Source organism: Copadichromis virginalis, linkage group LG15 (genome assembly GCF_057382275.1).
Source record: "Copadichromis virginalis isolate Kocher_CV1m ecotype Utaka linkage group LG15, C_Virginalis_male_GT1.1, whole genome shotgun sequence".
In the NCBI taxonomy this organism is placed as follows: domain Eukaryota; kingdom Metazoa; phylum Chordata; class Actinopteri; order Cichliformes; family Cichlidae; genus Copadichromis; species Copadichromis virginalis.
Window position 1 is genome coordinate 41,949,725 of NC_140632.1, and position 58,202 is coordinate 42,007,926.

Consider the following 58,202-nt stretch of genomic DNA (forward strand, 5'->3'; position numbering starts at 1 on the left):
AAGTCCAGAACCGTTGGTGCTATCGACATGGGGTCTTCACCAGGGTGTCCGGAGGACCCCAAAAAACCCCGTAGACACCACTTTCATCCCTCTACGACACTTACTTTTCAAGTTATTCCATTTTATTTGGTCGACTACTGGCTATTACCCCCTAACCCCCTAACCCTAACCCTGGCCAATTGGGAGAAAGAAGTATTAGCCAAATGTGGGACGAAACCAAAATGTTATCTCAGATACTTAGATGACATTTGGGGTATCTGGACGGAATCACGTGAGGAATTTGATAATTTTGTGGAAATTCTCAACACACACGATCCATCAATTACTTTGAAGAAGGAATTTGAGGAAAACTAGATTGATTTCCTAGATACCACGGTGTTTAAAGGACCGGATTTCTTAAAGACACTTAAGTTAGATATTAAAGTGCATTTTAAAACAACTGATACGCACGCACTACTCCACAAGAAAAGTTTCCATCCGACACACTGTTTTAGAGGAATTGTGAAAGCACAGCTTTTACAGTTCGATCGGATTTGCACGAGACGAGTGGAGTTTTTTGAAGCAGTAAGGGCTCTTTTTAGGGCCTTGAGGAACAGAGGTTACCCTAGGTCCTTTCTTAGGGAATGCAAGACCTTTAAGGAATCTAAAACATTGGATGATCGGAATTTGATTCCACTGATTACAACCTATTCGAGTATTTCCAAGGTTTTAAATGGGAAGTTTAAAACGAATTTTGACACGGTTCCAGATATACAGCAATTTGTTCCTTCGTCTAAGGTTATCACAGCCTATAGACGGAATAAAAACTTGCGGGATTTTTTGGTTAAAGCTAGATTACCATCTTTAACTTTGCGGAAACCACAGGTGTTGGAATCCCAATTTGTTAGACTTAAGTTCATCAAGAGTGTTGAGAAAAAAGTGTTTCGAGTTGAGCAAGGTTTCAGCACCAACTCGAAGAATTGTGTATATGTCATTTTTTGTTCAAAATGTGGTGTTCAATATGTTGGAGAAACCAAGAATACATTGTCCACACGTATGATGCAACATCGATACAATGTGAAGAACAAGAAGGCAACAGAAACTCCTTTGGTTAAACATTTTTCAATTCATGGTGAAGAAGCGATGAGAATGGCTGGCTTGCAAAGAAATGTGAAGTGGACAGATTGGGAACGTAAAAAGAAGGAAAAGTATTGGATTTTTTTTGTTAGGTACCAAAGAACCATCTGGCTTAAATATGCAAAATTGATTCAGTTTCTATTTTGACCCAACTCCGGATCCCAAATTGTTTGTCCAACCCTATTTGGAATTTACCCTAGTCTGGTCCAATTTTGTATCATCCTAACCCTTTATCCCCAACCCGGGTCCTTTTCCTAACCCTAACCCCTCCCCCTTTTCACCTTTACCTCCTATCTCCTCCCACTACCTTTCCCTAACCCCAACCCTTTCCCTTACCCTAACCCCACCCATGATCCTTTTCCCTAACCCTAACCTTTCCCCTAATAACCCAAATTGGCTTGATGTCTAACTCTAATTCTAAGTTTGACTTCTTTAAAAAGGTATATTTTTTCCTTAATTAATTTTATAAAGTACAAATGTTAAAATATATTAATCTCATGTAAAAGGGTTACACTAATAACAGTAAATTCATTATGATAACGTCAAGGAATAAATATTAATTTATATACTCAAATATTAAATAAGCATTAACACTAATAAATAAATAAATGTAAATAATATAATGAAATAATTTTTTTTCAATTCATATAATTCATCATAGTACAAATAGATGAACACATACAGAGTCAAACCCTAATTTTATAAGAAGACAGGGACACTGAAACAACATTAATAAAAAAAAAGAACTGTATAAAACGCATTACAGACCGGAGAATATAAAAGGAGCGCAGGTAGGAGAGAGAGCTCATTCTGCTTTCGATGACCGAACAGTGCACATCTCCAGCAGCCAGCCATTGTTTTGAGCGCTTGGATTTTTGTTGATTTTGTTTTCTTTCGTGCCTCACAGGCCTGAGGGAGACCTCTTAAGGTCGAAACGTTGCCTGAGGCACGTTTTAATTTTTTTGAACCGGAAAACACGTTTTTTTTTTGTATTTAGGGATTTATTTAAGCCTTTGTGTTCTCTTTTAGTTGTTTGAGCCCCTTTTGGATGTTTTCTTTTTTGGTTAAAAACAAACCTTGTTTAGTTATTTTTTTTTTTTAATTTTTAGTAGAAATGTAAAAGAAACAGCCGAACAGACAGTTTTTATTTTAAGGGATTTTTAAGCCTTTTGGGCTCTCTTTTAGTTGTTTTGAGCCCCTTTTGGGTTTCACTTTTAGTTGAAAAAACAATTCATTTTTTTACATTTCATCTACATTAAAAGACATTTACAAATTAAAAAATAATTAAAAACCACCCGTCATGGCTGACGACTGGCAAGAAGTCCGCTACGGAAGGCAGCACCAGCGAAGGACCGTGCACTTGTGGCTTTCCAGCATTGCTGGGGCCCCAGTCCTTTCTCAAATTCTAACCCTAACCAGGGGGGTCCCTAGGAAAAACAATGAAAAACAGAAAAGACAAGAAAGTCAACAAACAGAAAGAAAGATAAGAAACATAAACAACAAAGGACGGGATGTCAAACCAAGCAGGGGGTGCCATGAAAACAAAGAGAAATATAAAGAAAGAAAAACAAATAAGACAAAGAGACAAACAAGAGAAACAGAGAAAGCAACGAAGTAAAACAAGTAAGAAACGAAGAAAAAATAAGAGAAACAGAGAAAGCAATGAAGACAAACAAGTATTTGAAAAACACAAATAGAAAACCTAAAAGAAGGAGGAGTCAACTAAAAGTATAAAAGCCAAGAGAGGCAGAACAGAACACAAACAGACAGAAACACACTGGGCCAACCTGAAGAACGCGAAACTACGCCGAAACGTCGCGAAGGCCTAATGAAGTGCACTAGACCCTAGAAATGGGTAATTTTTTGAACCAGAGCAGGGACACCACCACCCGGCCCCATCGATGGCCCGTGCACGCCAGGCTACCAGCTTGCTGGTGGCCTGTTTCTTACTCACACCTAACCCTCAATTTCGGCTCTAAACCTAACCACTCTAATACCTAATTGGACTGAGTACTCCCCTATCTCTGGAATGGGCCCTAAACCTAACCTCAGTAGACCCTGTGCAGGGTGGGATTTGGACCCTAAACCTAACCTTTCCCTGCTCCTCTTTACCTCTCCTCACCCCCATCTTATTAACCCCATCCACGGGATCCCACTTTAAATGAAAGCATATGTGTACTGTTTGTGTATTTATACACAACCATTCATGTATAGTCAAATAATAAAAAATAAAAAAAATGTTCATTTACCTCTTACTACCACACACCAAATCCGGTTGTTGGTACTTGCTGGCTTGTGTAGCCACTAGGTAACAAAAGTTCAACACTGCCCCTAGCATCCTGGAGCACTTCTGTTGTCTTTTGTACGTGTTTTGAGTTTTTATGTGCTTCTGAGTTTTCACGTGTTTTGGAGTTTGTACGTAATTTTACGTGTTTTGGAGTTTTTACGTGTTTTGGAGTTTGTACATGCTTCAGGGTTCGTACGTGTTTTGACGTTTGTATGTGCTTTGTCTGTAGGGGCCACCGTAAATATACTTTTATTTATTCACTCCACATAAAATGTAATAAATAAATCATATAATACAAAAATCAACTATTCAGATTTCAACTTTTAAATTTTCAGCTTTTTTCTTTTACAAATTTAAAGTGAAACAACACAAAACACTGCAAACCACAACACAATTAAATATAAATTACTTATTAATTATTATTTATATAAAAGAACATGCATATTCTCTGTCATATGGACCTGCATGAATAAACTTTCTGAATCCTTTATCATCTGCAACCGAAAATAGTTGTGGATGATTACTATACCTTTCTAATGTGACTTTGTTGTCCCTGGCTCTCTTTCTCTCCCTCTGGCTCTGTTCCTGTGCTACTGAGTGTAACTACCGTCCCTCCCCCCTCTTCCCAGCGCAAAGCACAAGGCTGGTGTGCTGAGTGAAGCGGGGAAAAAAGTGCGAGAGAGAGGGTGAGAGAAAGGAAAAAAAAAACCCACGGCTCGCGATAAGGAGCCGGCTCGCGTCGTTCACGTCAAAGAGCCGGCTCTAAGAGCCACTATTCAGCAGGCCTTGGTACGTATTCGTGACTAAATGTCCGAAGAATTCCCCATCATGACCGGGGTCCGGCAGGGTGATGTGGTGTCACCTCTGTTGTTCAACATCGTTATCGATGTGATGCGCAAGGCATTTGAGGGCCGCCGCGGAGTCCAAGCCTCGACCGATCAATTTATCACCGATCTAATGTGCAGCAAAATGCACCAAAGAAGACATGGATGAAACAAATCGAGGATGATTTGAGGACCCGTCGACTTGACCTCGAGAAGGCAAGAACCATCGCCTTAGATCAAAAAGCGTTGGTCAAGCAAGAGAACCTGCAGCACCTATAGCAGCGTAATGGTTGTGCGGCAACCACCGCCGCCGGGCGCCCGCTAAGGACAAAGAAGAAAAAGAATTCAGGAGACTAATTTCTTGCATTGTTTGGGCAATTTCTGGTTCAGGGTGTTCAAATAATTCTGGCTGAAAAGATTATTTTAACACATGTTGAGCTGCAATTACTGCTTCTGTTCATTGTCCCCTCCAAATTAACTTTGGAAGTAGAGTTATTATATCCATCAAAAGGAGTGACAGGACCGTGTTCTTTGCTGCTACACATTTAGCTATACAAAGGTGTCACATTATCGGTATTAGCTGTAATTAGATGTTGATCTTGACGCTAAGTCATCAGTTTTGCTATTTTCAGGTGTAGCGAAATGTTAGGCTGTGGCTCAAGTGGTGGAGCTGTCCTGTAATCTGTGGCCTTTGCACATGCCAGAGACTGCTTGGCTTACACACTGAGTTCCTAATAGCAGACAAATATCTTGGATAGCAGCTCTCCTCACATCACTGGTGAGGGTGTGACTGTGTGAATAAGAGACACTGCGAGGTGTTTTATAGAACCTTTGAGGTTAAAATGGGATATGAAAGTGCAGACCATTTATTATGATCTTTTCCTGCTCCTTTCCATCTATCTTTTTACAGATTCTTCTTTATCTCCAGAGAGGTTTTGCGGGGTTTTTGTGTTTGTTTTGTTTTTTTGTGAAAGAAATTGGGGCTGGACAATATCCAGATTTTCCCAAAATTTCCCCATAAACAGGAAACTTAAAGCTTACATGTAATGGCCTCATTTTTTAAAATCAAATATTGGATTTATATATGATAGGAACCTAAGGGGATTTTTTTTCATATTGTGAAATGTCCTGCAAAACAAAGTGAGGTCTAATAATTTTATGTTTTTTTTAAATACAGGCAGGCTAGTACAGGTGGTTGCCTTGCTGTACTTCCCTATGCTGAGTCATTAAAAATGATTTTGTTGTTCGTCCCGTTCCCATATGCTGTAATTTTAGTATTGAGTTAATATAGCAGTAGATTCAGTTAGCTTTGCATAAAAATAGTTGGTAGAAATGTCTTCCAAACAGCTACTTTTGACTTTCTTAGTTTAAGTACATTTCAAAGTCTGTACTTCATTTACTTTAGTAAACATGCCACAAGCAAGCTTAAACTATTTGCATTATTTCTAAACTACAGTAAATCAAGGAACAGTTACAGTTTGACATTCAATTTAAAAAATAATATAATATGTGCAAAGAGATTTAATCTGTTTTGATTTTTTCTTTGTTAACATAGATGAACAGAAATTTTAAGAAGCACAAAAAGGTAAAAACTGAGACTTTTGGACTTCAGCCAGGTTTGCATGCTTTTTCATAAATGGTTAATACATAGCATTATTGAACCTGTAATTCAGTTATTTGTTGATTTGTTTTAATTTGCAAATATGTGTATGTAACCATTTTTAGTCATAGTTTCTTGATGTATTTTCAGTTTCAAAAAATATTTAAGCGTACAATGAAGCAATTTTAAGTTTGAATAATGAAAACTTTTAATTAACAGATTTTTCAAATTATCAATTCAATTAAAATGAACACGATATAGATAATAACAATTTTCCTCTCTGTGTTTAATAATATGTGATTCAGATTGTGGAACATTTAAGTTACATTTGCTAGACTTCAGTTTTTAATGTGAATGCAAAGTATGAAGAACAACTTAAGGGTGGCGAATTGGCACATGATCACATGACCACAAACCATTCCTTGCTTTAATTGGTGATCAGCTAGCATGTATGGGCTAACAGAAGAAAACCACCAACGAAACAATACACACAAAACTGATGTAGCCCAGGGTGATAACTACACTTTAATTAATAGTTAAATCACTTTTGTAGTTTGCACATACACACAAAATGGGCAGAGCAGAACCACGATGTAGAAACCATAAATATGGGGAAACTAAAACTGAAAAATAGTCATCAACAATGCAGCCATAGCTCGCCCAGGGAACATAACCAGCAGATTCCTAGCTTCGACTTTAGCATAATGCATTCAAAGTTTTTAGGCCATTTAGTGGATGCATGGAAACAATAAGTACTTAAATCTCTCTAAAATGCATCTGAGAAATAGCTGTGCAACTGAATGAGCTATAAGGAGCAATTTTATAAATAATAAATAATCAAAACAGCATCACACCATATACAGTTTATCAATATTGAACAAACCTCTTTTCCTTTTTCTCTCTAGAGGCACAGATCAGTAGTAGGAGGCATGGATGCTGGACTTTCTGCTTCAGGTGAAACATATCAGCTTGGCTGCTGTTAAAGAGGCCAGCAGGAGGTGAGCTCATAATAAGGTTTTGGTGTAGGTGTAGCCAAATCCTCATTGGGTAAAAATCATTTAGCCTCATTAAAGAGGGCCATTGTTATTTTTTAATATATTTAGAGAGTCAGATATTTTATATTTAGCTGAGATGTATTGCATCTGACCATGAATGTCAAAATAAATGTTGCATATATAAAAAAGAAATGACTGCAGCAGTAGGGTGTTTACAACGTCTCACTCCTCTCTGTGACACAGTCCTCAGGGAGCGATGAGGAAAGTGATGAGGCAGAGACATTAAACACATTAAACCACTTTCATCTGACAGTAATCGAAATCCTGATTTTCACTGAATTATGCATGCTCTTCCAGTTATTACCTTAGAGGAGGGAGGAGATAAATAAAACTCAGGAAGTAAGCCATCTGTTTGCAACCGGAATCATCACACACTGTGTTGGATGCTGCTGTTCTTACTATTATATCCCAGAGCAGACACTGGAAAACAGGGAGGGAAGAGAGATCTGTACTCTGTACCTGGAAAAAACAAAACAAAAACTATTTTATGGTTTTGGAAGATCAACACTCGAGAATCTGTGTAATGAACTGAACACATGATTGCATTAGACTAAACCAAGCACACTTGTTTGCAGTCAATTGGTCTTATGGTAAATGGACTAGTTCTTATATAGCGCTTTTCCACTCTTCTGAGCACTCAAAGCGCTTTACACAACTTGTGCATTCACCCATTCACACCCATTCGCACAAGCACAACTGACATTCACACACATTCATACTCCGATGAATGCATCGGAGAGCAATTTCGGGTTAGTATCTTGCCCAAGGATATTTGGCATGCAGACTAGGGGAAGCCAGGAATCGAACCACCAACCTTCCGATCAGTAGATGACCTGCTCTACCACCTGAGCTACAGCCACCCTATGTATGTCAATACGATGCATTTCTTCTATATGTAAAGTTCACAGAAGGATAAGAAACATCTATGTGTGGAAGCAGCAGGCACTGTTCACTATATATATGCGTCACGGTTCAGCTGTGTGGCAAGCAGATTGTGGGCCCAAATTCAGGACTCAGGACAAAGGAATTAAATGCTAATGCAGCTTTAATGGTGATGAGTAAATAAGGTAACTAAACAAAGAGTCACAAACATGGATGAAGACCTGGAGATGCAGAGAAGCATCGATTAAGCAAGATATCAGAATTTAATTCAGTTCAATTCAATTTTATTTATACAGCGCCAAATCACAACACCAGTCGCCTCAAGGCGCTTTATATTGTACAGTAGATCGTACAATAATAGATACAGAGAAAAACCCAACAATCATATGACCCCCTATGAGCAAGCACTTTGGCGACAGCGGGAAGGAAAAACATCCTTTTAACAGGAAGAAACCTCTGGCAGAACCAGGCTCAGGGAGGGGCGGGGCCATCTGCTGTGATTGGTTGGGGTGAGAGAACGAAGACAGGATAAAAGACATGCTGTGGAAGAGAGACAGAGGTTAATAACAGATATGATTCAATGCAGAGAGGTCTGTTAACACATAGTGAGTGAGAAAGGTGACTGGAAAGGAAAAACTCAATGCATCATAGGAATCCCCCGGCAGCCTACGATTATTGCAGCATAACTAAGGGAGGATTCAGGGTCACCTGGTCCAGCCCTAACTATATGCTTTAGCAAAAAGGAAAGTTTGAAGCCTAATCTTGAAAGTAGAGATAGTGTCTGTCTCCTGAATCCAAACTGGAAGCTGGTTCCACAGAAGAGGGGCCTGAAAACTGAAGGCTCTGCCTCCCATTCTACTTTTAAATACTCTAGGAACAACAAGTAGGCCTGCAGAGCGAGAGCGAAGTGCTCTAATAGGGTGATATGGTACTACAAGGTCATTAAGATAAGATGGGGCCTGATTATTTAAGACCTTGTATGTGAGGAGCAGGATTTTGAATTCTGGATTTAACAGGAAGCCAAAACAGGAGAAATCTGCTCTTTCTTTCTAGTCCCTGTCAGGACTCTTGCTGCAGCATTTTGGATTTTAACTGAAGGCTTTTCAGGGAGTTTTAGGACATCCTGATAATAATGAATTACAGTCGTCCAGCCTGGAAGTAATAAATGCATGAAGTAGTTTTTCAGCATCACTCTAAAATCAGAAATATCCTGTCTCAGAGATGTTGCAAAAATGGAAGAACGCAGTCTTACATATTTGTTTAATATGTGCGTTGAAGGACATGTCCTGGTCAAATATGACTCCAAGGTTCCTCACAGCGTTACTGGAGGCCAAGGTAATGCCATCCAGAGTAAGAATCTGGTTAGATACCATATTTCTAAGATTTTCAGGGCCGAGTACAATAACCTCAGTTTGATCTGAATTAAGAAGCAGAAAGTTAGCGGCCATCCAGGTCTTTATGTCTGACAGGGGATTTCTAAGAATATCCCCCCAGGGCTCTTCAGCTGAGACACCTGAGTTAGAAAACACAAACACTGCAGTCGTCTTTACTCGCGAGGGCAGTCACAGAGTGCTCGTCCTCGCAGGAAGCACTCACGGACTCGCGCTCTGTCACTGTCTGCGTTCTTTATTTATACAAGCTGGTCACATGTGTGTACAAAGATAACAAAGTTATTCCAAGAACTTAGAGCTGAGGTTGCCCTTTTCTAAGTCTGTATGTTCTTAGAAAAGAGGAAGCTGTTAGATGCTAAATAAGTTTATCACACAAGAGTTCATGTAAAAAGTCACGTAGACATGTGGATTGCTTAGTGATCAATGAAAACACATTTCATGTAGCTGATCACACTATGTACAATTTTCTTCTGGCAATGTCTTTAAGACATTCCTGCAGTTTAACTCATTGGTGAGTGTTATCTGGCTTCATGGACAGATAGAGCTGGGTGTCATCTGCATAGCAGTGTAAATGTATGCTATGTCTTCTAATGATACTGCCTAAGGGAAGCATGTATAATGTAAATAGAATTGGTCCTAGCACTGAACCCTGTGGAACTCCATAATTAACCTCAGTGTGTGAAGAGGACTCTCCATTTACATGCACAAACTGGAGTCTATTAGATAGATATGATACAAACCACTGCAGTGCAGTACCTGTAATACCTACAGCATGTTCTAATCGCTCTAATAGGATATTATGGTCGACAGCATCGAACGCTGCACTGAGGTCTAGCAGGACAAGCACAGAGATGAGTCCACTGTCAGAGGCCATAAGAAGATCATTTGTAACCTTCACTAAAGCTGTTTCTGTGCTGTGATGAGCTCTGAAACCTGACTGAAACTCTTCAAATAAACCTCTGCAGATGATCTGTTAGCTGTTTGACAACTACTCTTTCAAGGATGTTTGATATGAAAGGAAGGTTGGAGATTGGCCTATAATTAGCTAAGACTGCTGGGTCTAGAGATGCTTTTTGAGTAAAGGTTTAACTACAGCCAGCTGTGGTACATAGCTGATTATTAGAGATAGGTTGATCATATTTAAGATCGAAGCATTAATTAATGGCAGGACTTCTTTGAGCAGTTTTGTGGGAATGGGGTCTAAAAAGTGATTACTTTTCCACCATGTAGAATTGGATTTTATTTCCCCTAACCTAGGCCTCCCATGCTGCTCAAGGTCCATTCCCCAGGAGTTGAGGAACCAGGACACACTTATTTGGAGTGGGCTGCTGGAACAAGAAGGCACAAGTGGACAAGGGATGAGAACAGGGTGCGGTTTTAATGCTACTACACAAATTACATGAAGCATGAAGAGGAAGTTGGACCTATGGAATCTTTGACACCCAACATCTAGACTGATGACAAAACAACTAGTAGCTCAGTGTTCCAACATCCAGAAGAAGCAACTCTTTTCACAACTAGATATTGACGAGGTATAACTCAAATGTTATGGCACGGGGGAGCAGGAAATCAGGTCAGGGGGAAGATATCATCATCCCATCCCAGGTACCAAGCCACATTGAAGGCATTAAGTGCAAGAGCAGGATTGTGGATAAGCTAGAAACCTGGACCCTCTGTGGCTGATAACCAAGAATATGTGAAGTACCCTGTCGCGGTTCGAATTTTTGAGGAAGAGACATACGACTGAAAGTCCATAGTGGGTCAACACAAATTATTTTATTAAAACACATATATGTGGTGAAGATAGGCTCTGCAAAACATCAGGCTCCATCTCCCGCCTGACAATAGGTGGTTGTAATATTTATACTTATGATGACCAGTAACTCGCGTCACTAAAACAGAACAGTTCCTCTTTCAGTTCCTCCACCGCCTCCCAGATGCATCCTGTTATTACACTTTTCTAGACTTAGACAACACTTGCAATCAGTTTACCCAGACAGGCTATGTGTCTGTGTCGTTAATCTAAGTGCATGACCTCCCTCTACGTCATCTGTTACCAGGCAAACTCCAGTGCAGCCTGCTGAATGCACACAGGCAACATGTAGTAAATTATACTGTAAACATGTAGGCAACCTTTCAATAGCTGAACTTTGCTCCATTGATCGGCCAGACATCGTGCTGCCCGTAGCTTCAAACCATTAATTAACTTAACCGAGCTTCAACCCTTTAATTATGCAATATGTGTATAACATGATTACAGTTGCACCTGCAATGAAAGATTATTATGTGCTTAGGCTAACACCTGAAATACAGACTTTAATATAACCTCACCAGTTTCAATAAATGTGTCAATGAAATGACAACAACAATAAATCATAAATGATGCAACAGTAATAATAAGGATTATGGATGTAAAATAATATTTCATCTCGACACTCCTCCTCTTTGGCCTCGAAGAGGCCAACACTCCTCTTAATGTCTCACTCGTCGAGCCACTCAGCCACCTCCTCTTTGAGTGAAATGATGCTCTACGATCCTTCTCTTCTTTCTTCAACTTCCCAGGTAGACTACTGGTTAGTCGTTGCACGGGTCAGAGGGTTATTCTGCCTCTGTTTTGCCACCCGTGTTATTTGGAGATGAGCTTGTCTCCACCAAGCTCTCATCTGCTACTGCACATTGAGACCAATGGAACTAGGTCCTGCCTGTCCCCTTCAACTGGACCGCTGTTGTGGTACGAGCCGTCACTTCTGGAGCTTGGCACGCTCCCTTCATCCCTCAGGTTCTCATGTTCCAACGCTGCTGAAGATTTAAGGCAGAGCACGTCGTACACCTTAGTTGTCTTCCTCAATGTCAACGATGAATCTCTCATTTTATTTAAAACGTTGCTGTAGGAAGACTCCTCTCAGTCTCCTGGAAGCTCAGTAGCACAGCTGCCTGTACTATTCCGCTGAAGATTTAAGATGATAACTGATCCTCCTCAAGCCTCTATCCTGGCCTCCACTTCCATCCTGTAGGCGCCCTTCCTCACTCACTTCTCGTCATGGCACGTCACGACACCTACGAATTAAGATGACCCTCCTCTTGCACCTGGCTTCCGCCATGTGTCAACTCCCTACTGAGACCTGTACAAGAACGTTACACATTCTCTCTAAAACAATCTCCCGCCAACCTGTAAGCTTGTGTAAAAACATTAGTCAGCAGTTACATGTTACGCTCATTTAACTCCCAGCTCCACCTGGAACCTGTATCCTGGAAAACAAATCTGTTAAATCAAACATCTTATTTACAACCAACTATAGATCATGAGAGTGATAAAGTATTCAGCACAACAGACAAGTATCATGTTCAGGATTTCCCAAATCATTAAATCACTATTATTGCCGCAATTTATTTTATCCCCAATTTAATCAGTGACTTCCTTAAGCAATGTCACTCCACTTGTTTTATCACTATGAGCCCTCTATTAAACTGTTCCATACAAACTGCATCTCTTATTTGTTATCTCATGTCACTTGTCTGTTTTCTACTGAATCCTCCACATGCACTCTTAACAAAAGCAAAACAAACATTAGCAACACATTTGACCATCTCGGGTTAGGCGTTAGCCCTCCACATCCCAGAGGTGCTGTAAAAAGATTTCCTGTAAAAAGAATCACACTGTTTTCAAGACAGGATGTGTCTCCCACAGTTTAATAGCATCACCAACTCATAACCTATAAACCCCGTTTCTTCACACATAAGCCCAGAAATCCTGTAGTAGGAAAACATTATTAGAAAACATTAACTACTTGTCCAGTTATAAATCACATATTCAAAGCACATTAAGAACTGTAATGCTGTAGAGAAGAAAATGCAAATGTTTAATGCTGCGCAGGTGTGTACACCCTTTCTCACAGTTATAAGATAAGATAAGATAAGATAAGATAAGACAAGATAAGATAACCTTTATTAGTCCCACACGTGGGAAATTTGTTTTGTCACAGCAGGAAGTGGACAGTGCAAAAGTTATGAGGCAAAAATTAGAATACAATAAGAATAAATACAGTACACAACTGTACAGAATAGAATAAAATAAAATACTATATACAGTAGAATAAAATAAAATAAATATACAATAAGATAAAAATAGAATACAAATACTATATACAACTGAGTAAAAATACAACGATGACAGAAAGGATTATTGCACTTAGTATTATTGCATATGTGTGGATGTGTGTGCTTGATCAGTTAAAGTCTTTATTATGGAGTCTGACAGCAGTGGGGAGGAAAGACCTGCGAAATCTCTCCGTCCCACACCGTGGGTGCCGCAGTCTCCCACTGAAGGAGCTGCTCAGTGCTGTCACAGTCTGCTGCATGGGGTGGGAGATGTTGTCCAACAGGGATGACAGCTTAGCCGCCGTTCTCCTGTCACTCACCACCTCCACTGGGTCCAGAGGGCATCCTAGAACAGAGCTGGCCCTTCGGATCACCCTGTTCAGTCTCTTCCTGTCCCCAGCAGAGATGCTGCCGCCCCAGCAGACCACACCATAAAAGATAGCAGAAGCCACAACAGAGTCATAGAAGGTCTTCAGGAGTGGGCCCTCCACTCCAAACGACCTGAGTCTCCGCAGCAGGTACAGCCTGCTCTGCCCTTTCCTGTAGAGGGCGTCTGAGTTATGAGTCCAGTCCAGTCTATTGTTCAGATGAACACCAAGGTACCTGTAGCTGTCCACAGCCTCAATGTCCATACCTTGGATGTTCAGTGGTTGCAGTGGAGAATGCTTGTGCCTGCGGAAGTATACCACCAGTTCCTTGGTTTTACTGGCGTTGATCTGGAGGTAGTTCAGCTGGCACCAGTCCACAAAGTCTTGGGTCAGACCTCTGTACTCCTTGTCGTCCCCATCAGTGATGAGGCCGACTATTGCAGAGTCATCAGAGAACTTCTGCAGGAAGCACTGGGTGGAATTGTGGGAGAAGTCTGCAGTGTAGATGGTGAAGAGGAACGGAGCCAGAACCGTTCCCTGTGGGGCCCCCGTACTGCAGACGACCCTGTCCGACACACAGCCCTGAGTCCTCACATACTGTGGTCGGTCGGTGAGGTAGTCCAGGATCCAGGTAGTGAGGTGATGGTCCACTCCAGAGTTCACCAGCTTGTCCTTTAGAACCGAGGGAAGAATGGTGTTGAAGGCACTGGAGAAATCAAAGAACATGATTCTCACAGTGCTTCCAGCGGTCTCCAGGTGAGCGAGGGAACGATGTAGGAGGTGAATGACGGCATCATCCGCTCCAATGCCAGGCTGGTAGGCAAACTGAAGTGGGTCCAGTGATGAGCTTATTAGGCGCCGAAGCTGAGCCAGGACCAACCGCTCCAGGGTCTTCATCAGGTGGGATGTCAGAGCCACCAGCCTGTAGCTGTTGAGGTCCTTGGGTCGTGAAGTCTTTGGCACTGGTACAACACAGGAGGTTTTCCAGAGCTGTGGGACTCTTCCCAACCTCAGGCTCAGGTTGAAGAGGTGCTCCATCACCCCACACAGTTGGTCCGCGCAGGACCTGACGACCCTCGAGCTGATGCCATCTGGACCCGCTGCCTTCTTGCCATTAATCCTCCTCAGTTCCCTCCTAACCTGGGTGGTTGAGAGAGACAGGCTGGAGCCTTGTGTTGAGTGTGTATTGGATGCTGCAGTTGGGGGTGGGGGGGAGTGAGCAGGGTGAATAGAGGAGGTGTGAAGTGTCTGAGGTGGAACAGCAGCAGTGGGGGTAGGTGAGTCTGCAGCCGATGTTGCAGACTGCCTCATGGCTGAATCAAATCTGTTGAAGAAATGATTCAGTTCATTTGCCCATCTCACATCCCTCCCAGGCAGAGAGTTCTGCTGTTTGTGGCCCTGTGAGCAACACAAACCCATGAATAACACACCCCTGGTAGATTCACAAACACAGAACGTGGCATTTAAAAGTTAAATCGTCACGCAACCTCAGATGTCGCTGTCATCTTTCTGCTCCTGTAAAAAGAAACACACATAAATTCATCCACCCTTTAGTCCTGTCTAGGTGGAGGTTAACCTTGAGTCGTGGTCAAGTCTTGTCAGCTTTTACCAGCTTTTACCAGTCAGTCAGTTTGTTTCTATTTCCAGTCTTTCATTCATTCATTCATTCATTCTTTCTTTGCTGATAGTGGAAACCATCGCCGCATTTAGATTTCCGCCCTCAGCAAAATGACGTCATTTCAAAAAGAAAAACAAGAACTTTAGATCGGATTACCTCGCTGAATCCTTTTTAGGCAGGAACTCTCATTTTCTAATTGTCCCCATAAGTGGCTTTCCCCAGAGCCCATTTTAATGTGGAGAAACTCACTTGCAACAATTTTCTCGCGGACGTGTAATGCTTGTAATTTCCGATGTGCAGATCTGCTTAAAGAAAAGAAATTCACAAACAAAAATCAGTGCACTGTTCAAAAAATAAAATCAAAAATAAAGCTTTAAAACAAAATTAAATTTAAAAAAAAACAGAAGCCGGGTCTTAGGACTTGTCACCGAATATTATTTCTCTTATAAGTGAAAAAATACCAACTCTAAAACTTGGTGGCATGGTAAAACTTTCCCCATACTTCAGAAACACAAAACAAAACAAAGCAATAATCTGGTAGTTTCACTCATTTAAACTCTGGCTGCAGGATTCTGTTCACCCCGGCTATCATGTTCCCCAAAATAATACTAATTCAGTCGTCTATGTATCAGTTCTCAACCCACTGAATAAACCAGACAGGATGATGGTAACAGTATTACCTACTTAAAATTGTGTTTGATCCTAATGAATTTCATTACTTCATTACATGTGTGTATGTGTATGTGTGTGTGTGTGTTTGTGTGTTAGTAAGTGTCACGGCTGCACAGCAGTCGTGTGGTGAATTGAGAAAAGGATCCAAGATGCAGGCACTGACTGGGATGCGAGTGAATGTTTATTTGCAGCGGTGATAAGGTGACAAAAACAGGAGGAGCAGAGCGGGGAGTAAACAAACCTAAACTGGGGAAAACTAAAGAACTCAACTTAAACCAAACACGCACGGGAGGAGGAACAAAATACACAATGAAAGATGGCGGAGAGACGCCAACTGAACACCGGGTTACACAGAATGATGCAGACGGACATGGAGTTAAACAGACGACGCGACAGAGAGCACAGGAAAACACAGGGCTTAAATACACGGGGAGTAATCAGGGAATGGGCCACAGGAGGGAGACACAGCTGGGAGCAATTAGGCTAACGAGACAGGGGAGAGGTAAAACTGAACACACTGATGTGACATGAACTTTCAGACTAAAACAGGAAACTAACAGACAGAGAACCAGACAGGACACTGAACTTGACAGGCAGACTCATGAGCAGACACAATAACACCATGGACAGACAGAGGGAACACAGAGAAGTGGGAGCAGGCAGGCAAGGAACAGAAACCTAACAAATGGCAAAATCACAACAGAATACACACTCGAAATGAACAAAAGCATAAGGAAACACAAAACACTGAGTCCTCAGACTCAGGACCATGACAGTAACGTTAATACATTTCCTATTTCTATGTATCCTTTTATGTCCTTGTCTTGTCTTGTGTGCATTTACTTTCCCTGGAACAGTCTCTCACTGTCGTTCTCTAAAACCTAAAAGAGAATTATGGATTTGATCAACTGGTCTCTGAGTGCTATTGACACCCTTTTCTCAACGAGAAGTCGGGGCTCGGGAGAGCCTGAGTGCCCTGGAGGGACTTTCCCTGCCGGTTACACGATGGACGGGTGGCAGAACTGGAGGACCGTGTGCCTGGCGGGACTGTCGATCGAGGACGCTGAAGATATCTACCTATTCGGAACCATGATAACAGGGTTCATGCTGATTGGCGTTGGCTTAGCCCTGGTTTATCAGAGAAATAAGAGAGCGGAACCGGCTGTTCAAACCCCCACAAGGCTGCCCGCTGGATTCGAAGCGACGGGACGAGGCGCGACCTCTCACAACGAACGTAATATGGTCAACACCTTGGAGACGCTTACAGCTGCTGTGAAGGCTCAAAACAACACCATTGAGCGTATGAGGGGAAACATCAGAGAGAGGCTTGCTCAAAATGACACCCTTGAGCGACAGTTGGAAAACATCGCGGAACGGATCACTGCAGTTGTGAGGTCTCAGAATCAAAAGACTGACAACACCATGGAACAGAAGTTTGATACCATCATGGGGAGGCTCGCGGCTCTCCAACGGGAGATCGAGGGACCAGTGTCAGAGGGCTAAATTCGAGCTGCTCACAAAGGAGAAATCAACAATATTCAACATTTGGACACCACGGCGCCAGCTGCTAGGCCCAAGGCTGGAGCCCACCAAAACAACTCCCTGATAACGACTGTGTGATGACTATTCTTCCCGTCCCATGAAGGCCACCTGGGTTGGCTGGCAGACTGTTTACTTAGCCTGATAGAGCGAAGGACACTGTCTCTGCTGAACTATGGACACGCACACACATACACTTACACTGATAGGCACTCACTCATCCCCCCTCCCTTTCCAACGCCTTCGATGCTTGTTTCCGGCGAGGGAACACGGCGGGTCTGTGTGCCGCGCTGGAATGATAGCGCTGTGCAGGGTGGCTGCTGTGTTTCTTCGGATTACTCCTCACCCCCCACCCACCCCTGTGGCTTGTCATGTCTTCACAATGTTGTGCTGTGGACATTTATGTGCTTTTTTGTGCAAAGGAGTTTTTTTGTTTCCTGTTCTCATGCTGTCCTACCATGGAAGCACAGCATGAGTAGGGGTCTCTTTTTTCCTCTTGTACTTTCCCCACTGTAGTGTACATTTCAATGTTTTTTCCTGATTCTACCAATCTCCGACCTGTATCCCCATGTAATGTTTGTGCTATATGTGTAAGGTCGGGGGGGGGGTCCCATTTCACTGCAGGGCAACCTGCATGTGACGAATAAAGCTTTGATTGAGTGATGTACCTCCCCCCTTTTTCCTGAAACAAAACCCCAAATTTTTGTTCCAGAAACATCTAAATGAAAAACTCTGTCATAGTCAGGCACAGCTAAACCCCAAATGCTTGCAGGTTACCATAGGCAACCACGCTGAGTATTGTTAACCCCATCTACAAATGCCCTCTTTTAATGTGTTACACTTTATTTATAATTTTATGTTATCTCTGGTCCATATTATTTTCATGTGTCGTGTTGTTAAAGTCAAATCAAATCAAATCACTTTTATTGTCACATCACATGTGCAGGTACATTGGTACAGTACATGTGAGTGAAATTCTTGTGTGCGAGCTTCACAAGCAACAGAGTTGTGCAAAATACAAGAATGTAAACAAGCAAAATACAAGAATGGCTACATCTGAAACTAATAAATATATGTACAATATATAATAGTATATGCATTTCTGGATGTGTATACTAAATATTTTTCTGTGTGTGTACACATATTTTACAAGTTAAATAGAGTAAACAATAAATAAAATATATAAAAATATACAGAGTTGAGACATGTGCAAAACAGTGGCGTTACTGTACAGTATGGAGTGCATAATGTTAAAGTTCCAGTAGTGAAGCTGAGGTGTCTATGACGTGTTCAGCAGTCTGATGGCCTGATGGAAAAAGCTGTCTCTCAGTCTGCTGGTACGGGACCGGATGCTGCAGAACCTCCTTCCTGATGGAAGCAGTCTGAACAGTTTATGGCTGGGGTGACTGGAGTCCTTGATGATCCTCCCCGCTTTCCTCAGGCAGCGCTTCCTGTAGATGTCTTGGAGGGAGGGAAGCTCACCTCCAATTATCCGTTCAGAGCACCGCACTACTCACTGGAGAGCTTTGCAGTTGTAGGCGGTGCTGTTGCCATACCAGGTGGTGATGCATCCAGTGAGGATGCTCTCAATGACACAGTGATAGAAGGTCCTGAGGATGCGGGGGCTCATGCCGAATCTTTTCAGTCTCCAGAGAAAGAAGAGGCGCTGCTGCGCCTTCTTCACTGTTTTGTTTGTGTGTACTGACCACGTAAGATCCTCAGCCAGATGTACACCAAGGAACCGGAAGCTGCTCACTCTCTCCACAGCAGCGCCGTTGATGGTGATGGGGGGTGTGTGCTTCTCTGCACCTCCGGAAGTCCACTATCAACTCCTTTGTCTTTGCGACGTTGAGGGTGAGATGGTTGTCTTGACACCAGTGGGTCAGGGCGCTGACCTCCTCCCTGTAAGCCGTCTCATCACCATTGGTGATAAGACCCACCACTGTAGTGTCGTCCGCAAACAGTGGTGGGTCTTATCACCAATGGTGATGTCTACTAGAAAGTGGTGAAAATGGTGAAAGTCTACTAGAAGATATGAGTGCAGCATTATGGACAATCACCATCATCAACTAGTCAGCTGATCGACACCACAGCATCAGTGATCACTAAGATGCTTGGCTACAAGATGAACAGCCAAAAGGAGCAGTACCCTCCATGACATTAGGCCAACATCAAGGCAGCACAGAGGGATGTTAGCCAACTATTGGAGCTGCAGAAAGGTGTGAAGAAGGGATGCAAGCTGTCCATCCCAAACCTCCACTGGAGATGGAGGAATACTGGAAGAGCATACAGGAGAAGGACACAACATCAATACTTAGTGGCTAGTGGATCTAATAGCAACCTCCCTCAACAGGATCTAGTAACTATCACCTTTGCAGACATCCAAGAAACAGCTAACGAAGGTAAGATAGCAAAGGACCCTCAAGCTCCCAGTCCTCTGGTAGAGAACCCAAACCTTATCCAAATGATGAAGACTGCTTCCAGTGTGAGTGGGAAAATAAATATATAATAAATATGCACACACAATGCTTTCTAGTGTAGTGGTTGGATACTAATGTGCAATGATACATGCTGCTATTGATATGTACATACCCCATACGATGCTAAATACTAAAAGTGAAAGGAGAAATGTTGGCAACTGCTAATCTTCTAATTCATTGGGTGTACCTCCATCATCCTTCTAGCCTACTTTGCTAATGTATGACAGACAACTTTTTCACACGCCACCTTCCCTACTTTAAAAATGTTGATTGAGAAGGTTAGCAAGAGGAAACATCTGTTATGATGATAATAACAGAAGGTCATTTGCTTGCTAATGCTAGCTGTGTTTCCATACAAAGTGCGCATTCTAACTGATCAGAGCAGTGAAAGAAGAGCCAGTGGTAACTTGCCTTGCATGCTGTTCTCCCATGAGTTTTTGATGAAACACCAGAGGTTTATTTACAATGTGCATATGCAGACCACATGAAAAAAGCTTCTGGCTTCTGAGCTGGCCCAGCTCAAGTCAGTGTCAATGGGAGACAGTCCCCCCCGCAAGACAGAGACAGCTACAGTGTGAGTATGAAATAAACACAGCTTTTAGCCACAGCAGGTAACTGCGGTGACAAAATAGTAATAATGTAAAGGATGAATGCAAACAGGCGAGGAACTTTTATCATAGCGTTGTCTGAGATGAAAGGAGAGAGATCACTTTATTTTGGCAAATTTTCATTTATGTCCGTTTTTAGATTGGACAAGTCATACACCGTTGGCCATACTTTTCCTGATGGAGTGCCACTGCTACCAAGTAGTACACGTTTAAGGAGAAAAGAATACAGCAATGATGTCATTAATAGCACCAAAAAAAGCGGTCTGAGTAGGTTTTTTATTACTATCTAGTGTTAATTACAACTCTGTTTATAGAGTGGAAGGAGCAGTGAATGAATGACAACAACATTTTGTGTCGACTCAGTTTGCTCTGCTCGTGTCTCGTCTGCCATTCCACCTGACAGTTTGGGCTTGACTTCATTGTTCTGCCTCATGCATGGGGAGCCTGTTTTGTAACAATGGCAGGCTGCATTTCTCTTCATGCTGAATAACAGCAGTGCCACTGATGGAATGTGTTGTAAACAACTGAATTTAATGAAATATCTTATCAGTGGAGCTCACTTGCCACTGGGGACACCCAGTGTCTAATGCAGCAATTAATTCTGCAAATGAGTTATGAGTGAGTTATGCAAGGCAATATTGCTCATTACAGCTGGGCTGATTGCATTATAGCTGGGATCTAATTGAGATGCCAGAGCCACAGAGGAGAAGCTGTTGAGGCTTTATAGAAGACCAACACCAAGAGGCACAGTGAATCATTCAGGCACAAGTTTCAGCAATGATATTGCAGATACACAAAAAGTCAGAACAGATGACAAAGCTGAAAACCTACAATAAGCAAAGAATATCAGTTTTTTACAGTATAATCCTTAAAGGCTTGTATCATCCATTTGTGTCATCCAACAATAAGATGTGTTTGTCGTCACGTTTCATTGTTGTCCAAGTCAAAGCTGGCTGAGCTGTGCAGTCATTGTGACACTTATCTCAGGTGAGTGACATATGAGTTATTGCTGTAGAAAAGCTGCTTATACCAGTCCAAACACAGAAACAGTTGCACACATGTGTCACATTTTACATCATTTGTCTCGGTGAACAAAATTGTTATTTTGACATCATGTGAGTTTCTTGGTTTAACTAATGATTCTGCAAGATTAAAAATTATCTTCGCTTACACTTGAAAGACGTTTAGTTATTTTGGACCTCACTCTGTCTGCTATCCCAAAAAGAATAGAGAAAGATATTTAGAGGGAATTTGGGAACTTTACTGACTTGACTGGAAAACTGAGGATGTCAGTAGATGTTGTTAGCCTGGTTTAGACTTTGTAGCATCATAACAAGCACTCACAACACGATTCTCTGTATTGAGCCAATTATTATTATTCTGTCACCGATAAATACAAAACAGCAGAGAAAAACTAGACAAACATGTATAGCTGAATTCGACAGTACTGAGCAAGCCAATAACAACTGGTGTGGGCTGAGTTGATGTAACCAGTAGTTGCATTTCTAGGGAGGTCAGGTTACACCATGGGGTTTGCGGTTGTGATGTAGCTATGGCTTAGATTTCCCACTGACGCACAAAAGGTCAGTTTTTAGCGTTTTCCTTTACAGATGATGCTTGTTCAATAAAGGACAAAAAATAACCTTCCAGTTGCTTCTGACACTACTTTATAAGTAACTGTTGCACCTCACCTAATGTAATGCATCATATTTGCACAAATTAACATCCTAATTGGAACATCTCAGTCAGGACATCCTTCTAAAATTCATCTATTTGTTGAACTCAGGGGGCACATTATGAGATCTTAAATGGTGTTTTATTTCCACGATGAGTTTTATTGTTTTTTTTTCTTTTCTCTTGTTTTCTGTTTATAGATGCATTAAACTGCAGTTTCCAATTTAGATTTAAAGTATCCCTTGTGACTGGATGAAAACGTTCCCACCTTGTGATGAGTTTCTCTTTTTTTATTCACATGTAATAAGAGAACATTTTCTTAAACTATAGCTCTGAGTTTTAAAGCAGCCTTTAAAATGTTAAATCCAGAACAATACTTCCACACAGGCGTTTCACCATGAAACACATTGCTTTGGTAAGCTGGCATTGATGATATTAGATACTGTGAGTAAAAGAAAACATAATTAAAATATAATGTGTTAAATTTGCTTGGATGAGAGGGTCCAGCTGTAGATCAGAGGAATCCGGTTGTTCAGTCTGACGTCACGGATGACGTTACTGGTATTTCCGGGCCTAAGTGCTCCTCAAGAAACAACGATGGCAGAGCCAGTGACTTTGTTCACGATTACCTCCTTCTTTAGCGAAGTACCAATTAGGGTTAAAAAGGGTCTTAATTCCTTCAACTCTAGTAAAGTGGTCAGTGTAACCATTTTTCCAGGCGGAATTATAAAAGGAAGTGTCCAGGCATCCATGAAAAAGAAGATTTACAACGTTGAGGTGAGCTAGGAGTAAGCTAGCTAGCCGACGATTAAACATGAGATATTCTGTATTCTGATGTATTTCATAAAGCACACACACGTACAGCAATGCTATAACAGTGGACATAAAATCTGGAGATCAAAACTCCAGACATCCAGAGGCCCCCAGAACACAAGAGACCAAGGAAGACCAACAGAGGGGCAGCATCGCCACTGTCCCAGAAAGAGCTGAGGAGAGTCCCAGATGAGGGCTCACTCAGCAGCCGCGGAGCAGAAGCCAGGGGGAGTTGCAGTGATGCGCCCGTGAGCTCCGCCGGCAGCCAGCCGTGCCTGAGTGACCGAGCCCCAGGCCGAGAGGCCGAGGGCACCTGTCAATGGAAAATTGTACTTAGTAGTCAGTATAATCTTTCAGTGATATAAGTTTGCATATGGTAGAATACTGCATGTAATCACTTGTGTGTAGAAGTATATAGTTGGTGGCATATTGAAAGAATGTCTCATAGGAGGTCTGTAACATTCTAGGGTGTTCACCCCCACATCCTACACTGAAAAAAATAATCAGTGGGATAAACATAAAAAAATCATTGTAATCGGTTGCACGCAATTAAGTTATGTTTTGTCAACCTTATTTTTTCATGTTATAACTGCACACAAATTTTTTGTAACATGAACATGATTTTTTCATGTTGTTTGTATCCTTTTCATTCATGTCAAATATTTATAGAAACTACTTGTTTATCAGACATTAACTGGTTATGTAAAATGTAAAGAGTTCCTTTATGTTAATTGTATTTGACTACCATGTGTTAGATTGACAAGATAATTTTATGCTATATACACATATATGTATACACACACACACACACACACACACACACACACACACTGTATGTACTGTATATTTTGCTTTCAATCAAACCAACAAGCAAAACATTTTTTAACAATGACCTGTATTTTTCAAAACAGTATACAATTGGAAGTCGTAACAGCAGTTCAAGATTATACTTGAGTCATCTGAATGCATCTCTTCCAAAATGTACCAAACACAAACAACTTCTGGATCTTAATTCAACATTCTAGGGCCTATGAAAATGTTAACGCTGAATTTTCTAGGAATACTGGCCCAAAGGTAAAAGGTGAGAATTCCTCGGGTAATTTTTTTAATTTTTTTTTTAAATGTAAGAGCCGTAAGGCACTATGGCAACAGGAATGCAAATATTAAAATATGACGAAGAAAAGCTTGAAAATAACATTTTCACCCACAAACACAAAATCAAGAGCCCTAAAATGTGATTCGTTTTGGCTTCCTTCTATAAGTGAAACATCACAATAACTTATACTAACAAACAAAACAAAACAGTGGTTGGACATCACAACATAACCAAAATTACTGTAACCATGTCCAATGAACTTAAAAATTGTATGCCTTCTAAACAGCTGCTTCAATTACTTCAGGCTTTTTACCTGAGAGCAGTTACCAGCTTCAAAATGACTTTGGTGACGGCAATGATGCAACGATCATTTTACAATTGAATGGGACTGAGTTATGTCAGTGGCAATACACCTTGATTGAAAATTTGTGCAGAAGCAGAAAGTGTGGCACACTCAGCCTCAATGTGATGAGAAATACAAACAAACCAAGAAAACAAGAAAAAAAACACTAGAGTACAAACTATTCCTCAAAAGAGTATGGCTTGAAAAATGAACATTGAATGCTATAGTAATGATGGCCCCAAAGTTAAAAGTGAAAGTTGCTCCTACCAGTAAAAACCTATAAAATTGTGAGAAAAATCAGTTTCGCTATATACTGTAATTTTACCAGTGTTGGCAAAAAAGAATCAATGGAACATATTCAGAGAGGTAGACATATTGTTTCCATGTCATAACTGTTCACTCGTACAGTCTGTTCTTGAGAACCTGTACCTTCTTTGAAAGGCTGTTCCCTTCGAGCTCCATAAGCAGTTTCTGGAATACCTCGAAGGTATACTTCAGTTCTGGTGGGTAGGTCAGGTTCAAAGTGTACATTAATCCAAATAGCATAGCAGCTGCTAGGGCACAGTTGTCCAAATCCTGCAAGACTCTCTGGCCTTCCAGGACTATCCCAATGTCCTCAGGGCTGTCACTGGCATCTCTTGACTTGATGATATAGATTCCCATTGTTGTTTCCTCAATAGATTGTTGGATAACTCCTTCATCTGTGGCCTGGAAAATACACATTCCCAAAATTAAATTCAACAGAACACTGGTCATTGCAAAGAAGCAGAATACTGTCAGAGAATGAAGAAGTGTTCAACTATGAACACCTCTTCATTCTCTGAAGAGGTGTTCAGAGAACACGTGGTCCTAATGCATGTAGAAGAAAAAAAAAGGTAAAACACCTAAACATAATATCTTCTCTAACCCATATAGACAATTCTCTGTATCTCTTTCTTGGTTAAGGTGACATTCAACCCATTTATTAGTAGATAACTACATTTTGCCATGGTTTAAAAAGGACGCTGAATAAAGCAGTATTTTTTACAAAGTGAATGACACAAAACAAGCTTGTTGATTTAGTTTGGTTTTTGCAATAACCGTGAGATACTAACATCTGAACTGTGCTAAACTATGATCCAAAACAAAGACGTTAGCTGGATCCAAGTATTTCATAAATATTTTTTTTATAAACACTTCCAGGCCATACAGTATTTTGTCTAATAAATAAGGTGGCCCCAATATTTATTAGATATGTCCATTAAAAAGTGAAATTGTGGCATGTCAGCATGTATATAAAACAAGGTTTCATAGCTAAATATAGTCTAATCCTTTTCAGATATGTCTATTCATTTTAGAATAAAAAAAAGACATACAAACTGGGGGCCGCCAGTGGTATCCCCCAGTCACCAGCAGATACACCTGTGGCACAATTTTGAAAATCTTAGATCATTTTCAAAATCCGAGAGGTCAATGTCACTGAGATTCAAAATCTTTTTAGTAGCTGCACCAATGGGATGAATTTGACAATCCGACATGACTTTGTTGTTCAGTTGTCCACGCGTCATTGTGGCAATAAAAGCCTTTTTCAGCCAAGGGGTAAGAGATTTTAGATTTTTAAGTTTTGGGAGGGGGGGTTTAGTTCATGAAGCAACCACATTTATTTTCAATAAAAATGACCTTCTATAATAACACTTACCACATGTTCTGTCATTAAATTGCTGGGGTCTTCGTTGAGGTACACGCAGAGCCCCTTGATAATACATTCACGCACAAGATCAACATCATCCTGGCAAAGGGTGACAAGCAGCGTTTTGTTAAAATTATTATTTTCTCTAAACTGTAGACACAAATTAAAATTCTTTCTTACCTGGGCCATGGGTTCCAGAATATTCTGCAGTCTTCTTCCTATGTGTCCTCCTCGCTTTTTAAACACCTTTATAAATTTGTCCGATAGCACATCAATTTGCGAGAGAAATCGGGACTGCAGTGGCATGGTGGTAATCCGCCTAAACTCTGCATTTATCTAAAAAGAGAAGTTGACACATAAAAATACAGTCACGAACTCAAATGTAACAAGGTCACATTTACAAAAACTTATATCTTTTCTCATATTACTAATTTTTAGCTATGCATCCCACTCACTTTTGTGGTGAAATGGACTGATTTTTATATAGTGCTTTTCTACTCTCCCGGAGTACTCAAAGCGCTGTATACAACATGCCGCATTCATCCAATCACATCAATTCACACAAACACTGTTTTCTAAGTTTTTTAGTGCTTCCTAACTACCATTCATACTCCGATGAACGCATCAGAGAGCAATTGGGGTTAGTATCTCTTGTAGCCGAAGGATACTTGGCATGCAGACTTGAGGAGCCAGGGATCAAACCACTAAGCTTCTGATCAGTAGATGGCCTGCTCTACCTCCTGAGCTAAAGCCTACAACAAGAACAATGTCACAGGCCACACAGATTGACAACCCTCCATCAGTAGAGCTTAATTTCGATAGGCTTCCAGAGGAAAAAAGTTACACAACTGCTCGCGTTAGAAGTGGCTTATAACAACTGATTGTATATAAAAAGAGAATGATGTCACCACTTGTTAATTTCTAATTTGAAGTCTTAAGCTGTGCGTTTCCACAGTTGCCCTTCCAGCTTTCTTTTAAATAGCACGTCATTAGCACAGTGTAGATCTGCCTATGGAATCAAGAGACACTGTACCCTCATTAGTTAATCAAAAATCGTTAGCCAATGAGCATACACTAGTCCACTGTCCTTTTCCATATTAATGGGTACAATGAACACCATGTCATAATGGTAAATGGCCTGTATTTATATAGCGCTTTACTAGTCCCTAAGGACCCCAAAGCGCTTTACATATCCAGTCATCCATCCATTCACACACACACACACACACACACACACACACACACACTGGTGATGGCAAGCTACATTGTAGCCACAGCCACCCTGGGGCGCACTGACAGAGGCGAGGCTGCCGGACACTGGCGCCACCGGGCCCTCTGACCACCACCAGTACACTGCAAATTATCTGGTGCTTGCCATGATTTAAAATCCTATTTTTAGACAGGCCAGATTATTTGCCTTGTTTTAAAAAAAGATTTACTTGTTTCTAAGTCTAGATTTTAGATAATAAACTTAAATTGAGAATAACCATATAATTGTGTCTATATTAGTACAGAAATCCAGAAATGGGAAGAATAGCTCTTAAAATAGCCTACATTAGGTCTCTCACCAGATGTCTCTCAAAATATCACTTGTTTCAAGATAGAGTGACAAACTCAATTTGCTTGATTTAGGAAATTCACAAAAGGCACCTGTTGAAAATATGATTTATTCAAAATCATGTCTGACTTCAAAGTTGTACATATAAGGGAAAAAAATTAACCACAATTTATGATACAAATCACATTTCAAAGACAGCTGTTTGTCCCAGCATGCCAGCATTATGTGGTACAACATTGACATTGGTTTAGCGAACATTTAATGACTGTCAACTGATATCATCACAAACTACACTAAGCCAATACTTGGTGCAACCCTAATCTTAAGGGTGATTTCTATGGGAAATAATATCAGAAAGACTGTATTTGATTGGCACAAACAGACTGTCCCTAAAACTAATAGAAAAGTATGAAGTATAATCAATGAGCTCATGGGCTAATTCTGTAGCTTGAGCAACAATGGGCACAGTTACTTCATATGCCAATAAGTCTTCATTTAAATTCAAAGTTTCATAGCGTTGGTACTCAAAAGCAATAAAAGATGAGTCAATCAAAAAGATATCCTTTAGCAGTCCAAACACAGGGAAAGTGCCATCCACATCTGCAATAATCATGGACTTCCCAGCAATGTATTTATTGCCATTTAGAACATACCATTTCACTGAGACAACAGACTGCATGACATCTATTCCAAAAAATTCTTAAATTTTTTTCCTAACATATTCATTATTTTTAACAGCTGATACTGGCCCGAATTCCTTTTCTTTTGCAAAAATAGGATGTTCAGTTCCTATTTCATTTTGACAACACTCAAGAAATTGATTGTGGTTTGCTAGGGATTTACAAACATTTTTAAAATTTAACTTAGAAGCCCACTGTTTAAAATAGGAGTGCTTTGCCTCAAAGCGCATGCACATACTCCTTATTAAAGGTCCAAGGGATAAGATTTGACTGGGAAGATGCAACATATAATGTTGCTTAGGTATTATATTGGCTTCGGGAAAAAGTTGCTTGAACTGATACAGGTGTTCTTCAATCATACTTCTCAGTTGCAATACAGTTTGTAAAGAAATAATGGGAGCAAGAACTATTTGAACTATCATAATTAACTTTCTAATAAATACAACATACTCACTCTCCACACCATACAAAAGAAAAAGTAATATTTTTAAAAGAATTAGCATCTGTCCACAAGACTGTTTCAATTTGTTGTCGTTAGCCACTAAAGTGCCAAAGCTAATAGGACATGGTTTATCCCGTATTTCAAGAGGTGAGTAAGGAAAATTTTGAATGTCTGAATTAAACTTGTCTAATTCTAATTGTCCTGAGAGCATTAGGTGTTTTAATACAAATTTAACTTCCATTGATGCAACACCTTCAAAAATAACATGCATTATATCCTGTGGAGTTTGTTTGATCAGGTCAAATGCAGGAACATCAACTAGTCTGCTTCTTCTATTAATTCCATAAGTAGTTTTGAGGGATGCTTTCAATAAATCTGTGCTTGCTTTATCTATTTCAAAACACTGCCTCATGTGTTTCTCCAGAGTTCTTTGAACAAACTTCTTCTCAAAAACACTTTGCATATCATCAAAGTTGCATTCACAGTGTCTACATTTACTATAAGCAAAACCAATCCCTTCTTTAAAGCCAGCAATCTCATGCTGGGCTAGCGTGTCTCCGCAAATGGCTATAACAGCACCAAACAATTCAATTTCACCATTTGACATTTCAATCCTTACACCATTGTAAAGCAGTGATAGATCTTGAAGTATTCTTTTCAGTACAACATCAATACCCCACTGAGAAATGTCATTTGCTTTAGCAATAGCAAGAAGTCGTATTGCAGCTAACTTTGACCTAAATTTTGGATCAATATTTCCTAAAGTATAATAAAACATGACCAATTTGTTTGCAGAAGCATGGGACCCTAAGGGGTTACATATTTCAATTTCATCTGTGTACAGTATTAATTGCAATGCATTTGGCCTCTGAGAAAACAAGGGGTGAGATGTAAAGAGGGACCCATCTCTAAAATCACAGAAGAATCCCTCTCTGCTTCTTTGTGGTGCAGTGTTCAACATGGTAAAGATTCTCTCATTAGTCATTAACTGCTTTAGACTTTCAATTAATGGTACATAGTAAAAACTTTTGTTCCTTATGGACATGACCCTTGAAAGACCTTGCTTTACCCAACATATCTTCTGGGATACTACTACTTCCTCTGCGTTGACTTGACAGAACATTTCCCCTATGGCTCTACTCTGTCCATATGCAATGGTGGAGAAAGGATCCATGAATTTATCAAATGTAGCCAAAGCCTCATCTTGAAGCTGAGTGGTTCCCTCGGCATTATCTTCAAACACTGTCTTCATTCTTTCCTTGAGCGTATCCAAAAGAACAGCCTGATACTGTTGCACTCCTGAGATGATATGTTTGACCGTTCTCTGTGAAAACATTTGAAATAAAAGTAACTTATTCTGCATTTATATAAAAAAATAATAATTCTGAATTCCATTATGAACAAGTAAGACATTGATTGCCTTATGTAATGTATTGATCCATTAAGACTATAACATACCTGTGATAAGTGGCACTGTTCTTGAACACAGATAGCAAAAGCTGCAGCAGATCTGGTAATATCATGTCTGGTAAAGGATGTTGTAGCAACAGCTTCTTCCTTTAGAGCAGAAAAACAAAGTTACTCCAAACTCCTGGCCAATTATAGAAATTCTTACATAACAGGTATAATCAGTTACACCTAATGATTGGTCCACTAAAAAACAAAGTGCATGACAGTGACTAGTGTTACAGTTGTGAATATTCAATATAATATAAGATAATATAATATTCATTCTTTGGAATAAAGAAAAAAGAAATGGAAAAGAAATCAAAGACAAAGAAACAAAAAAAGGGGTTGTCCATTGTTTTGATGAGGCTAGGGATTGGATTCATGAGAATAAGATTTTATTTTTTTAAATAATGAATTTTTGTTCGCACTTAGATTTTAGTTTCTTTACATGTTTGTTGTATTTATTAAATTATTTATGTATTTTTAAATCACGTAATTTAGATTTGCACTTAGAATTTATGTTAGTATTAGTATATGGATATATTTTATTGTATGCATTTATTAATTTATTTAATTTTCAAGAAAATCATTCTTAGCCATGTTTTGACAGTATTTCTGGCCAACAGATTTTTTTACAGTGCTTCGAAATACTCTGTGTCTTACCTGAAACCGTATTCACCACTTATAATTCCTACGAGATACCCAAATTGCTGCCACATTGAACGATTTAAGCGCGCTGAGAGTGTCTTTGATGCAAACTTCACCAGGAGACATGCCAGCCGCAGAGTGTGTGCCTTCTCCGGCTGCAGCATAGCCTGTACTATCTACACTGAACTGCTATTCTGTTTATTTATTTTTTATTTCATCCTGCAGGATGAAATTGTGATTTAAAATCCAACCATAGTGGAAATCGCTTGTAACAGATTGAAGAACAATATCTAGCGGTATAATATCGCGAGATCTCGTTAAATTTCTCTTGATTAAAAATGGAGAAAAGGATTAAAAGTAATATAGGACCACATACGAGGAGTTAGACATAGCTAAATTTGTCATCAGAAGCCACACTACATTTTATTTAGTTTAACACTTACCGTGATCGGGCTGTCAACAACCTGAGGCTCCTGCACTTCAGGCAAAGATCCACCAGTTGATATTTCCACGGTGCTGGTTGTTGTTGCAGTACTACAGTTGGCAAAGACTGAAACACCAAAATTTTCCGATCCTAAAGAGTGGGATGTTGGGGGGATCCTCCATCCTCTTGGTGGGCTTCCATTCGTCAAATACAGAGGGTGCGTCCGTTTAATGTGGCGAAAGAATGAGTTAAAAACTCTGAAATCTTGTTCACAGCCATCTATTCCACAGTAAACCCAAAAATCCTGCCTTCGACCATGAGCTGCATTTATGTGGCTAAGGAGCACCTTCAGAGTTAAAGAAACAAAGATAAAACAGATCATACATCTCCAGAGCGCCATGGTGAACTGTTTTCGCGCTGTAGCAATGCAGCTTTACTTTACCGCTCTCCACTGAAGGCCACAGATGAGAGTGTGGGACCATGGGAAAGGTAGGCGATTTTAAAAATATATGTATCCTTAATTATCCAATTTTTCAGGTTTAAATTACATCAGTTATATTTATTTTTAGGCAATAAGTGTTTAAGACTGAATTTATATTTTTATTTTCTTTTTTTTTTACTTAAAAAATTTTAAATATAAATAATTTTCTGCATGCGCATTCTCAGTTCCGGTCGTGACGTTACTTTCACGCGGGACAAACTCTTTTCCCCTGCTTTGTTAACCATCAGGACCGTTACGAAGATCAAAATTATTTATCTAAACAAAGCGAACAGTAATTTAAGGTTGGTAACATTAAGTTGATTTGAAAAATACTATGGTACAACGGTGTTATTAAGATAAAGTCGTGTTTTGTGAGGGCTGCTAGTTAGCAATCTAGCTAATGTGTTAACTTTAGCTAAATGATCTTATTTAAGCTGTAGGATATTTCCAGGTACTGTGAGTGGAGGCTTTGGAACGAACTAGAGAACTGCTGTCACGGCATGGACAAGTTTGATGATGCCATACTGTCTGTGTTGCAGGGTAAGTCTTATTTTTCAGTTATTTTGGTACGTTAGCTAAGCAGCCTCAGCATCTGTTAGCATCATTTCTGAAACTTGGAGCTAGGATTGTACTCTACTCTGAACTTTATCCACATTATAGCCTTGAGCTGTCTTTGCCTAAATAGACTTGGAACATCATTCTTGAAGACACCCAAAAATAGTTTTATTGCATTCCCAAATATTTGATAAACTGTTTTAAGTTTGACATTTTATCCTGTTAATATTACTTATTGCTAAAATACATTTACTGACAAAAAATGACCTCAATATGTAGTAAGCCACGCCCAGGAAAAGAGAAATAAATATCACTTTTGAAGTTGTTTTTCTCTTTTACAGCTGCGAATATTGATGAGGAAACTTTGAGAAGCTTTACCCGGGATGACCTAAAGGATCTTTTTCCGGGCCATGAAAATTTCTTCCATAGAAAGAAGATTTGGGATTTTATCAGCCAAAAGGTAAACACATTATACCACTAAGAAGATGATTACTGTCCATATTGTCTAGCATTAACTTGCCTAATTGTGTATTTTTGTTTATATTGAAGAAAATATAATCTGATCAAACATTATTCAGCTTTAAATATTGTTCAGCTTTAAAGTTACTGTGCAACTGTGTGCTCACGACTTTGGCCTTGAGAGCGATAAGAAGCGATCGCCTCATCCTGCAGGTGGAAGATATCTGCAAGCGAAGAGGCTAGAACACCCAAGGCCGCTTTCCTTTTATGGAGTTGTTTTTCTGCTAATGCAGCACTTTCCTCACAACCCCCTCCTGTAAGTTTTAGAGAATATATACCCATCCTTACAGCAAATATTAGGAATCTTCTGATGTGAGCTGTGTTGAGAGGTTGTCTCTGTCTCAAAAAAAGTTCACTGATTCCCCATCTGCTGCAGGTGTCCGGTTGTCTTCATTCTCCGCCAGCCTGGTTAAGTCAATTCCTCCTTAACATCTAAAAGAACCTATTTAATGAAGGATGACGGGTTCACTTTGTGTTTAATATTATTCTATTGCTGTTGTTGTTTTTTTATATCCTTCAATTGGCGTCACGGAACAGGATCCGCTCCAGGCCAAACTGGAACGGGTGGGAGGACATCGGCAGTGGTCTGAGTGAACGGAGTTTGGACAAAAGCTGTGTGCACACAAAAACAAGGTAAGCAGACCTTTTATTTCTGCTATATTGAACATTATAAAAATACTTAGTGTCCAAACTCCTAGTAATTCATAACCAAAATTGTCTGGCTTACTTAAGGCTTGTTGAGAATCAGACAAGTGAATAAGAGATAAGTGAATAAGAAATAAGTGAATAAGTGAATAAAGATAAGAGTGAACTGAGGTCTGACCACGGTTGCAGCCGACGGGTTGCTCTCCGGTGTCGGATAAATACCTCAGTGCAGGTCTGGGACCTTGAAAGGGTTTATTAGTAACGCCTTTCTAAACAAATTAAAAGGTTAAAGGCCTTGAGAATATTTTTTAGTAATATTCTCTAAACTACAGAAGGGTTAGGAAGGCCCAGAGGACTTTATTAGAAAAGATCCTCTAAAACTTAAAAAGGAGAAGTACTGGTTGGAGTCCAAAGGAGGGGTCCCTTTGATCAATAGGAGAAAACGGATCTCTTCTTAAAACCCCGATGATTTTAGTGTTTTAAATGTTTTGATGTTCTGTTTGATATTGGACACACATAAATACACGCTGAATGCTTGCTGTGGAACACTGGGCAGGACAGTTTGTTCTCCGTTGTTCACAGATTACACAATTAAAGGAACTAGGTTCCTCTTTTGGTTAAAATAATACACCACACATAGAATTTTTTTTACACATTTATTACATACATAAGGAGGGTAATGAGTGACTGCAGGTAATGTATGAAGTGTGAATGAGACGTGTGAACAAGGTGACAACCAACTAGCACCCCTATCAGGAAGCTCTAGGCAAGGTTACCCGCCAGACTCCGGTTTGGTAGAAGCTTGGTAACACCTGAAGGGATATTTCAGTGCTGACTCACCTTTAAAGCAGCGCCCCAGCTGTTAGTGCCTAACAGAGGCAGAAACCCAGCTGGCCCAAATTCTCCTTTAAAATCAATAAATAGAACATAAATTACCGGTGTGTGTAAATAAGTTGTATAAATCTGTTAGATCTGAAACTCCTGCTAAAAAACTTCCTCTCTACAACTCTTTTCTCTTCTCTCCCTCTTTCTCTCAGTTGGGATTCTGTGTGTGTATGTGTGCTGGAGAAATAAAAAAAAAAAGGAAAAGGGTCTCTCTCTCTGTCTCTGTGAGAGGAAAAAGGTGGGGGCCGAGTGAGCCCGCGGGGCCGAGCGGGTCCGCGGGAGCGAGCGTGTATGCTGTATGAGGAAGAAGGGAGTGAGAGGGAGCGAGTGAAAAGAGTAATCGAGTATTTGGTGATTTTTTTATTATTTCAGAGGCACTGGGTAAGAGTTTTGACTTTAGCTGTGAGAGTTGTGAAAAGAGCAGGTTTTTCTTTTGTTGTAGACTGTGAGTAATCGGTGTTTTTCTGCCTATTGTGCTGCGTGGAAGACACAGAAGTGTAGAAATGTTTGTGGTTTATCTTTGTTTGACGTTTTATATAGAGTTGGTTGATTCAGGGTGATTTCTCCCGTTTAAGGGAGGAGTTGCATTGTGGTTATGTTAAAGCTTTGCTGTAGGGGTATGTGTGTGATTTTGTGCTGGCTTCGCATGTTTAAATGGATGCATAGAAGTTTGTCAGTGAGAAATTGTTATGGTGGGGTTTTAAAGTTAGTAAAGAGTCAAACAACGCCCACTGTTTTAAAAAGGCCCAAAACATCATAAAAGACACCTCACATCCTGGCCACTCCCTGTTCGAACTGTTGCCCTAAGGCAGACGGTACAGGGCAATCAGAGCAAGGACTAATAGACTCAAACACAGCTGTTATCCAACTGCAATAACACATCTGAATACTACAAAAATGTCCACCATGCCACTCTTGTGTTAATCTATGCACGGTCTGAAGCATGACGGTGGGAATACTTAGTATTTTAAGTATTCTATCTATTTTATTGATTGAATTTTATTGTTTTTTATATTTGATATTACTAGGGATGATGCAATGATCGGGGACCATTCTTAATGTCGTCGGTCTCATGACAATGACAATAAAGTTTTTGATTTTGATTCTGATTCTGAAATACACCCTCCTCAAGAGTTCAATGATTTAGGCAGTTATGTTTATACAAATACTAAATGTATGTTTAGTGTCTTCATACAGGTGTTTTTTCTTAACCTGGAAGCCTGAGTACGGCAGCAGGAGACAGGCCAAGCTTTGGCTAAAATTCACGGCTGGACACCAGAGTTGTCCTCACCCCTCCCGGTAAAACAAAAAAGAGAGAATGTAGTTTGAGGCGGGTTTTTCTCGCTGAACTGCTCTGGGTGCTGTGTCCCTGAATCTCACCAGTGTTAACCTCTGGCGGAAGACATGGAGAAAAGGAAAAGATGTTCCTGGTAAATCACTGAAACAAATAAAACCACACACAACCAGAGAAAGATATGAGAAGGGTGAGGAACAGACACATGTGCGTGTTAGAGAAATGCCTCGTTTGAGAAAAAAGTTAAAGTAACCCATATACAGACGCACCCATACATGCAATGAAGAAACAGCTTACATACATGTGCACGTACATGCAAGGTTAAAGTAGCGACACTTAACATACACCTGTTTTTAAATGATATAGTTTATACATTACTGACAATTAAACGCTTTGGGTTGCAGGACAACAACGTAACGTCAAAAGACAAAGACACTGGTCTGAGGATTAAGTGAGGACACGACAAATTTAGTGGTTAAAAGGGTCGACTTGGGACATGTTTTTGTTGATTGTTTAAGACAAATGACTACTGAATGATAGGAAATTCCTTTTTAGGTTTCTAAACAGGATCTTAAGAATTTTAACACGTACCTGTGTTGTCCTGTCAACTTGAGGGGTTATGAGTTGATTATATGGTGAAAAAAAAAAAAAAAACAAAAACAAAAAAGGGGGGAGACGAGATCTCGTTGTTTCTCCCCTCTCGGGATAACACAGCCAACACAGCACAGCCAACACAACATCATTTTCCTGTCCGCCTGTTTTGTTTTGTTTTTGTTTTTTCTGAGAGCCGAAGCTGACCTGGACTCCTACCCTCCCCTCTACCATCGTTGCCCTCTCCGCGACCATCTTTGACCCTTTGACCCCTGAAGGCCACAGCAGCTGGACTCACAACAACAACTTGAGGATGTCAACAGTGCTGCAAAAGAGTGATCTCATGCAGCAGAGACGGAGAGCACTAAACCTAAAGCCCGTTTCACTACACGGGGGAAATTCCCAGGCTGCGTCAGCTGACAGAGCTGTGACGAGACGCGCATTAAGCCCGGAGGAAAAGGGACGGTGAGCAGAAGGATGCTGACCTCTGAGAAGAGCCGAACAGCAGAGCTGCAGAAGGCAGAAGCAAAAGGGTCAAGGTACAAGGAGAAGATGCAGGCAGCTGCAACAACGGATGAAAACAGACCCAAAGAGGAGGGGAGGACCCTAGGCCATGCGTCAGGCCGCTGGTTTACCTAAACTACAGAACAGGAAGGTGATGAACACAAACATATACCAACACACGAACACACACTTCTGCATGCGCCTACTTAGAATGAAGGGAAACACACACATGAACACTTATGCACTTGTTGAGGGAGTAAAAACTGATACATACCCATGCACTAAAATCAAAATGTTGATTTAATTTACTAAGAAGTGACACACAATGCTCCAGCTGCTGCAATGAAGAATGCTTTACTGACAAAGGCTCAATGCTGCACACAACAAAGTCAAATACAGAATTTGCTATAATAATAAGCCCAGAGGGCATTTGTGTGGTCTGGGGAGCAGAGTCCGGAGCGGTTTGGTTATGAAAATGATGCCCGTGCGAGATATCTGGGGCTTAAGGCCTCGACTTAATTGTTTACTCTACACTAAAAAGAAAAGAAAACACTCTGAGCAGTGGTGCAGAGTGAAAACGAGGAATTAACAGTGTGAGTTTTATTTCAGAGCGCCACGTCATTGTGATGGAGATTTAATAAAGGAGGAACACACGGACAAAGAAGAAGAGAAGGGGGGGCAGCCCTTGAACGCGATTCCCTGAGGCATTAAAGTTCTGTACTAAATTCTGGTTTCCAGTGTGAGAAAAGTCACGCAGTGCCAGTAGTAGAGCTAGGTTGAGTGATGATTCTAAATTACTGTAAGTAAATCATCGTACACCGTTCAAGTTTCATGATAACGGGGATCTAGACTTTGTTGAACCCTAGGCAATTTGAACAGGTAAAAGTCGAGTGACCAAGTAGCAGTTGAATAAAAGTCATTGAATAAGTGTTGAAATAAACTGGCAGAATTAAGAGAATTAAAACATTTCAAGAGCTCAACTTACTTAATGGTTCAATTTGGTTTCACGAACGCAAAACATATAGGTTTATGAATATGAAAAGGTTGAGGTGGTGTTGATTTGACTCTGTGTAGGTTTAGGTTGGTATTTTTATTGATGGGAAGAATATTCAGTGACAAGTCCTAAGACCCGGGCGTCTGCATTTTGTTTTTGTTATTTTTCATTTTATTTTGTTTTATATTTACTGATTTTTGTTTGTGAATCTTTTCTTTAAGCAGATCTGCACATCGGAAATTACAAGCATTACACGTCGGCGAGAAAATTGTTGTAAGTGAGTTTCTCCGCATTGAAATGGGTTCTGGAGGAAACACTTGTGGGGACAATTAGAAACGAGAGTCCCTGTTTAAAAAAGGATTCAGCGAGGTAATCCAAACTCAAGTTCTTGTTTCTTTTTGAGATGACGTCATTTTGCTGAGTGTGGAAACTAGATGCGACGACAGGTTTCACTATCAGCAAAGAACGGATGAATGGATGAAAGACTGGGAATAAAAACAAACGGACTGACTGGTAAAAGATGACAAGACTTGACCATGACTCAAGGTTAACCACCTCCACCTAGATAGGATAAAAGGGTGGATGAATTTATGTGGGTTTCTTTTACAGGAGTAGAAGGATGACAAAATATTCGAGGATGAGTGAACCTGTAAATGCCATTTTTGTGTCTTGTGTTGCTTACAGAGGTAACTGCGCAGCGTTACCATTTACATTTTCTTCCCTACAGGGTTACAGTTTTAATGTTTTTCTATTACAGGATTTCTGGGCGGATGTGTGAAGAAACGGTGTTTATGGGTTAGGAGTTGGGGATGCTATTACACTGTATTCTGGTGAGAGTGTTGGGGGAGACACACCCTGTCTTGAAAACTGTGATTCTTTTACAGGAAATGTTTTATAGCACCTATGGAATGAGGATGCCTGACTACGGTCAATGTGCTGCTAATGTTTGCTTTGCTTTGGTGAGAGGGGTGCAGTAGAAAACAGACAAGTGACATGAAAACAAGTAATAATAACAAATAACAGATTTGGGGACAGTTTGACCTAGAGCCCACTAACTGGCCATTAGGGGCTCTCGCTCTCTCTCTCTCTCTCTCTCTCTCTCTCTCTCTCTCTCTCTCTCTCTCTCTCTCTCTCTCTCTCTCTCTCTCTCTCTCTCTCTCTTGGAATAACATTGCCCAAAGGGTGAATAAAGCAAATTGTGGCAATAATAGTGATTTAATGATTGGAGAAACCTGAACATGATACTTGTCTGTTGAGCTGAATCGTTTATTACTCTTATGATTTTCCGGTGGGACTATGAAGATTTTTTGGTACAGATTGCAGGTTGTTGCTCTTTAACTCCTAGAACACGCCCTTGGCGAGGTGGGGGGAACTGGACCACCTTTCTCTGCCCCATCATCCTCTATTAGAAGACATCCAAGCTAAGTAAACATGTCTTGGCCCTTTCCCCCTGTAATGACAGGCAGGCAAAGATGTTGCGTCTTTGTTTGCTTCCTGGCCCTGGGTCTCATTCCCATTGGCATAATCCTGATCGTGAGGGTGACGAACATTATCGTCTTTCTCTTGTTTAAATGCTTCTAGAATGGTTGTTTCTCTGTGGTGTTTTGTATTAGACTTGTTATTAATTGTTTCCCTCACCCACTTCCTCTTGAAGGATATATCTGGTTGAACTGTGTCTGGTCGGGTTGTGTGGGTTAAGCGATGTTCTCAGGGTCTCCGGACTTAAGCCTGAGCGAATGTGTACTCCCACCACTGGATATAAATTGTTTTTTTTCCACACCCCTTCCTCACGTTTTACCATATTCACTTTTGAATGTCCTTAGCAGTTACCGTTCTGGGTTTATTTTACGGTTGATTTATTTTTTCACATTTTCACGTTTATATCTCTCATTATTATAGTATACTCTGTACTCTCCACATTTTTATCATTACTTATGCTTTTTGGTTGCTGAGTTACAGGAACTGTTAATTTTGTGTCACTACCCTGGTTGCACTGACTCGTGTATCCTTCTGTGCAGGACAGCTGTTACTGCTTTCATCGGGAACCGAGACTGCTTGCAGCCGACCCCTGGGCAGGGTGGTGCCTGGACTCTTTTCTCCTCATCTGCAATGACAGATAAAGACAAATGATAAGACCCGAGGAGTTTTTCGAGCCAGGCTTCGACACGTCTCTGTGTTCCTTTGAATGTTACTTATTTTTGTGTGTTGACCCATTTAAGATGGGTCAAAAGGGGGATTTGAAGAAAATATAATCTGATCAAACATTATTCAGCTTTAAATATTGTTCAGCTTTAAAGTTACTGTGCAACTGTGTAATAAAAATGTGCTCACAGCTTTAAAGTTACTGTGCAACTGTGTGCTCACGACTTTGGCCTTGAGAGCGATAAGAAGCGATCGCCTCATCCTGCAGGTGGAAGATATCTGCAAGCGAAGAGGCTAGAACACCCAAGGCCGCTTTCCTTTTATGGAGTTGTTTTTCTGCTAATGCAGCACTTTCCTCACAACCCCCTCCTGTAAGTTTTAGAGAATATATACCCATCCTTACAGCAAATATTAGGAATCTTCTGATGTGAGCTGTGTTGAGAGGTTGTCTCTGTCTCAAAAAAAGTTCACTGATTCCCCATTTGCTGCAGGTGTCCGGTTGTCTTCATTCTCCGCCAGCCTGGTTAAGTCAATTCCTCCTTAACATCTAAAAGAACCTATTTAATGAAGGATGACGGGTTCACTTTGTGTTTAATATTATTCTATTGCTGTTGTTGTTTTTTTATATCCTTCAATATCCCACAACTGTTATAGTTTAAGAGTACTGACCAAGATGCCAACACTTTCCATCGAAGCGAGAGTAACCCCTTAGGCTTTGATGTGTCACAATGTCAGCCTCAAACTTCCACTCCCATTTCCTACACTGCGGACAAAAAAATGAAAATGCCAGACCCACCAGAGTATGTGGTGTATACAGATTCAGAGTTGGACATGGTGCGCAGTCAGTACTTTGCATTGCTCCACAGTGGAAAGGAAAAGGACTGTAGGATGTCGAAGGAGCTCTGTTGCAGACTTGTAAGGAACACAGTCACCAGCATGGTTGCAATCCTCCGAGCTAGTCCCATGGGGAAAGAAGTAACATACCCCTCCAAACTCGAAATGAGAGCAATGTCACAGAAGATTGTCGACTATTACCCCATGTTACGTGATGCTGACACACACATGCCATACGTAAGTCATTCTTTACCCACTACAATATCTAAAATTGAGTGAGATAATAAAAGGATGTACAAAAATATATTATTTTACCACAGCTGACCATCTACACCAAACTGTACAAACGACTCCAAAATATGAAGTCTCCAAGGAAGAGGCAGGGCTCCATGCCACAACGAGGCAGGCCCAGGAAGACTCTTTTCAGCTCAGATGACACAGACAATGGGACTGAAGGTGACCTAAGTGGTGAAGCAAGTGGTTCAAGTGACTGTACCATACTTCTTGAGAGCAATGATGACCTCAGCGAGGATAACTCAAATGCAGGTGTGTACTTTGGTCTGCTGTACTAATGACTTTTGGACATCTAAAACTTCAAAGAGACCACCCATTCTGTTCATCTTCTGTTTTTTCCTCAGAGAAAGAATCCCAATTGCCGCTACCCTCCACTGTACCAACTACGTCAAACAATACTACGCTGGCTTTACCACTATTATTCAAGTCAGCCTCATGCTCTGCACCCAGGTCTGATATAGGTCCTTCAACTGCACCTCCAGATGATGTTGTTGGTAAGTCCACCATCACCCTTATCTACCTCTCAGTCTGACTGTTCCTCTTACAGCTCTTTCCAAAATATGGTTGAAGCAATGAACCCCGTTCTAAGTGTTTATTCCATAAATCATAGTGGTTTGTCATTAACTCGAGTTGGTGTGTAAAATCAACATATGATAGATCCGTCATTCCAGTTTGCCAGTTAGCCATAGTAAGTATTTTACCACTTTGTGTTGTAATGGGTGTTACTCAGTGCTAATTATTTACACATGTAAATCCTCATGCTGGTCACATCTATCATGCCTTATCACAGTGTTTCTGTCATAGATCAAATTACCTAAAATATTTTTATCCATCAGCTCATAATCACTGTTCACACTGATGTGAACGATATACACAGTAAACAACCTTTACCTTATTTTCACCACAGTTTTATTCACGGGCATCTTAAACTTTCGTTTTAATATTTGATTCTGTTCAAACTAACAATTAACATAAATCCATGATCATTATAAGAAAAGGACACAAAGGGAAATGATCAGGACATATAGGGTCAGTTCATTACTCAAACATATTTAACCTAAACATTAATTCTCATAAATATTATACTTAAAAACAACCATGCAACCTTACTAGAAATGACTGATTAGAAAAATCTGAATTTTGTGAAGTCTAGTTACACCATGTCTTACAATTGCTCTTTGCTTTCCCTAGCAGACCATGACAGCCTGAAGATGCAGGCAAGACATTACAAAACCTTGAGCAACATGTACAGGAAACCCAATGCAAAACCCAACCAAAGTGACGTTGCTCAAATTTTGGACCTGGAGTTTGAGGCCAGACGAGCTTTTATTGACGCAGATGTTACAAGGGAAGAAGACAGGCCTAGAAAAATACTTGAAGCATACCCGTGCTTCAAAGACATACGAAATGTAAGTTCAACTACCTTCAGTTAAATTCCTTGCTTTCTCTGGATAGGTTTAGTTAGTTCTTGACTAACTGAGCACAACTTTGTCATAGGCGATGGATGAACTGCGTCGCATCATTGGTGGCTCCAACTGCAAATACATAGATCAAATGAAGGGTCGATGGGCAGAGTTTTGTTCGAAGGTGCAGTTCTATGGCATTTGGAAGAAGGTCCTGAAACCTCCTCTCCCCTTGGATGTACGTGGAGGTAAGTGGCCTTTGCATACATTAAAATCATACATCAGATATGTTCGGATTGCTTTGTTGTAGGGCTGAACGATATATCGCATTTGCGAAAATATCGCGACATGATCAAGTGCAATTTTCTAACCGCAAAGGCTGCGATTATACTCTGGACATGTCCAAATTCATGGGCTGCATCCTCCTGAGGCCGCATTTGTAGACCGATTACGTCACAGCGACGCGCCGAAGGCTGTCCAAATTACTACCATATCCAAGAATTCATAGCGCGGCCCAGCCAAACTCCAGTTTCCAACAATGGCGGCCGCTACTAAGTTTTAAAATTACTCATACTAATCTTTCTGGGTCACAAAATAAACTTTTAAAATATTTTCAGGCGAGAAAGTAGTTGTGTAAACATCGAATATCTGCTCGGTTTATCAAGATATCCCATATTTGCAAAAGTGCTTCGACGTTTTCAGAGGCGTCTGCTACCCACCAGCTCGACAGCTAGCCGGGAGCTCGAGGGTTACTGATGCGGCCAAGAACGGCACAACTCCCGGCACATCATTTTCAGATCACTGCGGAGTTTCGCTGCTCGGGTTAAACGTGATATATAAGTCACTTAGACAACCTAAAAATGTTATTGTTGGGCTTTTTTTCAGTGATTTGTTTGTTCGTGAGTAAATCGGTTTGGCTGAGATTAAAGTTATTAGATTAGATAAAATAAAACTTTATTAATCCCCCGGGTGGGTTCCTCCTTGGTTTTCACACAGCTGACTAAACGTTAAACAGAAAACTTATTAAACAGAAGTATGAGACAGTCGAGAATTTACACCAGTGTCTGGTTATATTTTAGATAGCAAGAAGCAGACGGCCGAGTTTATTAAACTCCACCGAGACAGCGGTGACGCTAATCAGAACTAGACCGTCCAATTTCACGCCTTTAAATTTTAAAGGCGTGTTTGTGTGTGTGTTTATACAATTGCTATTATGTTTGCACTTTATGTGTAATGTTACTGACTGCAGAGATCAGTAAGATGTGTGTATTTTTTATTTATTAGTTTTATTTATTTTATATTATTTTTTAATTGAATGACTGTCTAGTAGTTCACAGATGTCGAAAAACTGAGTGTGGTAAAGCCACTGATTTTTTTTATGTATATTTCTGCAATCTGCACATTGTACTGACTTTCATTTTAATGTTTACACCAGGGTTCCTTGTCAGCACTTTATGCTCAGATGTTTGTAAGCTAAAAATAAACTATTGTGTATGTTCAAATATACTGTTGTGATTGAAGAAGTTAAATAAAAATGTCAGTCATCAATTCATGCATCACCTCATGTCATCATAACAGAGGTCTGTCTTCCAGGAAAGAACAGTTTAAAATTAATGTAATATAGTATTGGCCATACTATATGATGTATTGCTTGTCTTTGTTTAATAATACAGAAGACAAAGACCTTAAAAAATAATCGCATATCGCATCGCAATCGCAATATTGGGGCAAAAAATCGCAATTAGATTATTTTCCATAATCGTTCAGCCCTACTTTGTTGAGATACTTTTCTCCGTTCACAGTGGATTTTACTGTCACTCTCTTCATGCACTTCCATCTCTTTTTCCTTCAAAAACTACACCACCAAAGCGGCTGGGAAGTGCCAGTGAGGCTCTCCTTCATATCCTCAAGGTGCGAACAGCTGCAATACCAGCCACTGTAACTTGTACTCCATTTACTTGTATTGTTATTATTAATATTATTATTTTGCTTTTCCTGCTTAATAAGAGTGGGTTGAAGTTCAATTCAGCAGGGATTAAATTACTCCTTAGTCAGGATTTCTTAATTGTTATTCAAAACCTACTCCAGAGAGGCAGCACAGAGCAAAAGCACATTGCAGTTAGGATACAAGTAGAAGCAGTAAAATGATATATTTAAAAAGGCCTTCAAAAACTAGAATATGTAAAACAGTTAAAAGAAATAGTTTTAAAAAACAAATGAGGGAAAAAAGCACAAATAGACATGATAAAAATGCTGCAAACTAGAGAAAATTCATGCTCAGAATTAATACACAGCAAAATCTCCAGTGTTAAATTAACACTTTTGACAGTGTTATATGTTTAAAAGTAACCTAGTCAGTTTTGAAGATTAACAATGACTAACACTGAGCAGTGCTGATTTTCTAACACAGGAAAATAAATCAAAATGTTAGAAATATTCCAGTGTTAGAAAATCAGCACTGCTCAGTGTTAGCCATTGTTAATCTTCAAAACTGACTAGGTTACTTTTAAACATATAACACTGTCAAAGTGTTAATTTAACACTCAACAGTGTTGTATTTAACACTCAGAGGTGTGGACCCATATAGACACTCTGTAGTGTTAATTTAACACTGGAGATTTTGCTGTGTACATTTCCAAAATTTCATATTCATGTAAGTCAGATATTTTATATTTATTTCTTCTATTCCAACAGTAAATCAGTTGGAGCATTCTAAACTGTTGATATTGCTTTTTGTGTCTTAAGCTGTTTGGATGCACAGCAACCCTTTCATTTAAAATCTTGAAGAATTTGTCCTTTTTTTGTGCTTTTCTAGCCAGGTGAAGATGCAATGCTATACCTGGAGAAGTGGCCTCTCTCCTCCCCAGTGCTGCTTTTTGATGGAACAACCAGCATTGTTGCTGTAGGAAACATACCAGTGACCACTCTCCCCTTGGAGGATTTCTGGGAAGGAATGTTGGTGTTGATGGCATATTACTACACCTTGCACTTAACATACCCAAAATGTGTTGCAACGGTCCTCTCTGTCATACAAACTGAGGTAATCACTGATGCCATCCATGATGAAGATGCCACTAGTGCATATAAGAAAGCAATAGCTGAGTGGAAGTCGTTCTTTGAGAAATAGGTGAATACCAAGCAGGATTTTATCAGGTCATTTGCAGTTTGTTTAGTTTTGTAGTACGTTTGTACAACTTTGTTCCTAATTTGCCTAGCAATGTCCTGAGAAACGGCTTTACTTATAATGCTTTACAAATGAAAGTTGTTGTTGTTTTTTCTTAGTGATACTTTACCTGAGGCATGTAAAGTTTTAAGTCAGTAATGCCATTATTTACAACATTGTGAGACTATGTGACTGTCACAAAAGTTTAAGGCCAAAAATGTAACTTCTTTTCTCTGTTTAGGCCTTTTAAAGGGTTGATTTAGACTTTTAGGGATTGTGCAGCAGCCCTATATTGTTTAAATAAAGGATTTTGTTCTCATGAGAGAAATAAATGTTGACATATATCACTCTTGCCCTGGTTGTGATTTCAGTAGAAGCCAAGGAGTATTCTAGGAAAAAGGTCTGTTTTAAGGTTTTTTTGCCTGGATTTAATATCGATTCGGCTCTATTTTAAGATAAGCCAACCTGAATCAAGAAACAAATTAATCATACTTCACTAATATTGAGTAGTTTTTCATAGTATTAGAACTATTTTTCTCGTTGCAGTGCATTCATTTGCTGCAAGTAAGAATTCAAAACATAAAAAAAGACTGTAATTTAGCATATTTAACTTACTTTTGGGACTTGATATCAAGTAATTTTATCTTAAATTGAGCTTTTTAAAGCTTATTTTAACCCTCTTCAATTCTCAAATGTGTTCTTTTATTTCTGGATTAAAAAATCTTATTTCAAGATTTCTTATTAAGTAAAATAAACTTGCTGCATGGACAGATAATTTCACTTGTTTTCAGTGCTTTTTGTATCAAATGTAGTATTTCTTTCCTAAATATAGACTAGCCATTTTTGCAGTGTAGGCAACGGGTGAAGTGTCTTGCCCAAGGACACAACGACCGAGACTGTCCAAGCCGGGCAGTGAAACTAGCAACTTAGACCACAAACACTCAGGAACCATAAACCATGTTTACTGAGGTCAAAGATAAAGTCAGCAGACCTAGAAACCATTTCTATCTTTTATATACAGTGTATGCTTCAGGTGCTATAATCAATAACAAAAAATCTTTACAATTCTAAATGACTTCTGACATTTTCCACAAACCTGGCAGACAACGTAAATGTTGTCAATGTTCTATTACAGGATACCATTAAAACACAATGATCTTCACAAAAGAATTCACAAATTACATACCTCGCTCACTTCAAAGAGTGCTGGCCATCTTGCCTGGAAGTCGCTGATCATGGGTGTGTCACAAACTACTTCATGTCTCCTATATGCAAATGTTTTCTCCATTTTCATTCTCACCACCTCCCGGTTGTTTGTCTTCTTCACATCTAAAAGAAGCTCCACTCTCACAGTCTCAAGGCTATCTTCAGATTCTCCAACCGGATAGGGGGGACAATAGTTTACTTCAGACCGCCGTGGTCTTTTAACGGCAAAAGCAGCACTTGATTTGCCCCCTGATTTCTGTGTCACAGAGTTCATAACCACCTCAGGGCATCCTAACTTTCTTAATTGAGTGCGGTAACTTGCCAGTTTATTCTTTAAGCTAGCTTTCCATCCAGCATATCCTGTGAGGGAGCCCCTCTCAGTGAGACAAGGATGTTTTGAGATGAGGGCCTCACCAACTGTGTTAAAGTCTTTATCAGTGACATAAACTTTGTATCTGACAATTTCTTGAATGAGGCCTTCAAGAATTTGCGACTTCAGTTTAGGATCTGGAGTAAGCAATGTGCCCTTTTCTTTGTATGCTGCATTGCCTCGCTCAAGTTTTAGCTCTGCATCAAAGGAAAACTCAGGAACACAGAAAACCCTTGGCCACAATGCCCTAGAGGTTGATGAGCAGGATGCCTCAGATTCTGGTGATGAGAGTATGTCTGTATCAACACATCCACTGGACCGGGAGGTGGAATCATCCAGACCAAAACTGCATGAAGCATCAGCTTCATCAGCCTCAGCAGACTGTGTAGTTAAGCCTTCAGCCAGGGAAGTCATTCTGATTGTTCCCCTATCTTGTATTTCATCCATTGAAGTAAGGTTCATGAACTCATTCCCAAATAGTGGATCCATGAACTGAAGCCGGAAGTTGCTATTATTGAGGCCACACTGTCTTTGCACTTCTTCAATAAGTTCAATAACGGATCCTGGAAGTCCACAGTGAAAAGTCAGCCTCTGACTGCTGTTGTCTCCCAAAATCACTTTGAGAATTGCCGGGGCCATTGTATATCCTTAATCTGCGAAATAGATGTAAAAGAACACTATACTTTAAAAAAAAATGTGAAATGATCAATCACAAAAACACGTCTGAATAATTAAATCTCAAACTTAAAAACTACATAACAGATAATTAAAAGATTGATAAGCTGCCCACAAGAAAATTAACAATTTAAATTGGAAAAAAGAGAAAAATCAAAAGTAGCCCCCCCAAAAAATAAACATTATGTCTGCATATCCAGTGTTTAACAAACTTATTACACCACAAGCCCCCCCCCCCCCAAAAAAAAGAAAGAAAAACGAAATATTTTAGAATTAAAAGTTTAGAAGTCCTTTTCCTTTTCAGTGCATTACCAACATTTTAACATTAAGAACAGGAGTGAGGAGTTTAAAACTGAAGTCATCTTTTTATACGCAAATGTGAGCTGGCATACTAGACTTCTCTGAGAAATCAGAAATTAATCAAGCACAATCCACCACTAAAATCTATTTTTCTGTTCAGGATTGATACTTAACTGAAATTTCACAGCAAAAGCTCAAAATCTTACCAAGTATATTTGTCTTTTTTCTAGTCAAAATAATCTCATCACACCTAAAATAATACACATTCAGCTACAGAGTTACATTTCAGTGAGATATAGTAACTTGTTTTTAGACAGTGCATCTTAAAACTGAAGAATTTTCACCTAATACAAGTTATTTTTGCTTGAAATAAATTTTAAAAATCTGCCAAGTGAACAAGTGAAAATTCTCCAGTTTCAAGATGCACTGATGATCTTTTTTGACTAGAAATAAGACAAATATACTTTGACCATTACAGAAACATAAACAGAGGAAGCACATAGAGTGCAAACCTCCGCCAAGCCAGCTCACTCTAGAAGAGATCAGAGAGCCAAATAAATTTGATATTTAGAATCCCTGTATGACTATATTTTGTAAATATAACCAATGGCAGTAAGAAACATAGTTTTAAATAGCTCTATATAACATTACTGTCACTTTGACCTTTAGAAAAATCTGTTGAGCTTGAAGGAGAGGTCAGAGGTCGAAAGTGACATAATATTTTTTTTTAAAAAGTTAAATGATACAATCTATGTTTACAATAAAAACTACACTTGTAATAATCAGTTTCTAAGTTAAAAGACTTTTTGTGAATTTTCCACCAATAAATCCTTAAGTTGACCTTGAAGACATCACTTCCTTGGCTGTGGTAATAATTTTGGTAATTACCAATACTGTTAATATAGGGCAGATCTACATTAAACCTTACACTGGGTGGTCAAACAAATGTGTTAAGCACTGCACATTATCTGTCTTGTAGCCCTATGTCCAAACAAAAACAAAAAGTGCAGTCAAGTAAGAACAAAACTGCAAACTAATCAAAACTCCTAATTAACCAACCTTTTATGATGATATGTCTTTTTAAGGTCACCATTCGGATTGGGCCAATCATGTAATCAGCCAACGGATAAGTGTCACAGAGTTCACTCAGTGCTAGAAGCTTGATTTCTCTTGAAGGGGACATACTTAATTCAAAGGCTCTGTAGTGTTCATTGTACCACCCACACAACACTTTGACAATGAGAAACAGGTTCTCATTAATAACACACATCTGAATAATTTCGGCAAACTCTGGTAATCCGGATGTTGAACCATGAGTAACTATCATCCCTTCACTGTAGGTTATGCCAATAACTGACACGTTTTTGGCCAGATATACTTCACATGTACCAGGGTGTTTTGACCTAATAGCTTGACAAACGTCCTCTTTCAGTAGATCAACTGGAACTGGGGACGCATGATGTGCATCTAGGTTGCATTTACCATATGACGGTGAGCTGATGTGGAAAGAAATCATCAGCTGATGTTTTGAAGCCAAAGTCAAAGGTACATTTTTATAGCAACTGGTGTGTTTGACAATTTGCTTAAAAAAACGATGTTTGGCTTCAAATCGCATTGTCCATACTGCTGAAAGAGGGCCAAAGTACCTTATCATCTGAGGATAGTGCTCAAGAAAGTGATGCTTTGGTAGAAGTCTGACACAGGAAAACAGCTCTTGGTACCTTTGTCTGTGTTCAACTATTTTGCTTTCAAGATATGAGATGGACTCATCAGTATGTACAAGGGCAACAACTAACTCAACAATATCTTTTAAAACCATTAATACAACCCATGCTGGCTCATTTTCTGGCACACGATGTCCTATTAAAAATGGGAGCAACCTCAGCAAATTCCAGTTTTCATGGGCATTGCCTCCAATTGTTTTCAGACGCAAGAGTCTCTGTGGCACAACATGTGGCTTGTTTGTTTTGTCTGACCATTTATAGGGGAATGACAATATAGCTTTATTTAGCTCATCTATTGTAAAAATCTTCTTGGATATCAGTGATGCTAAGCAATGAGCCACCTCTACTGGCACAATACCCTCAAATAAGTCATGAGCAATGTCAGGGGGAAAACCAGAGACTACATGAAAATGTGACAATCGTTTTGCAAAAACACAATCTTGTTTAACCCCCAAGTACTGTGTGCTGTTCTCAGAGGCTTTTTTAACATGTTCTGCATGAACTGCTTTAGTTCGGAGGCCAAAAAAACCTGAAGCAACACTGTGAGAATTACTATCACAACGTTTTGCTGTGCAAAACTGACAGAAGTAATCACCAGAAAAATTTTCAACAAAGCCAGCAATGCTGTGTGCTCCCAAATTATCAGCCACAATGCTATGCAAAGTACCCTAACAAAGCAATATACACACCATGGTCCTCCAAACTTTTAAGATCTTCCACAAGAGGTTCCAAAACTTTGTCATAACCATATGCTCTAACATCATCACTTTTACAAAGCACAGCAAGATAAATAGATGATAAAGCAGAGTGACAGCCTGGGGGCAGGTTTGCTAGTATCCAATAAACACCAAAAAGCTTGTGCTTCTTTCGAGACGTCCCTAGGGGATTGCAGGTCTCAAAATCATCTACATACAAACAAAGTGATATACGCAACTCATCAGCATTAAAGAAACAGTTGTTTTTGAAATGATAACCATCTTTAACAGACCTGTACTCATAAGATGGGTCAACTTCAGTTTCGTCCTTTCCTCTATGACTTTCAAGTACCTTATCAAGAATTGCTTTTCTATTTAAAAGTTGCTGTAATGATTGTAACAGTGGGACATACTGAAAGGTGCGCTTCTTTTTTTGATCAAGTATGTAGGTAACTGGTTCCACAACACCAAACGTTTCCCTGTAAAATTGTTTACGTTGATATGTGGTGCTAAGAGGGCCTCCTTTTCCTATTGCGTTTTGAAGAGGGTCAGATAAACAAACTGCTGCAAGGATTTCTTCAACTACAGAGTCTTCAACTTGAAGATGGTGACGGCTAAAGATGTCAGTTATGAAGTCTCTAGATACTGGGACTGATGCAGCGCTTTTTAAATGATAAAGTTCTTGTAAAAATTCATCAATAGCTGTACCTGGCACATGTACTAAACACTCCAACTTCAGTAAGGCCGCTGCAAGCTGCTGCTCTATTGCATTTGGCAGGGCTTCATCTTGATCACTGCAATCTACCGATATACAATTTGAATCCTCCTCGACAAATTCCTCACACTTTTCATCAGGAAATGATGACAGAGATGCTACTGTAGATTTCTTCACAGTACCTGGTTTAAAATCTGCAAGGTTATGGGGTGTATGTCTGCGACTCTTGTGAGATTTAAAGGTTCCATAAATACAAGTCTGAAAACTGCAACCAACAAACATGCAAGAAACATTTTCATTTTTCTTTAGATGTGAGTTGATATGAATAAAGTACTCCCTTTCATTTGCCAAGTTCTTGCAGGAACATAAGTGACAACTAAATATAGATAACTCTTTCAATGTCTGACTGTCTTGTGAAGAATGCACTCTACTTTGATGTACAATTAAGGCGTTCCATGTCTTAAATGTGCATGGGCATTTTGAATACGTACATGGATAACGGGAAGTACGTCCAAAGTGTGGATGTTTGAGTTTGTAATGATTAAGTAGCTCCAATCTACCTTTAACTGATACTGAGCACCCTTTACACTGCCACATTCACTGGAGAAGGAGGAGAGGGAGAGAGACAGATTCATTAACATTTGCAATGCAATTTAGTAGAACTTAAATGTACTTAAACCCCTTAAGTACTGCCCTATTTATAGTTCAAACACTCACCACCCCTACAGAGCCTTTAGGGACACTCAGGACAGAGGTAAATTTTGTTTCACAGGCAGAATACGATATCTAGAAAAAATCAAATTTTGCATCAATTATAAAAACATTTAGCATCTATTAAAGATGTAGACAAACTGTTCAACATAGTTCTATGTGTGTTTTAAAAATAAACTAATCATGGTTATTAATTATACATTAAAGTAATTTTCCATCTGATTAAAGCATTACAGATATATGGTAAATTACTACGCACCTTTATCTGGAAAAAAAAATATTCCATGTGGCAACCCAAACCTAATCCAAAAACTTAAAACTAAGTACAATGTTGATAACTGGAATATTACACATCTGTATCCTGCCACCAAAATTCTCTTTCAGTAATACTTAGTTACATAATTTAATTTGATCTTTCTGCAAAATAAAATTTACAAAAAGTAAGATAACATATGCAAATCTTCACTAACAAACAAAATATTATTACAACATTAACTTTTAATACCACTACAGAACAGCACTAGAGAATTGCTCTGAAGTGACAACAATCTGCCTCTCAGCAGGGACAAGCACCAAATATCTGTAAAGAAAAAGTCAATACATTTCAAATAATTATATTGTCACAATGACCCAGAAAATACAAAAAACTTACAATTTCTCTGGCACTAATGACTACTGCAGGCCCTTCATACCTTTCTTTTTTTTTGTAAAACATTTTTACTAACACCAGTTAACTAAATGCACACAAGTTTGTTGGAAAAGATGTTAACACGCATAATACTGCCCTGCAGCTTAAGCTAGCATTATCGTCATTTAATTTGAGGAATAATTCTTATTTTCCATTATGTTGCTCAACAGCAGTATATACGAAAAACTACCTCGGTAAAAATTCACACATCTGATAGATTTTATCTTCATTTCCTCTCGAAAATTTAGTTTTAAGTTTAATTTACCTCGACAAAGTAGAGCTCTGCGCCAAACGTACGCCTCCCACGAAGAGAAGAAATGGCGGACACCACGGTCAATCTTCCCTCGCAGAACACACCCTATAGGGGCGGGGTTTCAACAGAAAACATAACTATTTTCGATTATTTTAATTGACTTATTTTAAAAGACTGAACAGTCTTTTAAAAACAAGTGAAAAGCGTGAGACTGAATTATGTTTAGATCAAAAATATAAATGATTCATGTAGAATATGTGAAGCGCATATTTGCAAATTTAACAACCTCACAATAGCATGAAGCTTACATTAGCTTGAAGCTAGAGGTTGTCATTTTATTTAATTTTATTTTCTGGGCTTACAAACAGGACACGCAACATTTAGATAACTGTTACACTGAATCTTAAATCTGTATTGAGTGTTCTCGCTGCTGGCTGCAGAAGCAACATCATCCTATCAGCATGTTTATAGCGGCTGTGGCTATGTGCTGGTAATGTCACCGCTGACACACTATCAACAGAGCAGCCATATTAATAATAATAAAAACAGATTTTAGAAGAATAAATTGAACTAAAGCTACAGAAAAGCAAACATCCCATAAATATGACCTTACATGAGCACGAATTTACTTTATTTTGTGGCAGAAGACAGTCGTATCCCTGCCCTATTAGCTTGTTTAACCCTTTAAGACCTAACATAGAACCAAGTCCGCCAGAGCTTATATTATATTTTTACATGCTGTGGAGCCATTTTTGGGAGCATTTCAAGTTGCTATACATCAATGCAACCATTATAGCCCAGATTTTAATAATATGTATTCATTAAGTGCATAGTAATTACATAAATTGCAAAAAAGTGCAATAAACTACAAAAAAATTGAAAATCGTTTTTGCTTTTTTAACATATATTTGTAGTTAGAGAAATTTAAGAGGCGTATCCCTCAAAACTGTAAATACAAAAAAGTTGCACAAAATAGTTTCCCACCACAGGAAATTTATTTTGAGTGTCTTCATAGTTTTATTTTTGAAATGCACCAATTTTTATACACTGCAGGAAAAACGAAAATAAATATTATACTGCAAATTTGCAAAAAAGCAGCATATGCATCAAAATAAACTATTTCCAGCAGTGCAATATGAGTCCTAAGCATCCCAGAAACGACACAGAAAGTCATAAAGTCAAAGATAACTTTTAAAAAGACGAGTATAGGCCCTGAGGCCCTGATAGTAAAAAAGACTACATTTCCACGAAAATGACGTCACTTCCGGTTTCGGGCAGGTAATGGCAGAAATGCAAAAGTTCGCGCTGACGTCTATTCCAACGTAGGAAGTGTTATGACCAGCTGATTGGATCGGTAAAGCCTGTTTCTGGAATATTATGTTTTTGTTGCTGCAAGCGCTTTTTATGCAGTTTTTGCAAAGCTTTATGTGGAAGGAAACCGTGACCGAGGACAAGCTGATGGCATAAGTTGTAAGTACAACTCCTCCGGTTTCATATGCAAAAAAATTTTTTGCGCTAGCTTACGTGGTTGCAGTGCTACTGGGATTTAAAAATAGTTTGTCAGGGTTCCTGGGTCGTTGACCCAGTGATTTCAGTTTGTTCATGTTCAGTTTAGTTCGCCACATTAATATTCTCACTTCCTGTTTTTCCCCGTGTCAGCTTGTCTTCCATGTCATTAGTCAGATTATGTTCAGCTCTGTACTCACCTGTTTCCAATCATTGTCATCATTCAACCTGTGTATTTAAGTTCCTCGGTTTCACCAGTTCTCTGTCGTGTCATTGATGTTATGTCGTCGTCTCCGTCTGTATGTTCAGCTAGTCAGCCAGCCATCCTTCCAGTCTTTCAGCCAGCCAGTCACTCCATCGTTCCTGCTTTGTTCATTCACCCTCCAATAAATCCTCTTCATTTCTGCACCGTGAGTCCAGCGTTTGGGTCATCTCTTCCACGCCTCCACACACAACCTCTGACAGAATGACACGACCCGTGCCAAGAAGACACGCTTTTGACCCAGCGGACTCGGACCTTTACGAGCGGCAGGACGCAGCGCTCTCCATTTGGGCGGAGAAGCTCAGGTGGAAACAGCGGCTCTTCTCTGAGAGGGAGCACGTCTTTGAGGGGACTCGTCTGGCTCTGGGCGGACCTCGGAGACGCCGCGGTCCTCCACCTGCTGCCTCACCTGCATCGAAGCATTCGCCGCGGAGAGTGGGCGTCGCAGGCCAAGCTTCGGCCGCTCGCTCTCCCGCTGCTCCGCTCCTCGCTCGCCCGCCAGCCGTTTTACTCACCGGACCTTACACTTCGCCATGGCACAGCGGCTCCGCCTACCACCTCGGCTCAATGGAGGCTCCCGTGCCAGAGGCTCGGCTGTGTACCCCGCCTGCTGCCTCTTCCCGGAGAAAGCGGCGCACACGTCGCCATAAAACGGACTACTTTCAGCCACTCCCGATGGTGAGCTCCAGTGACTGTTTTTCGCACTCACCATCTGACTACTCACTTGAAACGCACCATAGACTCACCTCTGATTCATGGGGAGTCTCCCTCCTAGACGAGGACGTGGACTGGGAAGAGTTTTTCTGCTCTTCTCCAAAGACTGTAAATAGTGGTGGCAGGAAAACCAGAACAATCGCCAATAAACCTGCCAGTAACACACACACCATCACTATTTCCACACCCAGTGTTCAGCCACTTCCCACCAGCACGGGGGCCCAGTCTACGCCCACACCAGTGCCAGCTCCCAGGAGGAGGGCAGCTGCGACCCGGTCTACCTCCACACCTGCTTCTGTTTCTCAGGTGGGGGTGACTGGTGTCCAGCCACCTTCCGTGCCCGTCCCAGCGCCCAGGTTGAGGGCAACCCGAACCCAGCTTGACCTTCCTGGAGGCCTGGAAGAGCTAACCGGTCCACCGGCTACCTCACCACTTCATCCACCTCCTGACCCAGCCTTTCACGCCCTCGCACTATCCCTAGTTAGATTAGCTGAACTGTCCCCTGCTCAGGCCCCAGCTTTATTAGCCCAGGCTGCAGTTTTGTCCCCTTCGGTAACCCAGTCATCAGCTCAGCCACCAACCTCAGCTCCGTCGTCAGCCTCGCCTACCTCTGTTCCTCCTTTAGCATCTCCACTCCCGCCAGTTCCCTCACCTGCTGTTCAGCTTTCAATTCAGTCAGTTCCCTCACCTGCTGTTCAGCTTTCACTCCAGTCAGTTCCCTCACCTGCTGCTCAGCTTCCAGCCCCGTCAGTCCAGTCACCTGTAGCTCAGTCTGCTCCTGTCCTCCAGTCACCTGTAGCTCAGTCTGCTCCTGTCCTCCAGTCACCTGTAGCTCAGTCTGCTCCTGTCCCCCAGTCGCCCGTCCTCCAGCCTGTCCAGTCTGTCGTTCACTCTTCTGTAGTCCAGTCTGCCGCCCAGTGCCCTGTAGTCCAGTCGCCTCCTGTTTCCCAGTCGCCTGTCCACCATCCCGTTCAGTTCCCGGACCTGCAGCCACAGCACCCAGAGCCAGCTGTGAGCCTTCCTGCTTCTCAGCCAGGGGTTTCTGCTCCCGCTGGCCCGGCCGCTCCTCGGCCAGAGGCCTCCGCGCCTACTGGCCCGGCCGCTCTCCAGCCAGAGGCCTCCGCGCCTCAGAGCCTTCGTCTGCTGCAGCCTCCTCAGAGCCTTCGTCTGCTGCAGCCTCAGCCTGTGCTTCGCCTGGTCCCGCCTTGACTGGTCCCGTCTCGACTGGTCCTGTGCCCACCGGGCCTCGGCCAGTACGCCTGACACTGGAGAGCCGCCGCCGCTGCCTTCCGCGCGGCCGGCCCCCTGAACTGCACCGTCATCGCCTGAGTGGCCGCCGTCGCCTTCCGCACGGCCAGCCCCCGGACCGCCTTCGCCTGAGTGGCCGCCGTCGCCTTCCGCACGGCCGGCCCCCGGACCCTCTTCTCCTGGGTGGCCGCCGTCGCCTTCCGCACGGCCGGCCCCCCGAACTGCGTCCACGTCGCCGCCGTCGCCTTCCGCACGGTCGGCCCCCGGACCAGCGCTGTCATCACCGCCGTCGCCTTCCGCACGGTCGGCCCCCGGACCAGCGCTGTCATCGTCGCCGTCGCCGTCCGCACGGTCGGCCCCCTGAACTGTCTCTGTGTGGACTCCGTCCCTCCGTCCTGGGCCCCCTCCGCCCGCCCTGTCCTGGTTTTTCGTTCTTTTGGCCGTCGGGTGCCGGCCTTTGCGGGGGGGGTACTGTCAGGGTTCCTGGGTCGTTGACCCAGTGATTTCAGTTTGTTCATGTTCAGTTTAGTTCGCCACATTAATATTCTCACTTCCTGTTTTTCCCCGCGTCAGCTTGTCTTCCATGTCATTAGTCAGATTATGTTCAGCTCTGTACTCACCTGTTTCCAATCATTGTCATCATTCAACCTGTGTATTTAAGTTCCTCGGTTTCACCAGTTCTCTGTCGTGTCATTGATGTTATGTCGTCGTCTCCGTCTGTATGTTCAGCTAGTCAGCCAGCCATCCTTCCAGTCTTTCAGCCAGCCAGTCACTCCATCGTTCCTGCTTTGTTCATTCACCCTCCAATAAATCCTCTTCATTTCTGCACCGTGAGTCCAGCGTTTGGGTCATCTCTTCCACGCCTCCACACACAACCTCTGACATAGTTACGCAAAACAGAGCGTGCCCGCTCCGATTGGCTGTAAAGGGTTAATGGTTAAGCCACTGCAGTTACCACCACTTAGTACAGACACTGATGCAACTTTGTAATACTCAGTAAATTTAGACTGAAAAAATATATAAATCTTATTTCCCATTATATTTGATTATTACTAATTTATTAATCACATTTATCACACATTTATCACATAATTTCGGTTACCATTAGCTAACTGGAGCCTTACGTTGGCCTTTCATGGTTTTTGATAAACAACCCACATACCAGAAAAATAACATTACACCAGTAAAAGTCCACATAACTAAAGGGTCTACACTCTTTCTCACTGGTGTTTTAGCTTTAAATTCTTATTTACCTTCAATAAAAGAACTCCAGACGGTTTCCAGTTTCCAAAGCGAGAGACAAAATGGCGGACGGTGCAGGCAATTTTTCCTCCTGAACATTTCCAGGGGGTGGAGCTTCAGGAGAAAATATCACTGCTTTGTTTCTTTCCAACATGATTTAGTCTAATACACTCAACATCCTTAAAGAATATGTGAAAATGAAAAGACTAAATTATGTTGAGATGAGAAATTGAAATTACTCAAGCTGGATATATG

The 58,202-nt window shown here is 40.6% G+C and overlaps 3 protein-coding genes and 2 long non-coding RNA genes across 6 annotated transcripts; 3 read left to right on the forward strand and 2 right to left on the reverse strand.

Annotated features, from left to right (window-relative positions):
• Positions 1-24,123: 24,123 nt before the first annotated feature.
• LOC146693088 (uncharacterized) lies at positions 24,124-58,000 on the reverse strand. 2 transcript variants are annotated; one of them, XM_085433454.1, is made up of 8 exons: positions 57,959-58,000; positions 52,988-53,080; positions 52,041-52,109; positions 51,815-51,923; positions 46,825-47,867; positions 26,314-26,469; positions 26,143-26,232; positions 24,124-25,172 (listed from the first exon to the last, which is right to left on the reverse strand). In XM_085433454.1, exons 5-8 carry the CDS (start codon positions 47,851-47,853, stop codon positions 24,861-24,863), a joined length of 1,587 nt encoding a protein of 528 aa, XP_085289580.1. In that variant the 5' UTR covers positions 47,854-47,867; positions 51,815-51,923; positions 52,041-52,109; positions 52,988-53,080; positions 57,959-58,000; the 3' UTR covers positions 24,124-24,860. The 2 variants fall into 2 exon arrangements, with proteins under 2 accessions (XP_085289580.1, XP_085289581.1); XM_085433455.1 differs by lacking the exons at positions 51,815-51,923; positions 52,041-52,109; positions 52,988-53,080; positions 57,959-58,000 and adding an exon at positions 49,249-49,564.
• Positions 28,392-31,930, reverse strand: LOC146693089 (uncharacterized). Its single transcript, XM_085432982.1, has 3 exons — positions 31,354-31,930; positions 30,272-30,370; positions 28,392-30,137 (listed from the first exon to the last, which is right to left on the reverse strand). Exons 1-3 carry the CDS (start codon positions 31,732-31,734, stop codon positions 28,392-28,394), a joined length of 2,226 nt encoding a protein of 741 aa, XP_085289108.1. The 5' UTR covers positions 31,735-31,930.
• Positions 31,979-32,824, forward strand: LOC146693090 (uncharacterized). Its single transcript, XR_014915344.1, has 3 exons — positions 31,979-32,117; positions 32,267-32,355; positions 32,712-32,824. It is a non-coding gene; the product is annotated as an uncharacterized LOC146693090 (long non-coding RNA).
• Positions 32,919-40,425, forward strand: LOC146693091 (uncharacterized). The gene is made up of 2 exons (XR_014915345.1): positions 32,919-33,297; positions 33,427-40,425. It is a non-coding gene; the product is annotated as an uncharacterized LOC146693091 (long non-coding RNA).
• LOC146693092 (uncharacterized) lies at positions 40,663-45,982 on the forward strand. Its single transcript, XM_085433457.1, has 7 exons — positions 40,663-41,015; positions 41,099-41,324; positions 41,417-41,566; positions 42,264-42,481; positions 42,570-42,727; positions 44,278-44,386; positions 45,291-45,982. The coding sequence occupies exons 1-7, from the start codon at positions 40,722-40,724 to the stop codon at positions 45,600-45,602; spliced, it is 1,467 nt and encodes a 488-aa protein (XP_085289583.1). The 5' UTR covers positions 40,663-40,721; the 3' UTR covers positions 45,603-45,982.
• Positions 58,001-58,202: the final 202 nt, after the last annotated feature.

Bases quoted from the DNA above. Each gene is read 5' to 3' on its own strand.
- LOC146693089 (XM_085432982.1), bottom strand. From the start codon at position 31,734: ATGGCGCTCTGGAGATGTATGATCTGTTTTATCTTTGTTTCTTTAACT. The intron at 30,371-31,353 runs GTAAGTGTTAAA...TCTGCTCTAAAG, and splicing joins TTGTTGACAGCCCGATCACG to GAAGAAGCTGTTGCTACAAC. The intron at 30,138-30,271 runs GTATGTTATAGT...ATGTTTTCACAG, and splicing joins AACAGTGCCACTTATCACAG to AGAACGGTCAAACATATCAT.
- LOC146693092 (XM_085433457.1), top strand. From the start codon at position 40,722: ATGAAAATGCCAGACCCACCAGAGTATGTGGTGTATACAGATTCAGAG. The intron at 42,728-44,277 runs GTGGCCTTTGCA...CTCCGTTCACAG, and splicing joins TTGGATGTACGTGGAGGTAA to TGGATTTTACTGTCACTCTC. The intron at 44,387-45,290 runs GTGCGAACAGCT...GTGCTTTTCTAG, and splicing joins CTCTCCTTCATATCCTCAAG to CCAGGTGAAGATGCAATGCT.
- LOC146693088 (XM_085433454.1), bottom strand. From the start codon at position 47,853: ATGGCCCCGGCAATTCTCAAAGTGATTTTGGGAGACAACAGCAGTCAG. The intron at 26,470-46,824 runs GTATGTAATTTG...TTCTCTTTTTAG, and splicing joins CACTCTTTGAAGTGAGCGAG to ATAAATGCAGAGTTTAGGCG. The intron at 25,173-26,142 runs GTAAGTGTTATT...TGTATTTTCCAG, and splicing joins ATTTAATGACAGAACATGTG to GCCACAGATGAAGGAGTTAT.